Source organism: Ctenopharyngodon idella, chromosome 15 (assembly GCF_019924925.1).
Source record: "Ctenopharyngodon idella isolate HZGC_01 chromosome 15, HZGC01, whole genome shotgun sequence".
NCBI lineage: Eukaryota > Metazoa > Chordata > Actinopteri > Cypriniformes > Xenocyprididae > Ctenopharyngodon > Ctenopharyngodon idella.
The window spans coordinates 17,842,668-17,914,756 of record NC_067234.1 but is presented as its reverse complement, the minus strand read 5'-3'; the positions used below and the strand labels follow the sequence as shown (position 1 = coordinate 17,914,756).

General features: G+C 37.6%; 1 protein-coding gene across 2 annotated transcripts; it reads right to left on the bottom strand.

The window, feature by feature from the left end:
• Positions 1-19,140: 19,140 nt before the first annotated feature.
• On the bottom strand, positions 19,141-42,729 carry LOC127495423 (WSC domain-containing protein 1). 2 transcript variants are annotated; one of them, XM_051862269.1, is made up of 9 exons: positions 42,307-42,729; positions 30,970-31,693; positions 30,676-30,790; positions 28,833-29,017; positions 24,933-25,054; positions 24,351-24,522; positions 23,811-23,975; positions 22,186-22,386; positions 19,141-22,007 (listed from the first exon to the last, which is right to left on the bottom strand). In XM_051862269.1, exons 2-9 carry the CDS (start codon positions 31,385-31,387, stop codon positions 21,655-21,657), a joined length of 1,731 nt encoding a protein of 576 aa, XP_051718229.1. In that variant the 5' UTR covers positions 31,388-31,693; positions 42,307-42,729; the 3' UTR covers positions 19,141-21,654. The 2 variants fall into 2 exon arrangements, with proteins under 2 accessions (XP_051718229.1, XP_051718230.1); XM_051862270.1 differs by having other exon boundaries at positions 42,390-42,729.
• Between the last annotated feature and the right edge of the window lie 29,360 nt (positions 42,730-72,089).

Sequence of the window (72,089 nt, the reverse complement as noted above, 5' to 3'; positions counted from 1 at the left end):
TCCACACCCATAAGACCTTCGTTCATCTTCAGAACACAAATTAAGATATTTTTGTTGAAATCCGATGGCTCAGTGAGGCCTCTATTGACAACAAGATAATTTACACTTTCAGATGCCCAGAAAGCTACTAAAAACATATTTAAAACAGATCATGTGACTACAGTGGTTCAACCTTAATATTATAAAGCGACAAGGATACTTTCTGTGCATCGATTTCAAAACACTACTTCAAAGCTTTACAAATCTTTTGTTTCGAATCAGTGGTTCAGAGCGTGTATCAAACTGCCAAAGTCATGTGATTTCAGTAAACGAGGCTTCGTTACGTCAAAAGCGTTTCGAAATTTCAATAGTTCACATGACTTTGATACATGATCCAAACCACTGATTTGAAACAAAAGATTCGGAAAGCTTCAAAGCTTCATGAATCAGTGTTTTGAAATCGCTAGAATCACTAGATATTGTTGGATAAAGTCGTTATTTTGTTTTTTTGAAGCACAAAAAGTATTCTTGTCGCTTTATAACATTAAGGTTGAACCACTGTAGTCACATGAACTGATTTAAATATGTTTTTAGTAACTTTCTGGGAATCTGAAAGTGTTAATTATCTTGCTGGTTATGCAGGCCTCACTGAGCCATCGGATTTCATCAAAAATATCTTAATTTGTGTTCAGAAGATGAACGAAGGTCTTAGACTTGTGGAACGACATGAGGGTGAGGAATTAATGACTGAATTTTCATTTTTGGGTGAACTAACCATTTAATTATATGTTTGGTAAATCAGACATGGCTAAAAAGTTTGTGAATCTTTTTCACTGACTGGAAATTAACCGGTTTGCAAGAGTCATTTGTTCATGAATCAGACATTGTGGCTTGCTGTGTTTGTTGTTGAATGTTTGCAGGACAACCACTGTGAAGCTCAATGAAAGAAGCTCATTGTGGCACTGTCCTGAATCTTGATTCTTTCTCAAACATACCCACGCTTCCTGTATTTGGAAGTGACATTTGAAATTTCTTTGGTACAAGCTGAATGCCGCGCTACTGAATCATTTTCCAAGTCGGCAATAATATGTTGTTGCTCACTGGGAACAATTCCAGCGCAAGCTTCATCAGTGTGGTCGATTCATCACATTTCTGCTGTTCTCTTCAGCAGAAACATAGATTACAACCTACAGCCTGCACATAAAGGAACCAGGTCAAGGACCAACATGATGGATGGGGTATATTTAAAACATAGTTTACAGCCACCCACTTCCAAGCTTTTTCAATGACAAACAAATCTTGAAGTCCCCTGACAGATATTCACTGCTTCTTAATTGATTAGCTGTTTCTCTCACCCAAACGGAGGAAGGCTAAATTAAAGAGTGGTTGTGTTTTCCTAACTGACACAGGCACTTTGTCAGTGAAAGGTTATTGGCTCCTCTCCCATCCTCATGACCTGCCAGCGCAATCCGACTGGGAGCCTCCGTATCCAACTTCTAATAATTCCTCCTTGGCAGTTTTAAGCAGGATCAGTGACCGAGGAGCTTGTTCAGTGGGGGCAGCTGGGAGAGCAAAGTCATTTAGATTCTGATCACACACCAGATTTACCTCCCCCTGAGCAACAACATGGATAACCGCTGCTTGTTTGTGCTGTTTGGGTAAATGGCATAGCCTATCTTTTGTCACATGCTTCAGAGAATAGAGAGACACATTTTAGAACACCTTTTTATTGACATTCATTTGTTTTTGAACTTAGTTGGTGGCAACTTATTAGTTTTTCTGCTGTTGTGAAGGAGTGTGGGCTAATACGCTAAAACGCTGAAAGCAATTTTTTACTCCGACATGCTCAGTACAACCTAGTTTAATGAAATAATAGCAAATATCTAGTATTTTCTTATGAACTGTCTCATTCATGTGTTACAGATTTTTATGATTTTATTTTTAAATAATATCTTTGTATTTGTGTGGTATTTTGCACTTGCATTATTATATAAACATATATATATATATATATATATATATATTTATAATGTTATATATTTTTAAAGCTGCAGTCCGTAAGTTTTGACTCATTGTCTCCATCTCTGTTTGAAACCTGTAATTGCAGTTATTTGCGGAATTATCATCTTTACGTGGGTTGTGCATCGTGACGGCTCCTCAGCGCGGGTGAATCTAATGTTTGCTGTCAATCACCACACCGGTGTGAATACTGTATTTCAGAATCACAGATTCTACGTCTTGAAGTATGACCAAAATAAAAATTTTCACTGGAAAATGTCATCTGAATAAGTAACAAATCTGCCACTGTTGTTTTGACCAACTGAGAAAAAAAGCATTACAATAAATCACGCTACCAATGGTGATTAAATCTAACGATCGCTTAGCTCGGATCACGTCAAACCATGCAAATTATTATTATTGTTATACTTTGTTCTCAAATTGTTAATGTTAACAACATCAGCATTCCGTGACTATGTGTATTTAGTGTGTATTAGCTTTAGATTTCAGTTTCTGTAGCCTCTCCACAGTCCGAAGTCTTTTGCTTTTGACTGTGGATGAATCTCCAGTTGTCACTGATGATTGTCATTTGGACCTTTCTGGATTACAATCCGCCATCAAAATGATGTTTAATTATTCCAGCTGCTGTGAGAAAAGGCTATAAATGATCCGTCACCTGCAGCATCCTCACATGCCATATAGCCTACTAGCTGGACTCCTTCTTTATGTAAACAGACGTGACGTAATGACGCAAAGACGAACGGCTGCATGCTCAAATTTCCTGCGGAAACCTACCAGTACCACCCGAATTATAAAACATTATTACAAGCTTACTGTTGTGAATCAGGCTAAGGTAAAGAGAGTTTTGAACACTGGCTGGTTAACCAAAAACAGTTACGGACTGCAGCTTTAAATTGTAATGATATTTGTTATGTGTGGAGTTTAACGAAAAAGTGACCGAACACTGAACAAAGGGAACTAAGAGCTTATACAAACAGAACTAGACAATTAACAAAATTAGAAACAAGTGTGTAACTTAATCAGGAACCATGGAAACTAACCATGAACAAGAACACAGGGGAGCAAAAGAGACTTAAAAAAATGTAATTGAACGGTAGTATGTGTGTGCATACACACTACCTACAGTTACTTTTTTTAAGTCTCTTAAAAAATGCCTATAAACATATTTATGTTTTTTATGTGTATGTTATATGTTTATGTTTATGTTTATGCGTGTGTGATTTGTGTACATGAGAAGCTCTTCTGGGTTTTTGCCAGCTGGATGTTATGCTTAAGTGTTTCTCAGGTGAGCGACAGCTTTGGCAGTCCCGTATGGCTCTGTTCAGTCTGATTCTGTCAAGAGTGCAAAAGAGCTGTGAATAGTTGAGCAGTACTTCTTGGCAGCTTTTCCTCTCATGTGGGAGTTGTCATTGAAATTCTATGCAGGTGATTAAAAAATTATATGCACCTTTGCAATTATTTTTGTTAAATTTATTTATTGCATTGTTTTTTACCATTTATTTTGCTAGGCCTATTTTCTGCAAAGATACAGTCTTAATATAAAATACATTTACATCATTCTGCATTCAGCTAGGTAATATATTCAAAGGTAATTGGACTTTTCTGGAAATCAAGCAGGTCATCTGGCCTAGTCGAAGAGAGTGAAAAAGAATGGCCGGCCACCTTTGCAGATCTCACCAGGGAGACGTCTGCCATAATTACACCCACCTGCCTCAACGTGCCACCCACAAACCCCTCCAAGTTGGCAGAAGAAAAAGCGGAACCCAAGGTCAAATAACACACAGCATTGTGGAAAGCTAGCTGATGAAAAGAAAAGGGCTCAGCATGTGGGCTCTGACTCACTCTGACAGAATAGAAAATTGCATGTAATATGCCTCCAATCTGAGCTTCCTAGTGGTGAATCATGTTAGAAGTTTTGTTCCTCGTCCCTCTCAGCATCAGTTAAGTGACTTTGAAAGATTCTGACTGAATCGTGTGATGACCAAAAAGCATTAAAGAATGACAGAAATTTAATTATAGGGTTGTTAGGCCCAGCTGCAAGGTCTTGCTGCTAAATGGAAAAAAAACAACAACAACAAAAACACCATTGACAGTAAAAAAAAAAAAGATCTGGCCAATTAGATTGTGTGGCTATTGCTGCTGTAATTTTCAAATGATAAAAATGGCATATGTTTGGTTTGAAACAGCCTGCTAAATATTAAATCATCTGCAACTGAACAACTGTGGGGATTTAGACATGATGTTTTTGTTTATGCAATGATAGATTTAAAGATCACAGTTCTCTCAATCCACAGATGGTGAAGCAAATTTTACTCCAAAGCCTGTTTCACACAGCATGCAATGTTTCTTTTGCCGGTCATATTAACAGGTCACAGTGTTCACACTGTGCAGCAGTCTGCGTAAGAGGAGTGTGCTGCGTCGTAGAGTTTCGGCACAACTCACATGTAACATGTTTAAATATTCAATAAATGTGACTGTTAGATGATTTTTTAGCTGTTTGGTTTGTGTTCCATGTATAATGACATTTTGGATTTAAATGTGGTTTCTTTTCTCATGTAAATTAATTTTCATTGATGATGAAGTTTATTGCACACTTCTATTAACCTTATAAGTTAAAGCCGTTAGAAATATTAAAGAGGCCATATAATGCTTTAATGTTTTCCTTTTTCCTTTATTGTGTAATGTACACCAATCAGGCATAACATTATGACCACCTTCTTAATATTGTGTTTGTCCCACTTTTGCTGCCAAAACAGCCCTGACCCGTCGAGGCATGGACTCCTCTAGACCCCTGAAGGTGTGCTGTGGTATCTGCACCAAGATGTTAGCAGCAGATCCTTTAAGTCCTGTAAGTTTCGAGGTGGAGCCTCCATGGATCGGACTTGTTTGTTCAGCACATCCCACAGATGCTCGATTGGATTGAGATCTGGGGAATTTGGAGGTCAAGTCAACACCTCAAACTCGTTGTTGTGCTCCTCAAACCATTCCTGAACCATTTCTGCTTTGTGGCAGGAGCATTATCCTGCTGAAAGAGGCCACAGCCACCAGGGAATACCGTTTCCATGAAAGAGTGTACATGGTCTGCAACAATGCTTAGGTAGGTGGTACGTGTCAAAGTAACATCCACATGGATGCAAGACCCAAGGTTTCCCAGCAGAACATTGCCCAAAGCATCACACTGCCTCCGCCGGCTCGCCTTCTTCCCATAGTGCATCCTGGTGCCATGTGTTCCCCAGGTAAGAGACGCACACGCACCCGGCCATCCACGTGATGTAAAAGAAAACATGATTCATCAGACCAGGCCACCTTCTTCCATTGCTCTGTGGTCCAGTTCTGATGCTCACGTGTCTACTGTTGGCTCTTTTGGCGGTGGACAGGGGTCATCATGGTCACCCTGACTGGTCTGTGTCTATGCAGCTCCATACGCAACAAACTGTGATGCACTGTGTATTCTGACACCTTTCTATCAGAACCAGCTTTAACTTCTGGAGCAATTTGAGCTACAGTAGCTCGTCTGTTGGATTGGACCACACGGGCCAGCCTTCGCTCCCCACGTGCATCAATGAGCCTCGGCCGCCCATGACCCTGTCGCCGGTTCACCACTGTTCCTTCCTTGGAGCACTTTTGATAGATACTGACCACTGCAGACCGGGAACACCCCACAAGAGCTGCAGTTTTGGAGATGCTCTGACCTAGTCGTCTAGCCATCACAATTTGGTCCTCATCAAACTCGCTCAAATCCTTACGCTTGTCCATTTTTCTTGCTTCTAACACATCAACTTGAGGACAAAATGTTCACTTGCTGCCTAATATATCCACCCGCTAACAGGTGCCGTGATGAAGAGACGATCAGTGTTATTCTCTTCACCTGTCAGTGATCATAATGTTTTGCCTGATCGGTGTATCTGTTTGTGTATGTATAAGATCTGCAAAGTTGCAAAGATCATAGTCTTCCACAAAGGGATTTATTCTAACAGGGAACATTGATCAAGACCTGCCTAAAATGCCTTGATCAAAAGCAAGGCTTCAGTGAATTGTAGTGTTGTTTTATTGTCATCATGTCGCGATTACTCTGGGCCTTTCAGAAAGCAGAGCTTTGCAAAAACAGCAACTCAATCAGAGCGTTCAGACAGACTGGGAATAGAGGTGCTGCAATAATGTAAAATAATAAAAAGGGTTTTTTGTTGAACATTAAAGCACGTTAACCTAAAGCATGTTAACAAAATAATGACCTTTTAAAACGGCGTCATATGCCTCTTGAAGAAAATATTCAATTAAGTATTACATTTTGTGTTGTGTTACAGAAAATGATGTGATTTTAATGCAGTGTTACACTGCAGCTCTGCTTATGTGCTTCTTACACATGTGGTGTGAAACAGGCCCAAGATGTACTGAGTTTACAGAGCTATGTTCACAAATGCTCATCTGCCTAGTGCAATAATATCAACAAAGTTAAGCTGTCAAGGAAATATTTGAATGTTTCTTTAGTCACAGCTTGACTTGAAGGTACAGTACCTTCCTCTGAGCACTGTGTGTGTGATTGTGGAAATGGAACAGCGTATCCTTAGAATGACACACTTCAGGGTACTGCCCTCCACCGAGGTCCACTGAGTGGCGTGTATGCTCATCGCATCACTTCCTGCTCACTAGTTCATGTCAAAGTATTTTGAAGAGGGCCTTTGCCCTTCTGCTGCATTCAACTGAATATGTTTGAGTGATTCTTCAAATAAGGGCACTATTGACTACTCTAATACCTTTCATGTACACTGCCATTCAAAAGTTTGGGGTCGGTTTGTTCTTGTTCAGAAAGAATTAGAGAAAATTGTTCATGTTTTTATCACCAGCAGGGTGGACTATTGTAATGGACTCCTCACTGGCCTTCCCAAAAAGACCGTAATACAGCTGCAGCTCGTACAGAATGCTGCTGCTGAACATCCTCAGGTCTTTACTCTGGCTTCCAATTACATTTAGAATTGATTTTAAAGTACCGTTACGTGTTTATAAATCACTCAATGGCCTAGGACCTCAATACATTGTAGACATGCTCATTGAATATAAACCGATAAACAGATCACAAATACCAAGGGTTCACTCAAAACAAGGTGACTCCACTTTTAGCTTTTATCCCACCCAAACCAAAAGAGATCAGATCAGTGCTGCAATAGAAGCCACATTCAAATCCAGACTCAAAACACATCTGTTTAGCTGTGCATTTACTGAAAGAGCTCTGTGCTACGTCCGACAAGTTGCACTGTAATCTATGTATCCTCTTTTTATTCTTTTTATTACTGTTTTAATACATTTTAAATCAATTTTAATCACTTTTTTATTTTTGCTTTTATTGTAAATTTTTTCCCCCTACGCATCTGTGTTCATTTTATGATTCTGTTTTAAAAATCCTTTTCATGTAAAGCCTTTTGAATTACCATTGTGTATGAAATGTGCTATATAAATAAACTTGCCTTGCCTAAAACAGTACATTATAACACTTATCTATTTACCTTTAGAAAGTAGAATCACCTATTCCCATTCATTAAGCAATTGTGCAGTGTTCAGTCTAAAACCTATATTTTCACTCTGGCATAAAACACAGCCCAAAAACCATGCCAAAAAGCTAATAATTTCATATGAAATGTATATACCATTATTGTGGTATTTAATTATGATACACTCTCAATCTTTGTTTATGAAGCTGCTTGCTGTAAATGGCTCTTGTGCAGCGAGGGCTTTTGAGAGGGCCAAGTGAAGTTAATCAGATGCAGTGTATGTCAACAGCTGGATGATTCTTCCTAATGACTAACAGCAGGCGCCCTCTATATGGAGAGATGAGACAACATAACATCAACAGCTTTTGACTGTTAATCTTGCCCTTTAACCTGATGGTTTGAGTTTAAGGGGAAAATAAGGTTAAATCTTCAAGGCAACATGAAGGATTGACGTCTATGATTATAATGATGTGAATAATTTGGGTGAATATTGTTGACGTGTGGAAGCCCATTTCTGTCACATAAGAAAAAAAGTCATAATTATGACATAACAGTTGAAATTATGAGATACTAAATCATATATATGGAATAAAGTCATTATGACTATAAACATTTCATCTTATGTCTTGACTTTTTGTCAATTTCAGCTCGTCAATTATGACAAAAATTCATAATTATGAGTTAAAAAGACAAAATTATGAGATACTATGTCATACGGTAATTATGATTTACCAAAGTATGATTGATTTTTCCCTTTTGTGTCAGAAATGAGCTTCCTTAAACATGTAAGTTGATTCAAAATATATATATATATTTTTTAGATTTCTCTCTCTCTCTCTTTTTTATAGTGCATTCATCCATTGAAATACCTTTCAGTTTCCTAGTTGTCCAAAGTCATTTTTACCACTGGAAAGCTTGGGGATAAATTTGAGTTGGGTGTGCAATAATCTTTAAACATGGTGGAGGGGAGAACAATTGCTGCTGTGACAGAACTGTATTGTTGTGCCACCCAAACCCCTCCACAAACTCAATACATACTTTTTTTTTTTTTTTGTGGTTATAAAAATAGACCTAAGAAAACAAGTCTTTAAAATGACTTAAAATACATAGGCTATATAATAACTATTTCATTCCCTCAATTTATAAATCATGCACATGATTTATAAATCGAGGGAACAAAATAGTAAATCGTGCACACGATTTAATTTTTTTTTCTTAATTTTTTTTTTTTATTGAAATTATAGCTACGAAAAAATTGCATTAGTATCAAATCAGGCAGATGGTTGGTGGTGGTCAAATCCTTAACGTCGTTAAACACGTTTAATTAACCTCACCCATTAACTACAATAGTCAAAAATATAAAGTTTCAAGTTTGTGAACATACCTAAAAATGATGCACGTGATTAATCTTGTTTTCTGCTGATGTCAGTGTGAGGTGTGGGCGGGGCGAAGCGGGAATGGCGTGCTGCGTGTGCTTAAGTTACTGCCTTCTCAATAATTCTTTTTAATATGTTTCTGTTTACATTTTTTTAAGTTAATATTACTATAAAATAGTAATATTACTATATTACCTACAGAATACTAGTTTATTTATATATTTAAATTATTTATTTATTTATATATTTATTTATTTTTTTTGAGCAAATGTGGTGCCCCCCCTGTGAGTTGGTGCCCTACACAAACTGCGTACTCTACGTATAGGGAGCGGCGGTACTGCTGCTTTTTCCACAACAGCTACATTGCTTTGTGTTGTTGTTAAAGAAGTGCATATTTACATGTATGAATCATAACCATTTGAAGTACATTATATGTTTTAGAAAACGTGTATTTAACCGAATTTTCCAGAATCGTCAACAAGCTGATTGTCTAGACAGAGCGGTGAATGTTTATATGGTTGTAAGTGAATGGGTCGCTAAATATCATTTTGGCTTTAATAAGATAAGGCAAGAATAAACTTAGTGTCCTCCATGATTTTTGTTCTTTCTGATGACAAAGCTCTCGAACACAACAAGCTCGTAATCACAGGAAATTTCTGATAGCGTGTGAAGGCAGCATAAGAGACATTTTTACACATCCATCAGATTTTGAACCGTCTTATCCTTTCTGTCAAAGTTGTGTCTGTAGTTGTGTCCACACTTTGAAAAATGGCTCTGTCTGATGAACAAAATGGGATTATTTCATTGTCCCCACCAGGTGATTTCTGTGATTTCCAGGTTTTCTGTGACAAAGCTAAATGATGCACTCTCTTTCTCTCTGTCTTATTTTTTAACAAGACAATGTTCCTGCCCAAATTTCAAAGACAACCAAAAAACTGGCTTGAGAACAGATCCATCAGGCTCATGTTTTGGCCTTGGTCAGAGTCCAGATTTGAACCCTATAGTGAATATTTGGTCTCACATTAAACTCAGACGAACTGGGAGACATTTTTCAACTACTCATGAACTGTTTGAAGCCTTTAACATTGAGTGGAGCAGCAATGACTCTTCCTCCTACAAAAATCTGTCTGCAAGTTTACCCACACGGCTTACACATTTAAAGAAAACAAAGGGAAAGGCTATTCCATACTAATTTACATTATGTTCAGTATATTTATCCTATTCTTGCTAATGTCCTGACCAGTGATTTGTGATTAAAATGATTAAGGCCATTAAAAGACCACTAAATATTTTACCATTTTTGGCTTGGCCTTTTTTGCCCAGGAGTGTATGCTTATAGGTGTGTATAAGGATTAATGATTTTTTCACCACATAATTCTATTAACTCAGTGTGTAGGATGTGTAGATTTAATAAGTTTGTTGTCAGCAGTTCTTCTCATCAGGGTGTTTGCACATACTGCCTCTGCATATCTTTATGTTACTTCATAATTTTGTTTACTTGCAACAGCAATTTGCAGTTATTGCAGCATAATTTGATTTTAGTTGTTTGATATTGTTTTCCATTAAGAATATTTGTAGTGTTTCACAGAAGCACTCAGGCACTTTCAATAATAAACTTTAAAGTTTTTTTTTTAATAATAAACTTGAAAAAAAAAAAAAAAATCACAGTTAATTTTAATTGAAGTAGAATTTACTGAATTACAATTCAGAGAAACTGAACAGGTAATGGAATTGTGGGAAATGAAGTGTGTATATAAATTAAGTTCGAATGTAGGTGTCTATTTTTTTTGTCATGCCATCATTTAAAGTTTGTCTTGACAAAAAAAAAAAAATATATATTGCAGGCATTTTTATTTTATTATAATTGTACTTCATAATACTCAGATTGAATTTGTATTTAAAAAGCATTCACAATTTGATTCTGAATAGCACATAACCCCTTACCCTAAGATATATACAAAGTTCTGTCATGAAACTCTAGATGGCGCAGGCGAATAGGTCCTTTAACTCAACCTGCTCGTAATCACGTCGTTATCTATAGGGCACAGCTGATTGGTTCCTGCTGTATTAGTAGCCAATGAGCTCAATCTTCAAAATACTCTGGTAGCATTGCCTTAGCAGTGAAGCGCGCTTCAGAAACCCTCCACCTTCCCCAGCTCCACCTGTATAGATCTGCTACGGGTAATTCATGTACGCTATATTGTACAGCAGCAGCATCTCTTACTCACAGCAGCGTGTCGTGTCTGTATTGGCAGTAGCAAGTCCTGTACTTGCTCTGAGCAGCAGAGTAGCAGATCTATTCCATTACCATGCCAAACACTCAGAGAGTTGTCATGACAGAAATGTATATCTATTTAGTATTAATACGTTTGATCTAAGATATCCAATGCAGCTGGATAAATGTATTTCTGACGTTTTGCCATGAAAAAAGCCAGAGGCCTTCCACCTATTAACTGTTATATTATATAGAGTCTTTGTAACTGAAATTTTATCCAGTATTTTTGGTATGATTCATATCTGTAAGATCACCCAGGATCACTTTGACCCCTTAAGCATAAACAACCTACCACACAGTAAAAAGAAACAGTCCCCATTGGGTTTCATCTGTTATCTACTGCGGAACTGAAACACGCACCGCTCGCTCCTTTTTTCTTCGCAGAGACGGTTGTGGTTGTATGCTTTGCTTCGGTGCCTTTGGGCACCCGTGCTTGATCTTCAGTGGTTTACTGAGAACTTGTTATGATTGCACTTTGTTCCCCTGCTTCTCATTTGCCACATTTTCCCCCGGCTGCCTCGAAACTCACAGTAATGGCAGTGAAGGGCAAAGTCTCTTCACAAGATTACCAATTCAAACCTATCCTATGCATTATGTTACCACTACCTCTCGAGCACTCTCTGAATTTAAATAAAGTTCCTAGGCTATTATTATTCATTGGATTGCAGGACATTTAAACACCTTATTAGAATGTGCATAAAATCAGAATTAAAGGAGAGTGCGGAAACTGTGTTATTTTACAGATTATGGAGCTGATTTAGCAGTTGTTGCAGGTATTGTGGTTAGACGTGTCGGAGCATTTTGAACAATGCCGGATGATAGCGTGCAGCTATTTCCATAACAATGACACATAAAACATTCCTCCTGAGAAATCAGTTCATTTGTTCATCACTGTCTGACTTGATGCACGTTATGGGAGTGTTTTTCTGAAATAAAGCAATGAAAGTGTCCCTTAACAAACCATAATAGCATAATAAACCTCTGCAATGCTGTCCTTGGACATTTGTAACAACAACTGTGGCTAGAGACATTGGCTTATTACTTATGAATTACTAAGAAGAGCAATAGACCTTTTAATTACATAGTATTTTATACATTTACCTAAAATGTTAATGTTGAATAAAAAAAACATCACCCATAGTATACATACATTTTTTATTTTTTTATTTTTTTTATTTTTTTTTTAATTTTAGGTCAACATTTCTGATTTCTATATAGCTCAACTTGTAAAGCGTGTCGTTTTGGATAAAAGAATGTGGTAAATTCTTAAAGCTGCAGTCCGTAAGTTTTGACTCATTGTCTCCATCTCTGTTTGAAACCTGCAATTGCAGTTATTTGCGGAATTATCATCTTTACGTGGGTTGTGCATCGTGACGGCTCCTCAGCGCGGGTGAATCTAATGTTTGCTGTCAATCACCACACCGGTGTGAATACTGTACTTCAGAATCACAGATTCTACATCTTGAAGTATGACCAAAATAAGAATTTTCACCGGAAAATGTCATTTGAACAAGTAAGTAACAAATCTGCCACTTTTGTTGTGACCAACTGAGAAAAAAAGCATTACAATAAATCACGCTACCAATGGTGATTAAATCTAACGATCGCTTAGCTCGGATCACGTCAAACCGTGCAAATTATTGTTATTGTTATACTTTGTTTTCAAATTGTTAATGTTAACAACATCATCATTGCGTGACTATGTGTATTTACTGGTATTAGAGTTACCTGTAGATTTCAATTTCTGTAGCCACTAGCCACAAGTTTTTTGCTTTTGACTATGGTTGAATCTCCAGTTTCACTGATGATTGTCATTTGGACCTTTCTGGATTACAATCCACCATCAAAATGATAATTTAATTATTCCAGCTGCTGTGAGAAAAGGCTATAAATGATCCGTCACCTGCAGCATCCTCACATGCCATATAGCCTACTAGCTGGACTCCTTCTTCATGTAAACAGACGTGACGTAACGATAAATTAGGAAACATTATTACAAGCTTGCCGTTGTGAATCGGGATAAGGTAAGGAGATAGTTTTGATTGTTGATTTTGGATTATTTTTAACCAAAAAAAGTCAAGGTTTTAGCTGTAAGTCATGATGCCCTCAGTCAGTTGGGAATAGCAATATGGCCGCTCAAACACTTCCAGCAGCTTCACTGCCTGATGGCAGTTTATCACAGTGAGGAATCTAGTCATTTATATAGATCAGTGGATCCAATACAGTTGGCTGCTTCTTCTTTCAACAAATGTTTCTTTGTGATCTCTCCATTACACTGTGCCTCGCTGACAAAACAAAATGTTCCGAACAAACATATAATCCTTCAACGTGATCCGGAATGCCATTAAAATAAACCATCCACTTGTTTCTGGTGCTGGGATCCTTTTGAAGTCTGTACAGAGCTGTTTAAACTGGACGCGTCAAAGCGAACATTCTTTCATTCTTCCATTTGTCCTGTTGTGGACAACCTCAAGTGTGTGGAGTATGTCAAAACTGAATGTGCATCTGTATACTGTATCAAGCGTAGAAAGCATCAGTGATTATAATGGGTTCTATTTGCTTTTGATGCGATGCGACACTCACATCAATGTAGGCCAATGTCCGCCGTTAAGTGACTGAATGCCAGTGGGCGGGGCCTATGGTGCAATGATATACAGTATAACTATTCATCGATGTCTTGCTCTGGAGGCAGTCATATGCAGGGTTGGGGAGTAACGGAATACATGTAACGGCGTTACGTAATCAGGATACAAAAATCCAGTAACAGTAATTCGTTACAGTTACGTCAAAAAACGTAGTAATCAGATTACAGTTACATTTTGAAAAAAGGGGGGATACTATCAGGATTACAATCGTTTCATTTAAAACTAAATAAATCATTATTTTGCCATAATAACACATTTTAAGCGCTGCTTGATTATACAGTATGATTATACAGTGGGTGAAGGGGTGTTCTCCCGCGGTAGAAATTGCGTTCTGGGGGGGGGGGCACCAAGATGCGACCGCCAAGGGCACTTTCACTTTCGCGATCAAAGGGGCAGGGGCTCAAGCCCCCCCGGCCCCCCCTTGTGCACGCCACTGTCCAAAGCTGTGGAAATGAGACATGATTGCTTAGTTTTAATAGGTTTTACAAGTAACCAAATTGCTAAACATTAAAATTAAAGCAGAACAAACATAAACAGAAATGTTTGATCTGAGCTTGTTCAGTTTGTTTATGATCTGATGTCACTTTTATATTTTTAAGCTCTAAACAACAACAATGATAATAATTGTCGAGACCCATTCAAAAGTATGAAATGTGTAAGAAATTGAGAAGAAATAATTAAAATATAATTTTTAAAATGCAAACTATTTACAGTAAAGTTGATCTTTCTTTTATATATATGACCTTGAAGTAATCCAAAAGTAATCAGATTACATTACTTTCATATTCTGGTACTTGGATTACGTCACTGAATACTTTTTTTATGAAGTAATATGTAACTGTAATGGAATACATTTTTAAAGTAACCCTCCCAAGCCTGGTCATATGTAAATGTATTTGCCTGTGTGACATCACAAGTCACTCAATATCAAAAGCAATATCAAGCAGTTTTTCGAGCTTGATTAAATAAATGCTTTATTTATAATGAGGAAGATATTTTAAGCTATGAAACTTGCAGGATGTTTTAATGGTGCAAAGACCTCTTATATGTCATAAGATCAAGGCAAATTTGATTTCTTATGTCATGACCCCTAACTCTTTCCCCACCATACGACACAACGCTTCCCTGCCATTGACAAGTTTTTCACACCTGTAATCCATGTTTTCACTGTTATATGGTAGAGAGCGCAAATACGCATCTTCTGAAATTCTGAGATCTAAAAACTTTGGAGGTGTTTATTGACATGATCTACTCCATCTATGTTTTGATCACCATTCTCAATCTGATCTAGACAAAGCCTCTGATAAAAAAAAAACATGATTTTCTCAGCTTTTTGTTCAAAATGTTGCTTTTCTATGAAACTTACCCACATTCAAGTGTTGATAAAAAAAGAATAAAGGAAGCTAGAATAAAACGTGTTTTTGTTGCCTTTTTTGTTTAAAAGAAGAGGCTCTGTTCTTTCTTTTGATATATTGTAAGTTCAGATATTCATACAGCAAAATAAGTTTTGTGTAAATGAGCTGGCTGGCAAATTTTTAAAAAACATTGGTGGGGAAAGAGTTAAAATTAGTACTATATTTTCTCTTATCTGGGAAGTCAGTTATGTGAAGATTGACTGGAGTCATTGACACATTTTATAATGACAATCAGTAAAATAGCATTACATGTAGTACTCGGGTTGTGTGAACATTTTTGTGAGCCAATTCATAAGGATATGCTTTTTTGTCCCTCTGTGCCCTTCAAAATGGCTGAAATGTAAAAATATCACTTCATTGTGAAATAATTTCAAGGCTACGTCTGCACACAAGTGTGGGTTTCGACTGCTGTGTGATTGATGCTTTGGGCCCATTACAGTTCCGAGAAGATTATAAGTTAGTCATGGTCTACTGTTACAGCACCAAGGGCATGTACTGTAGCAGGACAAAATCCTTTTCCTAAGTTTTTTTCACTCCAAAGAGATTATTTTCTTTTTTTCAGGGAAATGTCCTTGTGCTTATTCAGGAAATCTGCTGTAAATGTTATTAAAAACAGATGCGGCAGCTAAAGGGTGAGAGCTTTAAATATTCCATTAGGATAATGATAGAACAGCATATGAATTCTGTGTGTGTGCTATGCTATATGAGCCTGTTCGCTTTAAGATGCATAAAGCATGTTGAAAATGAAAGCCATTTCAATGCTAATGTGACGCAAAGTCTGGTGCAGAAAGGAAAATGCCATCTGTATGGCTGCATCAATATGCCTCTCAGTTTCAGCCTTGATGAAAGGGCGAAAATTCTTAAGGGTCCATCTGTTCAATCAGAGCAATTCGTTTATCTACACTGACGTCACCTGGCTGACTTTTACCTGGCCTGATTAGATCTGGGAGGTCAGGAAGGTTGATGAAGCACACACACATAGAGATAGAGATAGAGAGAGACAGACAGAGGCCCTGTCCACACGAACACGGCTATTTTCAAAACCGTAGCTTTTTCTACGCGTTTTGGCCGTTCGTCCACACGCAAACGGAGTATCCGGTCATTGAAACTCCTGCCAGGGTGAAGATTGTTGAAACCCAGTGTTGCCAGATTGGAAATGTCCAAGTATCGTACCAGAAGCTCAAAACTATCATATTTGGAAAATAATTATCGTACACAAGTTTTTAGTATAGATAAATGAACTAAATTAATAACTAATTATTTTTACAATGGAATGAATCAATACTGAACTTACTTAAGCTGGACAATCACACTATTTTAGCTGCTGTACAGCCAAAATTATGTTCCCTCTATCTCTGTAAAGCTATACTTTGACACAATCTGCATTGCAAAAAGCACTATATAAATAAAGGTGACTTGACGAGTCAAACGCACAGAATACAGCTAGCTAGACCAACAACTTTTTGACATGACCTGCAAATTACCACAATAGATAAATAACTAGGCGTACCTTAGTGGGAAACTGACCTAAGCGCTGCGGCAGAAACATTAACTTGTGCTCGTGAGAGAGAGTCATTCTCCATGATGATTGGCCGAGAAGACGTCACATGAGATGAGATGGAAGACATGCCTAACAACGTTCACGTTCTCCTTACAATCGTGACGTAGAGGATCCACAGCTAGATCAATGAGGATAAGCCGATTACAACGACCATCATTTGAAGTGTCACAAAATTCTGAAATTATCGTACAGTATGGTATTTTTTTCATTATTGATCGTACATTGTACAAAGGTCAAAATTATCGTACAGATACGATAATTATTGTACATCTGGCAACACTGTTGAAACCGGAGATTCTGGATTGTGGCATCAGAACCAGAACTGGTTATAAACTTTTTTTCCCGACTTCTGATTGGCCAACATGGCTTTACGGTTAGGGTTATATCGCCACCTGTTGGTTTGGCATGCTCTTGACAGCGCATCATAGCGTGTTTTTGCGTTTTCATGTGGATGCGATTTTTTTTTTTTTTTTTTTTTTTTTTTTTTAAAGCGAAGCAGGAAAAACTCTGTTTATAAAAATACCCATGTACATGTGGACTAGGCCAGAGACAGTCTTGAAGATCTTAAGTGAGCAACATTACTGGGTAGTTGATGCATAACATTGTTTTTTAACAACATCAAGATTTGAGATTCCACTTCATATGAGTGTCTAAGGGAAAGTGTATATTTTAGCTCATTTTCAACATTTTTTAATCACCATTTTGCCTAGTTAATTTTAAATGACCCTGCCGTGTGTGACAATATACATATGTAATATCTTAGTAGGGATTAGGGCTGCATGATTTATCGCACAATACGAAACATAACATTGAACTTAAAACGCGATTATCGTTTAAACACGATTCTTAGTGTGATTATGAAAGGCTGCGATTATTTTTTTTATGCGCAGCTTATCAGTGAAGTATGGCTCCAAATGCTAATCCACCTAAAAGCACTGTGAGTTTGAGCAACACTCGTCAAACATCTTTCCAGACATAAGAAGCATCTATTAACAGCTTGTCCAACAAAAGACAACATTTAATAACATGCTTTTACTCCAAACTCACTTCATAACGACAGTTGAGCGTCCTTCTGTGAGATGATGTGGCTTCTTACACAGAATAAGGCAGTCGTGAGTTTATTAGTCATGTTTAATCAAAGCGTTGCAATCTTCTGTTTATTCAGCTACAGCGATACAAACATGACATGTGACGTGTTATCTTCTTCTGCAGCAGGGCATATTTAGAGTTTCTGTGCTAGAGCGCCCTCTGGCTTTCAGATGATCAAGCATTTACTACTGATCACAGAGCCGTAGCTCTGACAAACTGCGCATAAAATAATCGTGCGGTTTAATCGCGATAAATCGTGCAGCCCTAGTAGGGATGAACTGATATTAACATTCTAGCTGATATTGATAAGCCAGTAATAATTTTTATGTTATGGCTAAAGATTCTATATTGTTTTATGTAAACATATTCAAATAAATAATAGTTTTGCACCTGTTCCCTGTTCTGTTGATTACCATCCTCTGTGTATTTAAGCCCTTAGTTCCCTCAGTTCATTGTTTGTTGTCGGACTTGTCAATGTTTAATGTGTATAGTGATTATTGCTCTTGGTGTTTATTAAAAGTCGTTGTAATATTCATTCTGCATCACGCATCTTATCTTTTGGATTCATGCTACACCTCTGATAAAATCACTGGAATTTTGGAAATTTGCTTTATGTAAAATTATGATTGGATTCATCACAAATACATGTTATGGTTTAAAGTGTATGTGGTATCTCTGCCAGCCTCTGTCACTGTACAGAAGATGTATTTTCATGCTTTGGTAAGTACACCCTGCCACAGTTCTTCTCATCTCAGACATGTTTGAACTGTACACACACATGCGTTAGGGCAAGAGTCAGCTGCACTGAACTCCAGCTACCATTAGAGAGGCACGTAGCCATATTTAAAAGACAGATTGCCTGCAGCTTCAAATGACACAAGGGAATGAACAGCAAGGCCTTTTACTGTTTGCTGCGCTCCGAGGAGGCTCAAAGCAATGATCAAGCAGAGGGAACAAAAATATGATTAAAGAGTGATGCAAGACAGATGCAGGCACCCTGTCTTCTATAAAAAGGCGACAAAACGTAGGAAAGAAAGCTTTTAAAGAACCGTTTTTTTGCCATGTTAATCCTGAGGTTTGGATATTATATGTTAGTTCATTCTGGTAGATTCAGTAAAGCAATGAATGCCTGCTCGCATTGCTTAGTCAACGGTAAACATCAAGTCTCCCATGCATCTGTCAGATTTATTTTCCTTAGAATATCTTAAGAGTGAGTCTCTGAAATGTTCAAACGACTTTATATTCTCAAACAATCTTTTGTCACCACTTCTGATAAGATGAAAAAAGACAACGGCTTGCATCATGAATTTTATTCATTGTGTTTTCACAACAGCAGTCAAACCTTGGGGGCCGGCCCCTCTCAATAGCATTCATTCAAGTGAATAGCAGTCACAGAGTCTGACCGATGTCAAGAGAGTTTATGAAAATCAAAAAAAGAATACTTGAGCTAATTATGCCTCTTGTTCCTTTGCTCCAGGTTGGCAGAAATAGAACCTATTTGCTTCTGTAGAAAATTCAGTGAACATAATCAATCCATAATGGAATTGGATTTGTTTTTTGTTTTGTTTTTTTGTCCATAGAATGAGGCACCAGAACATGGAACAACCTTCTGTACACACACACACACACACACACACACACACACACACACACACACACACAGTAGACGTAGGCAATCACATACTGCTGTACACATATCGATGTAGCTTATATGTGCACCATATACTGCAGCGATGTGCGTGGAAATAAAATTCTGTTTCATTCAGACATTAATCTGTCACAGTTCTCCAGGCAAGACACAATGACCTCAGCACCAAGCCTGCAGGAAATCACAGTGGGGGCGCAATGGAATTCATTTATAATTCATATCAGGCGCACAGCATTTTATTCTCCACGGCAGAGGCTTATAGAACAAACCTAAAGCGAAATCTGATATATTTCATTAAACCTCATATATGGCTCATTAATTATACTTGTGTTAAGCTTACTGATGCATATCTCTTTTTAAGAATCCTTTGGGGCCAAAATATTATAACTTATAGTTAATAAAGGCTTAAAGGGATAGTTCACCCAAAAATTAAAATCATTTACTCACCCTCATGTCGTTCCAAATTTGTATTTGTTGTATGGAACACAAGAAAGTTATTTTGAGGAAAGTTTCAGCTGTTAATCAAAGTCAGTCAGCTCCAATGTTATTTTGGACCCCACTGACTTACATTTAATCGACAAAAACTAAAACATTCCTCAAAATGTCTTCCTTTGTGCTTCGGATAAGAAAGAAAGTCATGGCAGTTTGGAGCAGGGTTGTTAATGTTAACTAAAACTAAATCTATTCTAAAATGAAATAAAAACTAAAATTAAAAGCAAATTCAAAATGTTAATAAACACTATAATAGTACATACATAATACTGAAATAACACCAGTTTGGGATAAACATGAGGGTGAGTAAACCATCCCAGTTTAGGTGATCCACCCCAAAAGTGTAAACAGTATGGAGCACAATTAAACTGCTCTTTTTGTTTTAGCATCCCAACCAGTCCAGCATAGCAACACTGACTCAACCAATGGCGTGAGTTTGGGGGCGTTACTGTCGGTTTTTCAGACCAATGACAGATGAGGGGAGAGCCTGTTTAGAGTTACACACTCCAGCTTTATGTAACACTAATCACTGTTTTTAAATTATGGATCAAACCCTATCAGTGAGAAAATTTTATTTAGCCTATACTGAATGATGCTAACCGATTGATCTTTTGTGTCTCAATGAATAACTCTGCAGAAACAGCCCCCCGGAGGGATTCCTGCCACCAGCACTACAGTGACATTGTCTGAATTTGCAGCTGATCCCAGTTTGGCAATGTGCAAAAGAGTATTACACCAGCGCTTAATCCAGACACATCTGGAGCATGCTGGCGGTGTGCTAATCAGCTCTGGGAGGATTAGCATCAGGCTAGCGTCATTCCGCAAGGCAAGTCTTGTCTAGTCCAGCTGAAGGAACCTAGCGGGATGGGGACAGTCACTACTCATTTGACTTTGATATATGCTAAGTCTGTTTGCTATGTCATATTTTCTTGATCTTGAATGTTTGGAGGGAAAACATGTCATTCTGCTTCGTCATCACAGAGTATTTCGTTTCTCATCTATCAGGGCCGTAACCACCATAGACGCATTGCACTCAATATTCGGATTTGGTTTACCAATGACCTATTCAATACTTGATTCTTCTCAATAGATAACATTCGGTCCCCCCTTGTCTTCAATACGTGGTTACATCCATGTCATCTGTTATGGTAATAGACTACATCCATTGATATCAGCTCTGTAAACAGTCTAAAGGGTCCATACACAAAAAAGTCACTGTATAGTAATAAAATTATAATGTTGTCATTGTGGTAGACAAGTCATTATTATCTGCAGTACACGTCAGATTAGTTCATAAGCAATTACATCTGTTGTTTATTAGGCCTCTTGTTGACTTGTAGTTGAAGTATGTAATTAAGCACTCAACTTTCCTCCCAAAGTAGGAAGGAAAACTTATTTTGCCTCCGACTAGAGATGTTTTTGAGTTTCGGGTCTGCAATCTTTGTAATTATTCACCACGTTATGTCAACAGTGTTGAACTTTGTTCCCCTCTACAGACCGCCGTTAAAACATGACGATCTCAAAGCGCACCAGTGAAGAACAGCATCATATGGCATTATTTTCTACCTCAATATGCGAGGAAATAAATGTATCAAAATATCTCCTGGTCATGGTAGTAGCATTGAAACTTGAGCAAGACGAGCACTTCTGTACTCTAGTTCTGGGCTTATCATCTTGGAAGATACTCCTGTGGTAAGCCAGAATGGTTGCTGGCTCTGAGTGCCTGGTCCACAGTAATGATGTAGCCATCAATCAGCCGTTTCATATCTGGGGTGAAGGGGTCAAAGGTGGGCCGTCGCGCACCTGAGCGCTTGAAGTGGCCATCCTTGTTGCACTCAGCACAGAGAAGACGCTCTTCACCGACACTGGCATTGAGGAACGAAGTGATGGATCGTAACGTGGGCACCAATGCCTCCTGCAATTCCTCATAATGCACCACCAGAAGTTTCTTTCCATAACGCAGCCAGTCCAATACGTGAGAAGCCCACCAGGAGGCGTAACTACCCACAAATTCTGGCCACTCTAGAAAGAGGAGAAAGTAGGACGGCATGAATTACTTAAAGGATCTGCACTATATATTACCAGCCTAATATTGTCTAAATTTACCAGCCTAAATTTACAAGATTTTGTATTTTTGTAATGAGAATACAGTATGGTGTGTATCTAATTTTTGTGTCTTCGAGTCATAATGTGCTCATACCTTTGCTCTTCCAGTGCTGATCAGAAGCGTAACCAAGATGCCCGGCGCACTTGCGGTTGAACTCAGCCATGAGTGAGCGGTAGGGGTTTCTTATCAACAGTATTGCTGAGTCATACATCTCTATATCCCGCTGACCGCTCTCATGCGTCTTCACGCAGATGGTTCGTCCACTCTTCCAGTAATCTTTCTCACCCTTGAAGCCTGCACAGTTGGGAGGAGAAGAGGATTAGAATATACAGCCAACTGCATGTGGCGACCGCTCAGTGCAGCCTCTGAATCCAAACATATACGTTCCAAAAACTGCATCAAAAAATGGTGTTAGTCCAGGCATGAGCACCACGGCCCCCCTCAGGCAAATGTGTCAGGTTCTGTGATGGATTTGAAAAGGCACTGTGACTTTCAAGGCAGGTCAAGTTCTTTAATAATAGAACAAAAATATGCTCAATAAAGTTTGGCATTTGAAACAGAACAGAAAGTCAGCTGTGCCCAAATACACAATATCAAGCGATCTCAAATGACGTGTATTTATGGATTTAAAAAGAAGAAAAATGTAAAAAATAAACATAAACTCTATAAAAGAGGCTCTGCTCAATGAATCTACAGCCCCATGTCAAAACAGTCATATTTTACCTGAATTTGCAGTCCAAATTGAATGTGATAAGATAATAATGCTGTGTAGCACAAAACAATGCCAAGAACAGACATCTTTCTGTTGAGTTATCCTTGCGAGCTGCACTAAATACTGTAACATACAGCATGTAGACAGATTCACAAACAAATTACTCTTAAGAGACAGTCCTTATAATGAATCAAAAAACTCACAAACCCTGAAGCTACTGTTTAAATCAGACCGAATTAACATACTGGATCCACTGCAGTTGTTCTAGACATTATGATGTGACTTGACGTGATGTGAAGGCCCAGTATGGTAACCCATACTCAGAATTTGTCCTCTGCATTTAACCCATCCAAGTTAATGCACACACATTAGAAACAGTGAGTAATGAACATACACACCCTGAGCAGCGGGCAGCCATTTGCTGCAGCGCCCGGGGAGTGATTGGGGGTTAGGTGCCTTGCTCAAGGACACCTGGGTATTGACTCCATTCACTCCCCCACCTACATTTACCTGCTGGAATTGAGAATCAAACCCGCAACCTTCGGGTTACAAGTCTGACTCTTTAGGCCATGACTGCCCCCAACTGAAATATTCCCAAATTAATCAAAACATGGAATAGAATTTGAATGGAATGAAATATCATTGATTTAAGAACTTCTGAACTGAATCAGGATGTTCATAGTGATACCCAGTCCTAATGACAATTTGTGCAGTTGTGCAGTACTGTATGTGCTTAGTAATGCAGTTATGCCATGATGTTGTGTTTACAGATTAAAATCGTTAAATGTCCATTTTGCATTAGAGACATAATTTTTTTGAGTCTCTGTTTATGTGCATGAGAGAAAAGATATGATGTCTTTATGATAAACTCATCTCATCCAATGTCTGAGCAATAATATTTTTCAGAGTTGTTTGATTTGTGGGAAAGATTGCCTCCAGCAAAGATGCATGCAGTCTTTTAAAATGGTAAGATATATTATCGCTGATAGAGTGGTGATAGTGTTACCTCTATTGTAGAGGGTGCCATCAAAGTAGTAACTGCCTGTGTAGTAGCCTGTGGCAAGCTCGATCAGATGCCTCACCCAGGTGTTCCCAGCACCAGGAAAACTGGACAAAGCCACCAGTGAGCTCGACTTCTCAGGTAGAAACTTCTTCTCTGTGCATCTGGAATCTGGACAAAAAATATATATATTTTTTTTAACTTATGGAAGGTAAGTAACTATATGAACAAACCTCTTATTTTCAGCAAGACTTAAATGAGTTTGAGGACTAAAAGTGTAATTTTGCTGTGCTTTTTTCCGGTTGTGTGTAGCACCTACAGCTCTGCATAGCCTTCCGAAGGATCCGGATGTTAGGTAAGAATGGCTAAAGTTTATTTTTAACAATAACTGTTTAAAATTTTCTTTCTTAGAATTGAAGGAGTAGGTACCCTGTTTAATTCTAGCATACATCTCAAGGCTGAACTCTAAGTGAGAAGAATACACTGCTCGAGTAGGGGAATTTGAGCACAGAGGTAATAATTATAACCAATGAGAAGGTATCTTACCTTGAACAGGTGTCTGATAGACCTGGAGGAATAGCTGATGGGAACTCTGGGTAGGCAGACTGCTGTTTTCCACAGCACAAAGCTCCTCTTTTACTGGCTCATGAAGAGTGAAGTGAGGGGTGGCATAGCCACAGAAACAGTCGGGGTTCCTGACCAGGGCCAGAGGAAACTCCTGATAAGAGAGAGTAAATGTGAATGAATCACACCAAGAGCCGACCTCTAAGTCTCTCCATCCATACTTCAAATTACAACTATTTGGGTTATCATTATCTGAATATGTTCTCAAGCACTGCAATTAGCAACTAAAGACGAAGATAAATCAATTTACCATGTTGCTGGTGTGCAACAAAGCATGACCATCTGATAGAAAGGACTCAAATTACACCACAATCCAGGCGATGAAGTGGCGTAGAGGATTGATTACAGAGTGAATTTGTGCTCTTTAGGGACACATTAAAGGTTAAACAAGCAGATTGTGTTTAGAAGACTGTGGGGAAAAAAATGTGTGCACCTAGAAGAGCAACAGCTAAAGCGGACCATATCCGATCCGAATGAATCTATATACATTCAATAAAGTCAGACCTGATCCATACAGGTCTTGATGCACCACTGGGAGGTGAGGTTGGGCTGCACAGCATGGGCCAGGGAAGCTGCTGTTGTCTTGTCAGGATTTTTGAAGCACCCCCGGTAGCGCACGTTCCTGTCTAAAGGCAGGGAAGAATGGAGAACATTGCTGAGTGACAGGAGAAAAAGTGTAGGAAAATGAATTGGTGCCAACACTCATTGTTCATTGCTCTAAGGTCTGAAATGCTGCAGTGAATGCGTAAAAAAAACCTTATAGACCTTCAAAGAAATTTTGAATAGTTCAAGGAATGAGGCTGTATGGGTAATTTCACATTTCACAGAGATAGGAAACTATGATATCTAACGAAAAAAGAATTTATTTGTATAAGTTGCTTTAGCTTTTTCCAAACCCCTTTCAGGCAGAGCTGCATGTTTCTTTTAGGAGGTGCTTTTGAATCTAAGGAGAGGAATGAATTTGATTTTTTTTTAAAAACAACAACAACAACAACAACAACAACAAAACACTATGCATTAAACTGACATTTTATTTTGAACTTCCCATGATAGCAGATGTACACAACATCATTATTAATAATATTATGTTTAATTATGTTGGAGGTCGGTACATTTTTTTTAATGTAAGTATTTTATGCTCACCAAGGCCGCATTAAAAATACAGTTAAAACAGTAATATTGTGAAATATTTTTATAATTTAAGATAACTGTTTTCTATTTGAATATAAAATGTCCTTTATTCCTGTGATCAAAGCTGAATTTTCAGCATCATTACTCCAGTCTTCAGTGTCACATGATCCTTCAGAAATCATTCCAGTATGCTGATTTGGGGCTCAAGAAACATTTATGATTATTATCAATGTTGAACACAGTTGTGATGTATAGTAATAAATTCTTTTCAGGATTCTTTGATGAATAGAAAGTTCAAAAGAACAGCATTTATATGAAATAGTAATGCCTTTACTGTCACTTTTGATTAATTTAATGCATCCTTGTGGAATAACAGTATATGTAGTCTAGTGAAGAGTATATATATTTTTTTTTTATCATTTATATACTGTAGCACCTTTCCAAAGTCCATAGTCAAATTATATTTTCTGTATAACGATATAAATGTCCACCAAACTAATTTCCAGCCAGTGTTGACAGCGGAGAAACTGATTAAAAACATGGACCGGATGTGAGTGGATACTTTGATTTAAGGCCTTCATGACACTTTGTCACCTTTGCCGAGTAAACAAGCACTCTATAACCGAAACCCCAGGGCTTTTGTTTGCCTCTCCAAATAAACCAAGAGGCCCAGCAGACCGCCGATCACATGTTCCTTTGTGAGAGCTGTAAATGAAACACAGCTGCCCGAAAACATCAAACAAAGCACTATTAAAACAGACTATAGCACAGCGGAGAACTGCAGGTCTCGGGTGAGTCTCTGAACTTACTAGACAGGAGGTAGACTGTTCAACTTTACCAAAAACAAAGCAGACCCCAGTCACTGATACAGATGTGGTAAAGGGATTCTGATTTAGCAGAATATTGTGCAAAGAATATTCTTCACACAAAAATATGCTCTGCACTATAGGCGTGTCAGAGTTATGTTCTGTTTTCTGTTTCATTGTTTTCATTTGACCCAGTTTCCTGAGTGTGTTTGATTGTTGCATTCTGTTCACCTGTTGTCTAATTAATTAACTCATTAGTTCCTCATTTGGTCTTGTATATATTCTCCTTGTGTTCCTGAGTTCATTTGTCCTGTCTAATGCTGGGTACACACCACAAGATAATCGGGCTGATTTTGGGCTTATTTCTCCCCTTCTGACAACCCTAGGTAATGTCCCGATTATCTTGATGGTTCTACAGATGATCTTATCAGATTTTCCTGTGGTGTGAGGTGTGTTAAGAGTGACTGAATCTGCTCGGAAGAACGTCGGAGGCACCCTGATCGTGAATCAGAAATGCTGATGTGTGGGGGGACCCCGAGGACAACCGCGCGCACGCTCTGGAGATTATCACGTGAGACGAAACAATATCCAATCAGAAAGCGAGCTGACAGAAGACAGAAGCATAACAAATGCAGTCATGGTTCAGCACAAAGTTAAATGGATCTGGACAGCAGAGATGGAGGATCAGCTTGTCGATTTGTGGCAACAGCACAAGTCTTTATACAACATGTCCAGTAAAACATACCAAAATCATTCCAAACACGATCAACTCATTTTCTCCCTGCCCGTCGTCTGTCATGTTTACTCTGAAGTCTTGAGAGATTTTGTGAGATTTCTCTTGTTCACAGTCGGGACTCTGGTTGAAAATCTGTTTGTGTGGTGTGTGCTGTGTTTGTCGCATCATGGCACACCACACTCTACAGGAGCAAAACGGTTAAATCTAGGATTTTTTTGTCCTCATGTTTGTGGTCTCTCACATTTTGAAAATCTTATAAGTTTTCAAAAATCTTTTAGTGTGTACCCAGCATAAGTCTACTCTCAAGTGTTGTGAAGTCTGTTTTCCTGAGTGAGTTTGGATTAAAGACTTTTTTTTTAAATTAATATTTCACAAGATTATGGTTTTTGCTGCATTTTTTTATTACAAACATCAAAAACATTAAAAAATCTTACCAACCCCAAACTTTTGAACAGTAGTGTATATTAATTAATTTATTTTTTTAATACTGATGAGTTCATTATGCATTTTAAAGGTTAAGTTACCATTTTAACTTTAGACTAGGGTTGTCATGGTACCAAATATTGCAGTTCTCAGTATCAGAGCAAAAATTACTGTCAATCATCACAGTTTCCAATTCAATCGTGCATTTGAATATAATTGTCAATCCAGAAACTTTGCAGTGTTCTTAGCAGCATGAAAAACTAAATTTGTATTTAAAAGCTGTCTTAACTGATACAATCAATCTCTTTTTTACATCGTGTTTACACTTTGCTGGTTATGATGAAAGGATTCGCAAGCGTGCGGCTCAACAAAACAAAACTTTGTGTTTTTCATGGTGTTAAGCAGATTCTGATTAACTTACTGAGTAGCGCCTCTGATAGGTCAACAGATATGATTGTGTTTGGCTACAGAGCTCAACGCTTGTAAAAACACGCTGTAAATAGAAACCTTTGATGCCCAGAGAGTGCTCAAACTAACAAGAACGGGAGCGTTTGAAAGCAGCGTATATCAGCGGGTACCGAATATACCAGGTACCGATACTGCAGAAGTGCTGGTACCGTCAAGGTTTTTTTTTTTTTTTTTTTTTTGTACCAAATGGTACCATTTGTACCTGTATGTTTGATAATCCTACTTTAGACAGCTGGAGAAAAAGGTACATTTATGAGGGAAAGAGGGAATTTTACTGTTATAACTCAGAATGTCACTAAAGAAATTTAAAGCGTTATACAACTGTCCCCTTCACATTTACAATTTTTAGCATAAATAAGCATAACAATTAAAACAATCATTTTGAGACCTCTTCATGGCTTTTTGTTGCATTACAACAAAACATCTTAAAACCAACAGCCTGAACAATGCACAAATCCCTCTTAACAAGACATTATTATCTGGTACAATGGATAGTATTTTCAATTTAGGCCACAAAACATATGGTCAGAGCTTAATAGCTGTGTCTGTGAGTGTTATGCTGGGCCAAATCCAGTTGGCCTGAAACTGCAGAGGGACACTGGGTCTGAACTCAGAGGTCCAGCAGCATGTGGAAGAGACTGATGAAGGAACCAGTTTCAAACATATGGCCACATCAAAGCTCCACTGCCACTTACCTATCTATCTATCTATCTATCTATCTGTCTATCTATTTAATTTTTCTGAGGTGATTTGTATGCTTCCCAATGCACTGGTAAAGCTATGCATGACAGTGTGGGAAGTTTTGTCCTGAGAATAAGTGAACTTATTTCAAGCACTCACATCTCCGCTGGCCAGGAAGAACCTCCTCCACCTTGTAAACGGACAGACGGGACACACCTCCACAGATAGCGCCCTTCTCGCCTTTGCAGTCCAAGTTACACTCCTCCTCTTTCATCCGAGTGCTTGTGATGCGGTTGCCACAGTAACATTCGGACCCATATTCAAGGCCAGCGAACTGATACCCACTGTGTAAAACAAAACATTCAAAATCAAAAAGTGAGCCACCATGGTTGAACAGCATGAATATTTATAGCGATAAGTCTTTAATTTCTTAATACAAGACAATATTACATTTGTCATAACTAAAGATGTTATTACAATGTTAATACAATATAAACATGTATATTGTATATGTATATATTCTGTGCGTGTGTGCATTTAACTGATCTTAATTGATCAATTGAAAAGTTACAGTAAGAACGTTTATAATGTTACAAAAGATTTTTTTTATTTTCAAAGGCAATCTTTTACAGAAAAGAATTACACAAGTAACTAAAACCCTTGAATGCAGCCTGGACCCAGTAGGGATTCTGCTAAAGTCCACCAGCATCTCTCAGTCCATGCCTGCCTGTGAGCCCAGGGGGTTACCAGCTGGTGATTGGCCAGCTTGCTGAGCCAAACATCTGTCTCACCATTTCCATACCCCGTGGTGCTAGATTAACCAACTTTGTAGTGGCAGCCTTTCTCAGGGTGCCATTGTGGACCACTTGGCCAGCTATCTCACAGTAACAAGCTTGTCTAGGAAGATCCTGCACACATCTCCATCTCGACTTTAATTTAAGTTGGCTAATGGTGGTGTTAACCACAATGATAATCCTCCATCTCAAAGCTTTTGTCCTTTGGCCCTCTTGACTTTTTGTGGAGGTTGCAAAAAGGCGCAGCACGATTCTATTCAAGCATGTTGGTGTAGGGCTCAACAGGTATTAGCTTGAGCCCCTCTGCAAATTGTTTCCCTGATCCTCTGCTTGAAACGTGGCATTGGCACTGCCATGGCAACCTAGCCAGGGACATTCCCACTGTTAATCTGTGCTCTGAATTAATCGCTCAGTCTGAGCAGACACGTACCTGCAGACACAGAACAGGAGAAGATTTTCTCCGTCACCTATCTGTAGATGATAATACTGGGATGTCAGATCCTTTTCGTTCTGTGCAGTCATAGAGTATTAAAGAAAATTAATTTTTAGACATAAGTAACTTCTGGCAGGTTCCACAAATATGATATCTTGTTACTTTAAATGTTAGAGGCTGATCCCATGTTTTTAGATGTGATAACTTTTAGATATGTTTAATGAACTATGTTTGATAAACTACTTTAAATGTGTGATTTTTTTTTTTTTTTTAAGAAATTTTTATTTTGTGAACACAGAAAATCATCTCTAGCATATGTTACGTTTCATGTTTCTAATGGACTATTTGGATTCCCCCTGAACATTGCAAATGTCACCCAAGTAATTAAATAAGCTCTGAAACGTTGGGGGTAATTACAGGAGGTCAGTCTGCCTCACACTTGTTCTCTGGTGGTCAATTATCTATCGGCCTAAGAACTAGAGAAAGTGTATACTCTATCACGGCAGATAGATGTTTCTCCTCCAGCATTAGCGGAGCTCAGGTCCAGAGCCGCGCTCCATTAATTGGGCCTGATCCAATTCCCAGCATGAGCTCCGCCAGCTGGCACAGGGATTCACACCGCATGTTCTTTTCCCTAAACACTGTTTCATTATTTCGTGATTTAAGATGAGCACAAAGGAGCCTCTAGGCAACAGATGTCCATCTGCTTTTCGGTCGCTCCACGATTACAACAAAAGCTGTGTGTATTTGAGTATATTGTGCATTAATCACATACCTTTCGGTGCAGGTGTCCTGACACAAGGTGCTGGTCATTTTCCGGAAGTCATAGAACACCATCCCTTTGAGTGCCCGGTCCTTGGCGTCATCCAGAAAGCATCCGATGTACGTGCCTGAGCAAAGAATAACAATCGCATCACAAATTCAGAACGTGACCTTTTTCTGTGCAAACAGATGGGAAGATTCTGCAGCACAGCTTGGAATCGAGATAACTGAGAAAATAAACCAATTATCATAAACAACCGATTTGTCATCCTGAAAAGCACACAGCTCATTTAGCACAGACTTTCACCTTTGTGTCGGATTTTTCTTTTCGGAAGAACTTTCTCCACTCTAGACGCTTCCTGCTCAGACATGAGGCTGTGGAACCAGCGACGTCTCAGATGTCGGATCTCCTGGTTTCGTGAGGTGAGCCATTGTGGTCCAGCATTGTCTTCAGACAAAACGCTTTGGTATCCCACCCCCTTGCTGTTGTGCCGTGCGCCCATTATTCCATAACTTGTCCGGAGGGCAGGTGCCTCCAGGGACCTGGGAGGAGACGGCAAAGACGGCAATGGAAAGTAACTGCTTGTCCCACGCTGTGACACCACCAATCCATGTCTCTGCAGAAGAAGGACACTTCCAGCCATAATGTAGGCGACACCGAGAAACAAGAAGAGCAGCTGAGTCCGTCGTAAAAAGCGTTGAAGCCTGTAGAAGGGCTTTGCCATGTTGCCCTCCTTCCAGGTTAGTGAAGAAAAACTGATTCTACAGTTTCATGCCTCCAACCAAAAAATAAAAGGTGGATAGAGCTCTATTCCAGGAGCTTCATTCTCTAGAAAGCTCTACCACTGATACCTTATTCACATTCTGTTTAAAAACTCTTTGAGCGCAAAATTCCTCAGGCAAAATGTCCCGCCGTTTACCTGTGAGAGGATTAAGTGAAAACTCGAGTTTGGCGTTACATCCCCTTGATGACAGAAGTACTTGTGGCAGGATGTACTCTGAGCTCTTACGGCTCAAAGACTTCGGGGAACCTGGTGGGAAAATAGAAAGCAGTTAGACGCAAGTCAAAGCACATCTTTCACTTTTTTATTCTCAGAGATAGACCAGAGTGCTAGAGACAAGAAAGAAATATAGAGACTGTGTGGCAGTTATTCTGGTAGTATGTCTCCATTAAGAGGAGAGAGCAAGGCTCGCTGGCTGGAGAAGCATTACCTGTTTGTGCTCCTGTCTGTCTTTATGAGTACACAACAAATGTGAAGAGTGTAAGAGGTACACTACAGTCTTCTAGTCGGGTGGGGAGGGCTTGGGCTCTGACAACCCAAAGGCTGTATAAACAATTGGGGATTTGTGTGTGTGTATGTTAGACAGTGAAGTATGTGGAAATGTTATTTTGTAGGAGAAGCATTTAGATGATAAAAACAATTTTCTCTCTTTTTCCTTTGTAATATGATATTGTGCACTACCATTTAAACATTTGGGGTCAGTAAATTTTATTTATTTTTTTTCTACATTTTTTTTTTTTTTTTTCCAGCTAGGAAGAATGCATAAATTGATCAAAATTGACAGTAAAGACACACTGTAAACCCGGATAAGTTCTACTAACTCAAAACATTTGACACAACTGATTTTTACCTGAAATATTTGTGTAAGTTTGCAAACTTAAATATCGTAGGTAAGCATAGCTAGTTTTATTTTAATAACTGTAAATTACAAATAAACATTGATTTAAATCAAAATAAATTTTTAGTGTTTTGTTCATCTTAATTTATTGCAACTGATAGTTTTTAGGATAACCTAACCTGTGGGCGGATGATGTGTGTGTAACTGATACCAATCAGACCATCACGTTCAGTGATGACGTCACATTTTGGTAGAAAAAGAAAAAAACGAATGACACTATCGGACGTATGTTTGACATTAAAATATTTGATTATGGTTGAATCTATTTTTTCAAGTTCCCTGAACTCTAAACTTTAGCGGAGTTGTAAAAACTCAAAAAAATATTTAGTGTTAACTTAAATCTCTGATAGATGTTGAATGAACTCAAAAATAATAGTTAGTTTTTGGCACATTTTGAGTAAAAGGTACTTTCCATTATAAGATAGTTATATTGTTTGGGTTTACAGTGCATTTATAATATTACAAATACTGTTATGTCTATTTCTAATAAATGCTGTTCTTTTGTACTTAATAATAATCAAACAATCCTGGAAAAAAGTATTATGGTTTACAAAAAAAATATTAAGCAGCACAACTGTTTTCAACATTCATAATATTAAGAAATGTTTCTTGACATTAGAATGATTTCTGAAGGATCATGTGACACTAAAGACTGGAGTAATGATGCTGACAATTTTTACAGGCATAAATTCAATTTGAAATACATATTAAAATAGAAAAGTAGTTATTTTAATAGTTATTAGTAAGTATGTTTTTACAGTATGTTTGATCAAATAAATGCAGCCTTGATGAGCATGGTGAGGTTTGAAAACGCTGGGAAAAAACATATACAGTATATATACATCTGCCAGGGGTGATAAATCACTCTTTCCATTCCTGATTTTCATTTCAATATTCTAAAATAAATTTTCATGTTTCTAACTTTTTTTTAGACAAGTAATATGCACATTAGCTGACTGACAGACGGTACTGGTTTAGTACTGCTAAACTAAGCCAAATAATTTCTGGAATTTGCAGCACTTTTTCTTTCCATTCGCTTTAGACCTTCTTGAAACTTTCAGCCCATTATATTAGATCCACTGAGAATCCTTTTGTGTGGCAAAGCTTGAAAAACAAACCTTGTAACAAGCCTCAGTGAACTCAGGGGTGGGCTGTCCCTCGCTTCCATTCATTCTTGCCAATCAAGCAAGTCTAGCTCTACAGAGCCCACTGTGTGCCCCACATACTCTCCCAGTCTATTTTATCTGAAACATGTTTGGGTCCACAGAAGATGAAAACACAGGCTGAGCCGCACACTGATTACGCATTAAATGCATAATCACCAGAACAGACTACACATGAATATGAATGTGGATTTGGTTTAATGCGTGAGAATCTAAGGCCAGGCGAAGAGTAAAAACAGAATATCTAACCAATTTTATTCAAGTCAAATTGACCCTATTTACTTTCTTAATACGTTTCTGTGCTTAAAAAATCCAAAAGAAAAAAATGTTTCTCTAAAACGACTTTCCTTTTCAACTGACATCACTTTATAGCCAAATAGCTGTTTTTTTAAACTCATTTTCAATCTCATTCATACTTTGGGGTACAAATGTCATTATTCTGATTATGTGTCAGATCTTGATCAGAGATAACTGGGCCTGTTGAAGCTCTCCATACAAGCGCAGCTTTGCTCACTGGACCCATTTTATGTCAGTGAGCCCCCGACTCATTCTTTTTAGGGCTATTGCTGGAAAAAGGCCTAGATTTGCATAAACGCTTGAGATGCAGGGGCGGGTGTCCTCGCCAGCACCAGAGGAAACCATAACTATGTGGCGGCTGAGAATGTCAATCAGCCTGAGGGCTCATTATTCTTCTAGCTATGAACAGTGAGTGACTGGCGTCTGGTAGTTTTTCCCCCTCTTCCAGTACACAGAGCAACTTCTAACAAATCTCTCCTTTACAAGACAGAGGCTGCAATCGAAATAACACACACTGCATCTGCAGTTCTACACCGTTATTTATCTTATTTTCAAAATCAGTTTTAGAAGGTTCTAGTACTGCAAGGTGTGGGAAAAATATTTTAAAAACATAAGATGTAAGAACATGTTCTAATAATACTCAGCTATACTCCATGAATCTGTTTTTCATTTGAATTATTTGCAGCAACATGTTCTCATAAACAATTTTCTTTCCATGTATACATAATTCATAGCTTTTGAATAATATATATACAAATATGAAAAGCTGCTTACATGTATATGAACCAGATTTAGACAGAGCTGACAGCATTGATCAAAGAGCTGTTCACTCAAGACATGTTCTTGTGTTAATAACAACTCGACAAAATCAAGCAAACTTTTCGACAAAAAACAGAAAACTTTTTATGCATTTTGGCTGTTCATTTACAGGTCAACGGCATTTTGGCAGCCTAGAAACACAAGTACAGAGTGACGCGAATTTTTGTGTATTTTGCGAGTCATGCGTATTACCTGTTCAGTCTATAGGCAGTCAGTGTTTCTTTACATGGTGACCTCGCCAACTACTGGCCTGGCATGCATAATACAGTGTTTTTAGTCATTTTTGGGAACCCGTGTGAACAGGGATCATTTTGAGAACGTTGTCGTCTGTATGCAAAAAACCCAAAGGAAATACTTTTCCATTTTTAGTACATCGTTGTCATGCAAACGTACTCTTAGAATTGGAACTTGAATTGAGAACTGTAGGCATGCCATCTTAAAAATGTGGCACTCAAGGCATGAAATGCTAAAAAACAACTTGACTTCAGTATTTTTTATATAATCCTTTTTCTATTTTTTCCCTAGCAAATATTGATACGGACCTAATGCAAATCTTTTTAATTTATGTATTCCATTCCATTACAATTTTTAATTGACTGACAACCCAAGTTTAAATACATACACTCCCTAAAATTAGTTATTGAATATATAAATATATACTGAATATATATTGAAAGAGATTAAAAAACACATATGTAGGGCTTTGTGTTTTGCCTTAGGGTAGATTTTGTGTGCTTACACAGGCACTTAATGTCAAACCCTACTAACATGAATTATTATTTCTTTTCCTCTTTCATCTCTGTAGAAAGCAATCAAATACTTATTAAATCTTCAAACATTAGGCATAATAAAATCAAGGTACTACAACTAACTAGCTACAGTATTTTCCCAAACAGTATTTATTTTCTTTATTTTTTAGCTGTTTTTGCTGCTATGTTCATTCATTAGGGTTCATTCATTATATGGTACATTACTGATAGCTGATGCTCAGCAGTTTTTGCTTCAGAATGAAAATACCTGTTCTATGAAATCATCTTTAACAGGTGCTATGCCTTCACTGCTTTAATATGCATGAATCCTACTCAACTAGGAATTTTCCACTATAGATCTATTCAGTTGAAAATCACTTTTGAAAAATGAACCTGAAATGAGGCCACGGTATGTTTATGAGAGATGAGTTTCTCATCATCTTGGTAAACCGGAGCATTTGGCAGTAGTCCCAAGTTTTTTGTTTTTTTTGTTGTTGTAATATTATTCACTTTAAATAACTGTAATTAATGAAGCCAAAGGGAGGTGGCTCGATTAATTATAAGGATGGTCCGTTAATGAATGTTATAGCAGTGCGATGCGTGGGACACATAATTCATCTTATTTTATCTTTTCTTTTCGCTCTGTTGTGTGCTTGCTAGTAAATGGTATTGCATTTCACACAGAAACAAATGCATTTATGAATAATAATGCAGAGCCAAGGTCATTTCCATTTCCGTTCAGGGAAGTCTGACGACTCCGCGGTGCATTTCAGAGGGCATCAAGTTCGAAATCTAACGCTATTCGCCTTTATTTGATGTTTTATTTATTAGTATATTTTGCTGTTGCTCTAGTGGCATATGCCTCAAAACTCTTGAGTTGTAATAGCACTGCGCTGAGTCTTCCTGGCTGTCGGTGGACAGCAGCGAGCGGGTGCTGTATGTCCAGACTGGTGCACTCATTTGTCTTCATCTGCTTTCCCAGCGTGTTATCATCTCACTTACAGCAGGGCAGCCACACTTCCATCTCAGAGGCTGATGGGACTGACCCTGGAGCTCAGATGCTGCCTGGAAAGCTCTCTTTTCTCTCATATAAGCATCTTGCCACCATCTCTGGCCATATGGCTGTTATGTGCTCCTCTTCAATATCTCTGAATGAAGCATTTCAGTAAAAAAATGTTTAAGCGAAGCAGGTTTCCACAGTCATAATCTTGCTTCTAAAGAGTGTCACAGTGGGGCGGTAGACATATGACAGGTGGCCCGCTGTTCCCCTGGCCCGCAGTGACCCCAATCTGTCCTCCTTTAATATATATTCAAGGCCAAATCCAAGAAATGGGGGGGCATTTCATATTAGGCTTAAAATGTAATGCATTTCTTCTTTCTTCTTTCCAATGCACTGTAAAAAAGTGGTAACCTGCAATTGTTACTGTACGAATCTGTTTCTTCCTGATCTAACCTTTACATTTAGTTTGGCTAGTGTAACCTAATGTATTTAGAATGATTCAGTGATGTTAAATAATATTTTGGCTTGAATGATTTCGTTTAATTTAGATATTACCACATGAAGCACTTTTTTAGATCACTTTTTTCCACTCTATACTGCAGTGCAAATGAAATCTCAAAATTAGTAAGTAGTAATGTGTGTTATATTCTGTAATATGTTCTGGAAAATAATCTTGCTCAGCATCACACACCAGCGTTGAATAATTTAATCAGAGAGATTTAAAGACACATTTCCTGCAGTTCACTGATTGGCAGTCTGTCAGCGAATTCAAAATAATATATGCTAAGTTCCCAAGAGTAGTCGTGATGACTAATTAAGATTTCACTAATGAAAACTGCATTTTATTTAGCATAATATTTAAAGGAAATGAAAATAAAGCAAATATGCACCATGCTATTTAGTAGAGTTTTTATCATATAAAATGAATAATTCTGCCTATATTTTGGCGAAGATGTCCATCTGATTTGAACTGCAAAACTTAAATGGCTGAAAAATCATGCGTAATGCTTAATCCAAATCCTCAGAAGAAAGAGGAACCTCCAGCTGTGAGCTGAACTGCAGGTGATTGTCAATCACTTTATTTACAGCCTACTCAAACTATTGATCATCCACTGCAGGGATTGATTTCACTGCAGTGTCCAAAAGCTCCATATAAACTGAACTGTTATTTGTTAATTTGGTCTGATTTTGCTTTTGATCCAACTGAGTTTTTGGTTAAAACATACAAAGCCTGTTGCAAAATAAGACACACACACACACACACACATATATATATATATATATATATATATATATATATAAGTGTATTGTGAGTCCATATACTCGTTATTTTTGCATATATGTTTCAAACGTGTCCTATTTCGCTGGTTCACGTCCAGTATTTACTAGACACTTACAGCGGCAAGAGAGGAAAGGAGATAAATTAGACAATGCATTAAAATTTTGTTAGGAATAGTCTGTCTTTCATTATTTATGCTTTGTGTTGCTTGAGGCACATTTACATTTGGAGATTTATAGCCAGGCCATAAACAAGGCACTATAACTAAAATTCGCTCAATAAATGCTGGCTGAAAAGATGGCGACTGCTGGCCCCTGGACACCGGTTTATTGACCACTAAACTACAACGGATGTGTGCACGAAGCGGTGTAGTCGAAGTACTGACACTGGAGCACTTTAACACCCACAGACCACAGACAAGTAAGTGTGATCATTCTGTGGCCTCTTCTGGGAGATAAAGCAAGTCCTGGCATACCGCAACACACACATGCATATACAGTGGTCCTCCCTGACACAAACTGACAAGACTGCAGCATTATTTCCATGTATTTTGCAGGAACTCATCACCATCAGCTGCAGAGGATGACACTGCATTCCAAGAAACGTAGCTCTTTCTTTCTCGACTGTAATGTCTTCATTTTTTTCAGCTGCTGCGGTAAGTAAATGTAGTGGCTTCTCATCACAAATCAACTGTGAAGTCTTTCATCTGTGCAGACTCTCCTTCCTGGTTCTGTACAATGAAATTTAATAAGCTGCATTTTCACTACCCTTTCTCCCACTTTTGTTAGTTCCTAAACCAACAGTAAAGGTAGTATATAAGCACTTAAAGGGATAGCAGGAACACACAAAAAAGATATTTTGAGAAATATATATATATATTTTTTTTTCGTTTGTGACATCTCTTTTCTTTTCTGATGACATGTTTTTCAGCACAAGGTTGGAACAATGATCCAATCAATTCCCTGTGGAAAAATCAAGTCCCACCCTACATTTTTTTCCTTGTTCGAGTAGCTGTTTCACTTAGATATAGATGAAGAAGAGAAGAACGGACTTGCTGTCCCCAATCCCTTGAGGACCACACTTGAGGGTTTCTACAACTGGCGTGCCTCACTTATTTCCCGGATCGCTCTTTGTTTGTCTTTTATCACACCAGCCTGAACAAGCACACAATAGCACGTCTGCCTGGTGTTGGTCCTGGAGGACATTTGCCGAGTTTGTGGAATGGGTGCTGGTGAACTGCGGGTCCCCATCCATCATCCGAGGAGGACATCACCAGCCCCACTCCGAACCCAGAGCCCAGCCAGCCACCCCCACCCCCCACTCTGCACGGAGCAAACACCAGAGTCCACCGCAGATGGAGAGCCCGAGCCTGCCCGGATGGAAGAGCCAGAAATGAGGGCTGAGCCAACCATCGCCCCGGTGCCAGAGCCCCACAGTGAGTCTGACCAGGTGTGTGAGCCGGCAACATTGTCCGCCCCCGTGGGGCTGTTCGTAGTGTACGAGGGTATGGAGAAAAGCCCTGCCCACACTCCCACTGTTGAGGGTGTGCTGAGTTAGGCCTCTGCAGTTTATGCAGTTTGGAAGAAGATACTTCCCTCCCTCTCCCGAGAAGAAGAACCCAGCCTCCCTCTCCCGCCCCCTCTTCCAAAGCCAGCCAGTCCGTCAGGTCCACCTCTGCCGTTTTCCTTCAACTCCTCGGCCCCTCTTCTGACTCCACTCTACTGTGTGGATTTGCCTCAGGTCTTCCTGTCACCAACTCCACCTTGGCAATAGGATCCCCTGGCTCTGCCTCCAGCCGCTGAGCCCATCACTCCACCTCGGCTTGTTGACCAGTCGGTTCAACCTTGGCTCCTCCTTCCCTCAGCTCCACCTGGGACCATCGTCCTTATGGCTCCACCAAGCTCCCTTGTCTCTCTGGCTCCCCCTTTGTCAGACATCGCTCTGCCTGCGCCCTTTGGCTTCATCAGGCACCACATTCCCTCTGGCTCTGCCTTGGTCCTCAGTCCCACTGACTCCACCTCAGTCCTCTGGCACCCTGGCTGCACCTTGGATGCTCATCGCTGTGGCTCCGCCTTGGTCTTCTGTACCATCGGTGTCACATGCTCACATTGGCTTTTCGTCTTTGTTTGGGTCTCCACCTCCATCGGCTCAGTCTCCATCAGTCATCCCCCTGTTTTCATCAGCCAAGTCTCCACCATGGCTCCTTCCTCCCTCGACTCTGCCGTGGGCTTTCATCCTGGCTGTACTCTGGGTCCCCATCTGGCTAGTCCTGCTCTCCTCTTCTGCCTGGCTCCTCCCACCATCATCACCGCCCTAGTTTTCTCCCGTTACCTTCTCCTGTTTCCAGCATTCACCTGCTCTAAGTCCTCATCCACAGCGCCCCCACCCTCCCTCCTCATTTGGACTGAGTATGTATCGTGTATGTTCTGTTTTGGTTTTGTTTTGACTGTGTTTCCTGTGCTTGTTTTGCTGTGTTTTTTGCTGTTTCCGGTGCTTGTTTTGAGTTCCCAGTCATTGTTAGTTTCTTTTGTTGTTAATTAGTTCCTGCACCTGTTCTGTTTTACCTCAATTACTCTCCCTGAGTATTTGAGCCCTCAGTTTATTCAGTTCATAGTTCCATGTCATCTTTAGTTAAGTGGTTGTGTGTTTTCTCCCCGTGATATTATCCTGTGTATTCCTGTTTTTGAATTATTATATTAAAGACTGTTCGTGTTATCTCCAGATGTTGTGCAATTTATTATAGCCACGGTTCTTAGCATAACAAGATGATGAAGAAGAGTGTTATAATATCACATATCCAGATGCATGGTGTAGGCAAACACACTTTTTGTATTTTAAAAAATGATTAAAGAGTGTTTTTTGAGGTAGATGCAAATAAATGATGATATCAGATCATTTTTAGTGATTCTCCCCAGTTTTTAACTGGAGAATTTAACTGGTTTCCAAAGCCCAAGATCAAAATTACAACATGGTTCAATGACTTTCCAAAATATGCAAATAAATTATAATTACCATGGCAAAAACAGTCCGTTCAGTCTATTTAGAATGCTTCTGTCAGTTTTGTGAGACCACGGGAGACGGAAAGGGAAATAAGACTGTCCTTTGCAAACTGTGCTAAGGCCAGAAAATATTTCCAGAAGCATAATCAACCACCCTCCATGCATTCATTATTTAGAATAGGTTTTAGTGAGGCTGGAGAACACTGCAGTCACCAGTGGTTGGTCAAAGCATGGGAAATCTAAATGGGAAAAGACAGTCTAATCAAAATAATATAAAGGTATTTATATGAATTGAGACCTGGTTCAAGGCTGAATAATCACTTTATCTGACTGCTTCATTTGGTTTAAAGTAAGTCTCACTGTAATTATTATTCAGAGACTTGACCTTGTAGCTGGAGATGTAATCACATGCTGAAAAAAACAAAAAAAACCTTTGAGCACTTTTTTCTCAAACATGTAAAGGTCTGTCGTTACTTTTATAGCATATGTAGCTACTGTAAGTATATAGGCACAAGTTAACATTTTTTTGGAGCAGGGAGAGAAATTAACAAAAGGGACAGTATGACATACAGTAAAAGCACACTGATGTAATGCAATCATGAAGGATTATGTATTCATACATAATTCTATGGCAAATGCCTCTCTGGAGATGAGGCGGTTTGCCCCATAGGCGGTAAATGTATGCGGCTGAAAGGTCAACCATGACAAAATGATCTTGATTAAGCCTGTGAGACATGAATGCTGAAGACTGACTCATTTACAGTCAGTCTGGATATATTCCTTTTTCATGACCATAAAGAACCGATATAATGATGAAGGATGAGGGAAGGAAGCACTAATGAAATCTATGGCATCTGGGTGCACTCAAAAGACACATGTTAGTGCAGTTTGTCAGATAATTCAGCTCTTATGGACAAATCCTATCACTGAGCACATCATATTTATACACACGACTCCATAAGACCTTGTGTATAACAGTTATGTGCTGTAGCACAAAAGCAAACCCAAGCTTATCAATGGTCTATAAGAAAATTATTGCAAATGTTTGCAAAAAGGTTTATTCCTTTATCTACAGACCCAGGGATCCCCATTTAGACTCTCAGCCAACCCTATTTAAAAAGCTAGGTTTTTATACTTGAGTAATTTCCATTAATAACTGTAAAACATTATTACTTCTATAATGCTTAATAGATCATAAATATAAAATAATAAATATATGCAATATTTGTAAATGTATCCAAGCTGTTGTGTCAGTTCTGAGGGATCGGTTTTAACCAATTACACTAAAACAGCCATTTCTTTTATTCTAAAACACTATTTCTACTTTTTAGATTATAAAGGAGTAGTAGCTACAGACTGCATATGCGTATGCAAAATGTTCCTGAATTTAAGCACAAATCCTAAAAACAGAAACAGTAAGATCAGTCACTTGGGCATCAGTTATAAACACTTGTTTGCATTCATTTTAACAAAATTGCCCATGACTTAAATAGATATATTGGCGCATAAAAGTGACGTTTTTATAATTTACGTAAACTTTGGAATGCATTTAGTCTAAAGCATTAAAACATAGTCTAAACATTAGAACAATAGTTAGGTTGGGATAAAAAGCTTTTTAAGACATTTCTCTTTTTTTAAAGCATACGAAATTCTCCTACCTTCATCAACTACTCCTCGGCAGTGAAGAATACAAATCTTATAGCATATTAAACGTGTTTCAGAGATTTCCTTTGGTTATTACCTCTTCATGAACATGAGCATCTCTTTCATCTCCGAGGCGAGTCGCATCTCGCTTTCTCACTCTGTTTTGCTATTTTGCTCCACTTGATGTGTGTCACTAATCCTCTTGCATTTTCTTATTTTGCATAGCTGTGAAACCACTATAACAGCGATAATCCTTATCTAAATCCGTTGCCGTGTCCCCTTTGCTTTGCAGCCCCACGTTTCTCTATGTGAACGCACGTAAGAGCCCAGCTGTTTTTAAGCAGGACAGCGCTGCCTGTGTGCGCATGCGTCGAAGAAGAGAGCGAGACCAGACCACACCAGGAGGAGAGAGTTGGGACACGAGCATCAGCAGCACTTTCAAGGAATCCGTTACTTAAGAAGAGACGTAGCCTACATGTAGGGGGAGACCGGGGAGTGTGTGACACGGGGTGAGTTGTAACATCACTGGCTGAACCAATTAGAAATGAGCTGCGGGGTGACATCACATCATACATGAGCATCACCTTCCTGAGGTGACAGTAGTTGAAACATTTACAGTGCATTAAAAATAGTTTCACATTTGGCATATTATTTGGTTTGTGAACATATGAAGCAGCATATTTTTTTCTTATTTTTTGTTGACCATAGATGGCACAAAATCTCATCTCAACATATGGATATCTCTTAATTTTATCATTTAATCTGAAAATCGATATTTTTGAGATTTAGTCAGACAAAGCAGTTTTATGTTTATGCATTTGTTGAATATCCAAGGTTTTTGTGTCTATTTGTTTTTTTTTAGGCTAATTGAAATTTATTGTAATTCATGGGGTTATTTTCAAAACTTTAAATGGAATATTGATTTAGTATTCCATATTAATGAGACTTCATATATATGTGTTTATACCTTGTATACGCCTTCTTCCATCTTACCCTACTGTAACATTTACACAAGCACAAAATCCACAGACCATTTAAAATGATACTATATACTTAATGTACTATAAATAACGGTAATATTTCCTTTTGGCTTAAGAAAAGTCAGTACATAAAATAACATATAGCATATTCTGTCCTTCATACTTTATATCATCTATTCTGATTCAGACATCACCCCTTAATAACCACCATAGACACTGAAGAGGAAAGTTAGTCCCCAATCTGGAGCATTTCATTATACCCATGTCTAACAGAGTATCTTTTTTCTTTCACAGTTAATGAGGCTCGAAATGTGATGCACTGATAGAGATATACTATATAATGTGAGGAAATCACTCTCAGCAGATTCGATTCTTTCCTTTTCATTATGATTATCATATCAGCTCATGTAAAGTTTAGGTTGAATACTCGATCTGTACTTGTTAACATAAGTGTTGATAGCACTATAAGCCCTCTCGTCAGATTTATGGTCTGTTGTTTGGAAGTGTAAGTCACTGTATGCTTCTGAAGAAAGTACCAACATATTTATCAGCTCTAAAAAACACTGCCGCCTGCGTAGTGCCTCTGTAATTCGCACAAGTGTACACAAATCCCAGCGCACACACACACACATAAATCCACACAGACGCAAAATAAATAAATAATGAATGAATAAATAAACAGTGGCTGAGAGAGGCAAGAAAAGAAATAAATCTGATGTTCTAAATTAATGATTATGGAAATCACAAATGTGTCTAACTCACACATGCCGCACATACATTTGCACTTATATAATTAAATAAATAAATAAATAAATGGCGACCCAAAAAAAAAAAAACAGAAAGTAGAAAAGGAAAACAACTGTTGGTGCAACTTAATGACTGTATTTAGATGCAAAACACAACATGGATGAGGGCCTGTTTACTGCAGATCTGAAGACAGCAGCATTTAACATAAACATTTAGTGTATTCTGAAAACTCAACTCCCTCAACAACATTTAGATGAGATCCGGTGACTGGCGGACTGGCCGATGATAGTGGTTCACACTGGCAGCCTCTTTTGTCCCCCAGCACACATGCAAAGCAATTTAGAGGTCTTGAATTAAAGTCCCCTGAAATGAGAATGAGAGCGCTGCATAGGTTTCTGTGCTTGTGCGTCCTTCGTGCTGCGACAGTGCTTGACTGGGCGTGGGAAGATAAATTGTATGCAAATTGATTGTGACGCTGATGAATGCAGTCTAATGCATGGAAGGTGGGAAAGGTTGCCAAACGATGTTGAGTAGACTTTTTCTAACACCAGATATGTAAAGTGCGTTGTGGCCACTTGATTGCTAAATAGGTTTGTAAAGCGAACATTACGGCATAACAATGTCTCTGAAGTCATTACTGCTGCCATTTGCATAGACTCAATTCATGTAAATTACACATGAGCGGATATATGACAGATGTACAATAACCAGACTGCAATTATTTTATTATGTTTGCGAGGATAATTGGAGAAAGCCTAGATACTTATTCTCCAACCAAAGTGGGGTTAGAGCACCACTACATTCATTGCCGTTAATTTAATTTTTTGTAATAATTCTTTCTTAAGACAAATGATCCCTGCCTCAAATATAAAAGTCGGTTTCACCCCAAACAATAAGCATATTAGCATTCGGAGGCCTTTTTGTGCTATCATTTACATATTTATTAAGTTAAGATAAGCATTGCCATAAATCTCTTCATACCCATGATGCCTATCTCAACCCTTTTGTTTAGCACATCATCGCTGTTTCACTGTGTAGGGAAATAATTGTTCACTGGTATTGTACGGTACGATACTCAGGGGATAGGCTTTTTTGTTTTGTGCGTTCCTTGTGAAATAGACCAGCATGAGATGATATGCTTGTGGATTAATGGATTAATATTAATTAGAATGCTTTACCCCCAATAGAGACCACTGAAAAACGACATGATTTTTCATATTTTATCAAAAGAGGCAATTTGGATAATCGCAAGTTACACAAGATACTGACAACTGAACTAATTGGACTTTATTAACCTTTTTGTTAGTCGCTTTTGTCAGAACATGTCAGACTTAAAAACGTTTATAAGGTGAGTATATTTATATTTTTGGATATTTAATCGTCTAGTGGATGTGTCTGTGACAGCCAAACTCTTCTGTCCCTTTTCCACATGTATTGTGCTTTCTTCAGCCTCTTCTATTGGTTCACATCTGAACAAAAGGGACATTATCCATGTGCAAATCCAAGCCAAACATTAGCATGGCCTTCTGATTATCAAGGTCTTTGCAAATCCATTTAGTTCTGCCATTTCCCTCAGTTCCAGTGCTGAACTGAAAGGGGAGTGAAACATGATTACTGGCGCAGCTTCATTTTCATAATGTTCTCGGCAAAAAAAAATTAAGCCACCAAGGTTTTTGTAAGTAAATATCCTGATGGCCTTTGCACATTCCATGTTAGTATGGCGTAGACACAATTACAGGCAACAATTTTATTATTGTCTTCTTCATCTTCTTCTTCTTCTTCTTCTTCTTCTTCATTTTATGCTGGATTACAATGAGCATAAAAAGGTGCATACCGCTACTGTACCCTGGAATGTATGGCCTTTGACTTCTTATACTAAATTCTATTAGTTAGTAAAATATTTTTTAAATATCTTTAAAAATTGACCTTATTATTTTGTTGTTTATCTCCTATTTCTAGTCCATTTTCTTCCTGTTTTGGATATTGCTTCTTTTTTCCTTACATTTCATGTTTCACATTTATCAGTTAATATTTTGACAATGAGAAATAATTTTAAATAGGCTTATCATTTATCATTATATTATTTACAATACACAGTATGGTTTTTAATGATATTTTTTATACAACTCTCAGATAGGTTAGACCCCCCCCAAAAAACTATTCACATGCCTGGAAAAAAATATATACATTCACAAAAATTATTAAATGGTAAATATTTGAATATGATACAAGAGTGCCACTTTGGTGGTGCAGGATACAATTTGCTTGAAAATTAAAGTGGCGTTTCCTCAAAAGAGCATGTTGGGGGGAAAAATACTCACATAAACACATAATATCACATATCTATAGACTGTCAGTTTGATATTTGGGTTACATTCTAACTTACACTCAAGGACAAATTTCTAGTTGAGATTCAAGATTATTCATCTGAAGGACTCTCTTTTGTGCAGTGCAAACCAGTGACCAGTGTTTGTTCTGAAATGAGAAGAATAGACTTTTGATGGAGCTGTATGATGTCTGACTGAAAGAGAGCAGCAACTCTCAATTCCACCTGGGTTTGCCATGCATTGATGGCCAGTCTTCAGGACCCCGCTTCTGTCAGTCAGTGGAGCCATATCTCTATTGAACACCTTCCAATCACAATAGCCCCGAGAGGCAAAGAAAGAGCTCAGTCCAAACAACAGACTCAAACCTTTTCAGAAATACTTCAATCCCATCGGGCATGATTTCAGAAAAGCTGTTTCAATGAACAGCTATGATGCGTTCCATAAGAAAAAAGAAAAAAAATGCACACATAAGGGAGACGAAACCAAGCTGCCATAGATATGATACATGTATTCATCCAAACCTCTCACATCCTTGGAGTGCAATTAATCTGGGATTAGGTGGGACAAAGCCCAGAGTCAAATCCCCTTCTCTCTTTAAGTGTCAGGACCCCATCATAACTGAAATTCCCAGTCCATGGCTTTGAGAGGGAGGGTGTTTTGTTTTAATAGCTTTTGGTGGGTGGTTATTTACACAGGTGCTTTGACTGATGTGTGATGGGAAAGATGAAAGGAAGGACTCTGTCTTATATTGATCTGGCACCTTGTATGACAGATCATGGAAGAGAGGTGGCGTACGTATGACTAGATGTTTTTTCAACATCTTGTAATATTTTTGAGAGAAACCGGATGTTCAGTAAGGATAAAAAATATACATTTGGACTTGAAACTTAAAATTGACATTGATGACATTAGCTAAAAAGGAAAGTTGCTTTCAAAAGACAATTAATATTCATACTGCAAAAAAAAAAAAGTGGAGTGTGTTCACATGTGCTTCAGACGCCGGTCACGCTGATGGCATTCCCCATAGCATTGTAAGACTGATGCTGGACTGTCTGGACCAAGAGAGGGCTACTCTTTGAGAAAACAAAGGAAATTAACATTTGAACTCTCTCTTGCAAAATTAGCATCCCCATCTGAAACACAATCACACCGAGTCAATCACCTCAGCATTGCCTTAATCTACATTTCCTTTCCTTCACCCCCTCTTCCCCCATCTCTTCTCTCTACATGCAGAGATGACCTGAAATTCACCCAAAATCTATATGGTTTAATGTGAACAGTTTTCATACAACATTAAACGTGTTTGGTATCATTTGAAATGTCTCAGTGCGACTGGTACAAAGGTCTCATTCCCACAGAAGTAAACCAGAAGGTAATAAAGGTTTTAAGATTTTAGAGATATTTTGCTCTCTGTAATGGGCGTGTCCACCTTCACAGGGTGTTACGCACGCTGCGTGTGCGTCATGTTTATGTATGTGTGGTAGTCTTGTCTTGTGTGTTCCAGATCCCATTGGTCCATCGGCCTGTCACTCTGATGACGTCCCCGGTTCACGCTGCCAATCATCTTTCAACGCCCCGGTTAAAACCCTGTATCTCCCCCGCGTCTCCAGCTGTTTTCGCTTTTGCTATTTGGTTGTTTGCTTGTGTGTGGTTTATTGCGCTGTTTTTGTCCTGATACTGTTCATTGTAAATTGTATGTGTTTATTACCTGTTTGAAGAGTCCTTTGTTGATTTTGTTTGTACCATCAACAGTCATCACGTTGTGTGTGAGGCTGGGAAGGTGTGGGCAGGTAAGTAAGTCGCGCGACATACATTGTGCACACGTAAGACATTTCCTTTTCTGTATTAGACACACTAGTTTAGGAGAGAGTGCCACCCACTGTATGCTTTTTTCGCTTTTTAGGTTAGACAGAGTAGTTTAGATTTCTACGCCGAAGACCTTTTCTTTCTACATTTTCTTTTGGGTAGTTAGTTTAGTTTGTTAAAATAATTAGCTGTGTTTTGTTTTATTTCTTTCTTTGAGTTGGCATCTCTCGAGCTCCCCTTCCCACCTCTGTTTTTGTTTTTGTTAACTGTTATTTGTTTTTCTGTATATTGTAAATACTGTAAATATTGTTTGACTACACCCTTTCACTTGAGCACTGTGCACCACTGAACAATAAACACCTTACACAGAGTTTTCTTGTCCCTCGGCCTTCTTACCACTCATGTATATGCACACACAAACTTTCAAATGTTACTTCTAAAATTTCCCCTAACCAAACAAACGAAAAAACATCTAAAAGGACGTAACACAGGGTCTTTCACGCAAATGGCCTTCTGTCCCCAAAAGGTTTAAACTACTCAGTCTAGAACCCTGATTAATGCAAATTCCCATTGTGAACTCATGTTTCCATTTGAAAGAAGTTTCTGTCTTGGTGTGAATATATAAAGAGATGTTGCAGGAGGCTCAGGGCGAGTCTGTTGTCAGATCTGCTGTCCTTCAGACACTCAGCAATGTGTATTTCCTAATGTCAGGTATGCATCTTTTACTCTGTTTCTGAGCATCTGATGTTTTGTATTGATCATCTTTGAATTGATTATGTAATTGGCATGATACATTTACCTGACTAATACATTGTTACATTTGATTTTATTCTGGCTTACTCTGAAATTCTTGACTCATAACCCCACAAATCTACGCTCAGGTTAGTAACGGACTAAAGTACAGTTTAGGTGGAGCAGTACACCAACTGATATTTTAGAGCTCCGACTAACACATTGGCATTAGTCATGTAGCCTACACTTAGACTGTGTAGGCTAATAATGGGTTTTTCCTTTTAGACCAACAGAGTGTTTCTAGACCAATCTAAACCTCTGCTTATGGTAAGATTATTCTAACTAAGTGTCTGTGGGTAAACCACTGTGTGATTATGTAAAGTTACCATTAGAGGAAGCTAAATTGGTCAGCCTGATTTTATGGTAATGGTCATGACCTCTGGTTAAAAGTAATTTTACCTTAATTCAGTGTGTTCAGATCTATGGGGACTAAATAAACGTATTCTAGAATGAGCAAAGTGGGTACAGCCTCTAGAATATTAGTCATCGCCTCTGTCTAATGACCAAGACTGACGAGATTGTGAGTATGAGATCGTATGCCCGGCCGGTGCGAGACGCATTATAGGAATCCGAATGAAGGAGTACAATAAGAGTAGAGTTAAATAGAATAATCAAATGTCTAGATAAATTATCATATAAATGGTCAATAATACAACATGTTCTCCAACCAATAAGACCATATAGGTCGTTTGTCACTTCCCTGAAATACGACCCATAAGAGCGTTTACTAAAGTTGCGCCCCTAATATAGACAACAGGACATTTTCATTTTAATGCATTGTTCCCTTTTATCTGCATCATACTTCAGGTTTCGCATTGCTCAATTGGCAGAGCATTGCAATAACAATATGCGATCATGTGATTGTGGGTTCGACCCCAGGGAACGCATGTGTTCATAAAGAGTATATGCACTATAAGTCACTAATGGTTGGTTTAGGGATGGGGTGGGTGTAGTTGTTAATAAATGAGTTTTGCTAAATGGAAATAGGAGAAATGGTGTAAAAAGTCCACACATTGCATTTAAATGAACACGCATTTTGATTGGTAAGGACAGTCGTACTTCATTTCATGACGACAGATGTAGCACGTCATTTTTTTTACGTCAGCTAGAGGGTGCATGACTTTAAAACATAAATATAAGTTGTAATAAGGTGCTTGAAAAATGACCTATAGGGTTGTTTTTTTTTTGGAGGACAGTCTCCAATAATAAATTGACATTCTACTCTAAATTTGAGGTCATAATGAAATGGAGTCTAAGTTTAATTGGAATTAAACACTGAAAAGACCGAATGTGCAAGAAAACCTTCCCTATCCTGTGGGAAATTAAAAACGCAGTGTTGAGTTCCACTTTGAAAGGTAACTTTTTTCACCCAAAAAAGTGATAAAAAAAATACACAAAGTTTGCAGTCTCCAGATGTGTAAAAGTTTGTTTTGTTAGGCCCAAAATGTCAAGAAGCTATTGTATGTAGAACCAATGCCTTCTTTAAATTTTCTGTCTTTGTTAACTGTATGTTGTTGATAGGTTTTTGTGACATTTATTTATTATTTATATCATGCAGGTTATCATGCAAGTATATTTCTTATGCTGGAATATTTTATATGCATCTTATTAAATTCTAATTCAGACTATTTGAGTGCATTGCTGTTTAACTCATACAATGGTATTGCATAAAATATCATGCTAATTGTATTTACTTGTATTTTATCGACATTTTGACTTCATATCCACATTCAATTTATATTATTTAAATATTTGCTTCTTTTGCAAATTCTCTTCCAGTGTAGTTCATGCAGCAGTGAAATGTATCCGGCTTTAGCACGCCTTTTGAAATCAGGCTCTCACTGCAAATTGTTCTAATGATGTGCTCGCCATGCACCCTCCCTCAGGTGCTTCTCCAGTCTCGCTCCTCGCATCCGTTCTGACGGCCCTGTTTTTCCCCCTCTCCTCCTCCTCTTCCTCTCATCTCCTCCTGTGTGCTCTTCAGTGTCAGCGGAGTGTGGGCTAACAGTGGAACAGGGCTTTTGATGTACAAAGAGCTATGTTTTCCGCTACAATAAAGATGGAGGAATACACCCACTCTTTTACGCACAAACATCAAACACACATCAGCAGATATAGAATAAGAGAGCGGTGCACATGAGACTGACAGCTCCAGATCAGAAGTGGGAGGTGTCAGAAAACATGGACACATTTCTGTGGCCTGTATCATCTGCGTGGACATCTTTTCTCTCTTTTATTCTTCAGTTGATGTCAGAATAGCTTTGAACTTCATAAAGCAATTGTAGAATGACAGATGATTGGCCCCTATCTTTATAATGTGCATTGTCTTGCTGTTCAGTGTTAGCACTTTATGCAAGACTGATATGGCCCTTATTCAATTCATAAGTGGAGCAATAAATACTGAATTCAAAAGACAAAGTAGCGCTTTGTAGCGATCATTCTGATCTGTAAAACTGCAGGCTTATCAATTACTGTTTTCATGTTATATTTTACATTTGTTGAAACTCTGTTAAAGCAGCCTGTACTCAATAGAATTTATATATTCGCACAACATTTACTCAAACATTTTTTAATATATTTGAATATAGTTTGAATATATATGCTGAAATGTACAATATGTGCATACTGACAGTTTCTAAAACACTACTTATGCATGCACTTTTGAACATTTAAAGTGTAAAACTATTTTACTATTATATCAACGTTTGAGCCCCTAACACCCCTTTCCTAAACCTAACCACTTCTCCAAAATATAGGAAACATTATAGACAGATGACTGTGCAGTTACAATAATTTGAGTTAAAATATATTAATATACTGTCACAGGGGAACTGCCGCAGCACCCCCTGCTGCCAGCTGTTTCACTGCATTGGAATTTAAGATGACACGACTTCAAATAAAGTTTTGTGACGTGACTTACGCTGGTTGAGGTCACAGAATTGGGCTACTTTTACACTGTTGCTGTGGGTTGTTTTTCACGTCTGCAGGTTGAAGCGACCCCAAATAACGTGATATTTAACCCCTGGAATGTGAATTTCACCAGGGGAACCCTGCCAAAATCGTGAATTTTACCCCCTGAAATTTTTACCGTGGGACCCCCTTGAAACGCAGTTGCAGTAGTTTTGAGAAGCAATTGGGTGGGTTTTGTTGTGAAAACCTGGCAACCCTGGTTGAGGAGCAGCATGTCTCAAAACTCATTTGACAGTGACACTTCAAATGTATTTTCACGTAGACATGACATTGTTGGAAAAAGAAATACAGAGGTACTTTTCCATTGTTTTTCTATGAGAACGCGTTAGAGGACGTGTTTGACCATTGCACTCGCGTCTTGTGTCTTTTTTAGTGTCTCACGCATGACACAGCGTCCTAAAAACACGGCTCTCAAATTAAAATAAGTTTCAAACGTGAGACCTTGCGTTTTTGCGTTTCGAGATCTTACGCATTCCCCATTCATTCCATTTTTTAAAGCAAAAATGCGTTCTGTAGCTTATGAACCTACCTCTTGAGCGCCAAACTACATTTAAGTACTTCTTATATAGCACAATTTAATACAACGTTGGTTGTCCAAAGTGCTTCACAATCCCAAAAAAGCTAAAGAAAAAAACAAATAAAACGATGTAAACAGACATATACTGTAACCTTAGAGAAAACATACACACAATAAAAATCAAACTCCATCATTAAAACTTACAGTCAGAGTTGAGCAAATGTGATTTTAACATGGCTTTGAACACAAGTACAGATTTGGCTCGATCACCTTTATGTTTGTATTTTGTCTTAGTAACGTAAAGAAGATATTTATTTTCGGATCTCAAGGATCTGGGGGGAGTGTAAACTGTCACCATCCTAGACAGGGGTGCGTTCCCCAAACAACGATGTAACTCGCTGCTGAACTACCACAGTACGACGCATCGCTGAACAAATCAACTAGCTAGTCACGACTGTTTCCCGAAACCTTATTGTCGCAAACCTGTCGTTCAGCCACATTGGTGAATGACGTCACGCAGGTGGTGAGTAATAACTTCTTTAAATTAATCCGTTTAAGATCAAATTAATGCTAGATTTTTTTTGCTATAAATTATGGACATGGCATTAGAGGACTAATTCTCATTTTCCTCAGTTATTTTGCTTTATTTCCAGTTTAATTTAAATGCTTGTTCTGGCGTACTAGAGCACGTACACACATGCGCACTCTTCAAAAATGGTGCTTTAAATCTCTTGACAAACTAAAATATATAAATTACATTTGTATATATTCGAAATAAAAGATATACATTGTACTTAATGTCAGCTTGCTTATTTTGCTCAAGATAACAATTTATTAAGTCCTCATGTCATAAAAACAAGAAACTATGCTTCTAACCACAGCTCGAGAGCTGTCGTTCCAACCACACAAATCTGCAATGTAGTTTGCGAATGTTCGTTTGAACGATGGTTTTGGGAAACACCAAATCGTTGAACTGTAAGTAACGACGGAACTTGTGATGTCAGTTGGCTAACAATGCTTTTGGGAAACGCATCCCAGGTAAACAGGGTCTAAATTGTGAATGGCCTTAAAAACAAGTACGAGAATCTTATAAATAATTCTATAACGTACTGGCAGCCACTTTAGTGAAATTAATAACGGAGTAACAGAGTCATGTTTTTTTGCAGACTTGATCATTCTCGCTGCTGTGTTTTGGATGTTCCTCTATTGACGCATTAGCGCTCTACCATCAACTCCATAATAAAGGCAGTTGCAATAATCCATTTGAGAAAAAAACATAGCTGAAATTGCCTTCTCAAAATCTGATAAAGATAGAAATGGTTTAGTCTTTGCTAACAGATGTAGATTGAAAAAACATGATCTAACAACTGTGTTTATTTGACTATCCATCTTTAATTCATTATCCAAAATAAACCCCAGGTTTTTCACCTTGGTTTTAGTAGAGCCAGATAAGGCAGTTGAATTTAAGTACTGAACCACTTCGTACTTTCTAGGCCAAACACAATAGCCTCGGTTTTATTTTCATTAAGCTTTAAAAAATGTACAGCCATCCAGTCCTTGACCTCCTGTAAGCATTCTAATAGAACATCAAATTTCAGGTAATTTTGTAAAGTTTAAGTACTATCATATGGCAAGATGCAGTTTATTGTACAATAGAGTCGGTTGGTCGTCATTATCAACACGCAAATGTAAGCACTGGTACCTGTTTACTTATAAATCCATCTTGGGTCAGTTGCTTCCATATCTTTGCTCCCTTAGCCAACACAACCCTTTTGGAGTTCATTCTTTGCGCTCACAGGATTTGTACATCCTCTCAGCTCCACTCACACAAACTGAATTTGGAAAACAAGCCTTTCGGTACGCGGCACCCGATGACTGGAACTTATTACAAAATTGCAGATTCCAGTGTCGATGAACACTTTTACATTTTTTATTAGTGAACTGTTAAAGGAAGAAATATATATATATATATATATTTGGGCTATTTAAAATTAGGATTTTTTTTTTTACCTTACCCTGGCCCCGCCCTGCAAAATCAAGCCCCGCCCCCAGCACCCCCCTGATAAAATATGTTCCCACGGCTATGTATGCTGTAGGCTATAGATCATTTTAAAGGAATGAGTCATGTTTATGATTTTATGGTCCATTTGTCACTTTTTATGGTTCATTTCACATTTCAGCTGTGAAAACAAAATAAAACCTAAATAATGCATTTTAACATTTTAAAGCTTAGGCTTGAGTAAAGATGCAATATTTTGAAATTAGTTTAATGGCACCAGAAATCACCCAGAACAAAATGATAATTATAATGTCAAATGGGCAAAATGTGTTAAAGGTCATGGCATTAAACATATTGATTAAATACAGTTATAATTCAGACATTTATGATAAAGCATGGCTATGATCTCTTCACAGAACGGATCTGTGTATCACTGGACAACATTCTTAGCAACATAAACAATCAGCGTACTGTCAAAACTGTTCCATGTCAGTATTTCAGCAAAAGTAACTTTTATTATTTATTATTTATTTAATGAAGTATGCATGACCCGTGCTAGCATCATGTCTGCATCATTAACCTTTTATCTTCAGGCCACACCCTTCCCCACGTCTCACGCGGGAGATATGTTAATGTGCAGCGTTGGGGGTAATGCGTTACAAGTAAAGCGAGTTACGAATTTACAAATAAGTTACTTTGTTTTTCCATTTATTGACTGAGATTTCTCTTGTCCCCATGTTGATAGAAGTGCAGAGGTGTTGTGTGCGCTGTGTAAACATGATGGTTATTGTAGTTCTAGACTAAATATGAGCATACATTCATTCATTTCACTTTTCATTCATTCCCGAACACTCCCCCTGTCTGCCAATGATTACAGACAAACAAGTAGTCCCACCCAAAACTCAGAACATTGATTGAGGCAATGTTGCACTTTTTACACTGTTTACAGGGGAATCAGCCTACCACATGGCTTATATGTGGTTATAAATATGAGATTGGCTACCTGTGCTGTGGCACAGAAATATCTAGTCATTTCTCCTGGACTACAGACAGAGACATGTCCTCCTTACTGTGAACCCCAGAGCTGAAAATATCCCGTCTGATGGGCCGATGACACCAGGTCTGGACGATGAGTGTAATTGACAGAATTCTAGTGTGATTACTGCTGAAACTGTGGCTAATGAATGCTGAGCACCACTCGTTCCACCCTCCTCTGAGCGCCCAGAGAGGCTCCCTGTCCTCCGGTCATTCAGATTGACATGTTACACGGGGAAGCATCTCTTCTTAATTCCCAGTATTGTGTGGTCTGATTCTGAGCTGTATTTGAACCATCAAAACAAGACTTTATTGTTCTCAACGTTGTCATTGGGCTGTACTTTATTCTTAAAAATGTCACGCCCTTTTGAAAATACCAAGGTCAAAACATTTTGTTCTCAAAAGACCAGGCAAATAAGATTTAATTTACATAGATTCCTTCCTTATTTTTTTTTTTTATTTACCCGTTTCTGATGTGGATTTTTTTTTAGTCATTCTGATTATTTACACCAAAACTAGAAATGTTGCCTTGACTACTAACTGAAATTAAATGACTAAAAACTAAAATGATTAAAAACAATTAATAAAACTGAAATAAAAATAAATTAAAGCTAAATAGAAATATTAAAAATAAAAAATGACAAAAGCACATAAACCAAAATAATCATAAAATAAAACAAACTAAAACTTAAAAACTGAAAATACAAATACTTTAATACAAATACGATCCTAGTAATAATACTAAGATAACGCTGTTTGCAAACAGGTTTTTGGACACACCCACCATTTTCCAGTTGTCAGAAAAACAAATAGCCCTGCCCCAAAATGCCATTTGTTGAGCCAGTGTTGCTGTGTCAGATTGGTCTGGAAAATCTATATTTTCAAATGATTTATTTATAAATTTAACTCAAGATTATAGTCATAGCTGTGTCTGTGCAATAATGATGTCAACAGTGCAATTTATGGTGCATTTTTCGTGCAGTTTCGTCTTGTTTTTTTGACAGGCCTCTTCCTCCAAACAGCTGGATCTTTTGAGACATGCTTTGACAGGTGCCTGGATCTGGACCTCACCAGTGTCAGTCCAGTGGCAATCATAACAAGGGGTTGCTCAAAACCTTACAAAACAATCACTCTACTCTGCTGATGTCCACGTCCAAGGGTGGAAACAATTCCAGAATTACTGCTGTGCTGTGTCAAGAGCTAATGCTGCAGTGGGATTGGAACATGACTATGTTAGGTTCTTTTCTCCATATCTCCTTCTATTTCTTGGCTTTTTGTATAAGAGGTCAAATATACACTACTGTACATTTACATTAAAAGGGGTACTTCACCGCTGACAAAAATGGACTTTCAATAAAACAAATACTGCCTTGCTTAAATACTTCTTAGCAAACATTTAGTAATAATGAAAAGAGTAAGCATTTAGCAGGAGTGAGTTACTTTCAGTTTCCAGTGAATGATCCAGCTCGTTGTAGGCAGTGACTGAAGACTGCAAAGAATCATAAATATGGAGAGAACACCACAATGAAAAATCTGTGTTTGTAGCCTACATTTCAAACTCAGTGACCACGAACACACTGTTTTAGGCCAATGGACGGTAACACAGAGAACAAGTAAACCTTCATTTGTTCATAAACCGACATTCTAACTATACAAAGTGGGTTGAAAATCGGCAAAGTTACACTTTGGAATGATTGAAGAAGCACTACAAAATCTTGTTGTATTCATCTTGTAAGTTATCAAAGATGTGGAAGGGCCATTCTCAAAAAAATATATTAGTGTTCAAAAATTACAGTGATGAAAAAAAGTCAAGAAACTGAAAATAAAATGTTTCATTCTAACTAAACATTTTATTACATACTTGGAAATTACCAAAAGCTAGTGTTTTGAAAATACAAAACATAGAAAAATACTTCAAATGCCAAAGATCATTGCTTATTGTTTAAGGCAATGTTTCTCAAAGTGTGGGGAACAGAGACATGACAAGTGGGGCGCGACAAACGGGAGGAAATTTGGTCATTTGGTGCAATTTGTAAGAATTTTGCAGTAAAATATCCAAAAACCACTAGGCCAGTGTTATATATTTTGTTCACTTGAGTATTTACAATATCCCAAATGTTTGCAACTATTTGTAAATCGTGAGAAAATTGCAATTCTAATCAAGGCTCCGGGACGTGTGAGGAGTCGCCTGTCAATTGCGTCATACCCGCGTTATCCTCGGTTTCCGGTTTCATTTTGTAGAAACCATGGAAACACCAAAGACGCTTTAATATTTACATGTTTTAATAGACAAGGGAACAACTGTTTTGATATATTTATAGACAGAAAACTAATTATTGTTATATAGCTCAACACGTTTAGTCTTATTGTTTAAATCTAATTTTCTTGATTTTTTTTGTGAGTACCATGCTTTACCATGCTTTACCATCTTATTGTGAACGATTCGTCCATGCTCATGTTTCATTTTTAAGCCTTTTTTGACATCATAATTTGAAACTAAAATGTCATAACTTGATCTTCCAGTGGAATATCAAACTTCTTCAATCGTTTAATCAGCTTAAACCCGCCTCTTTCTTACTATTGACCACAAGCTCGCAATCAGATCTGCCCCGCCCAATAAACAACCCATGGATAGAACTAGGGCTGCAACTAACGATTATTTTGAATCAAATTATCTTTTCGATTAATCGGATAAAAAACTCTAAAAATTATTGTACATTAAAAATTAATTTTAATCCATTAAACACTTTTATTCCACATCCTGCCCAGTGCTGTTCTCCAAACAATGTGTAATATAAAGCCTATGAAATAAAATAAATGTTAATAAATTTTAACAGTTAAACTTAAAGCATAGTTTATTACCATTTTGTTGGGTAATTGGGGACAGGTGGGGCTCGGAACCCTTCCCTACCTCCAAAGTGTGGAATGGCAAAAAAAGTTTTAGAAACACTGGTTTAAGGGAAAGATTTTTATTAATGGTATAATGAATTGATGTATATATTGATATAATGTCAGTATGTGTTTTGACAAACTACTGAAGCCATCTAAGAACATTCATATTTTATGAAAATCTAGTGTTATTGTCACCAAATTTCCATAAAATATGATTTTCTTTTGTTTTGAATATAAATTTTCTTTTGTGTTTGTTGTTACAACCATTGCTTAATTTGTGAAATAAAAAAATAAAAAAACCCATCATGATTAGTACACTGTAAAAAATAACTGTTGGTTTAACTTAAATTAAATGATGCTATTTCATGCATTCTGACTTATTTACACTGTTAAAGAGTTGCATTCTCATGCTAAACATGGCCAGAGTTTCAAAACACGAGTTGGACGAATGACAGAGTATTTCTGTGCCAAATATGCTACTTCCGGTTGTGGCCCTTTATCACATAATAAAGGGTGGAATTCCTTGTATAGGCTCTTCTCCCTGATAAGCGTGCACACACACATCACCCAGAGCGAGAGCAAGAGCACCATCAACGCGCTTCGTTCGGGATACAGAAGCCGAGAGATTTTTCAACAATGGCTATGTTCCAATTCACGGGCTGCACCCTTCGAAGGCCGCATTTGAAGGCTGCATACATCATCGAGGCAGTCTCATTTAAGAAAAATAGCTAACCGTTAGATTGCAAAGTAAGAAAGAAATTACAGTATTTTACACCTCACAATGAATATCAATTTTATTACTTTTCTTAAATAAGACATCCTTGATGACGGATGCAGCCTTCAAATGCGACCTCCAGAGGACGCAGCCTCCGAAATGAGACACAGCTCCTGTCAACAAAGGAGTGTGATTTTGGTTGTGAGGGAAAGATTACCTTTTTCAGCTTCCCAAAGAACCCAGCGTTAAGGGAACAGAGGATGAAGTTTGTTTTTCTGGGGCAGCAAAGGAGTTGTGCACGTATGTTTGTTTGTTCCCGGGATTTCGGTGATGAATACTTTGTAAACAAGTCCCATTTCGGCACTGGATTTGCAGATCACGGGCGGTGAGTAAAACTGCATCAAATGTCTGTGTTTTGTTGGCAATCGGCGCACAAGTGCATAACATGTAAAAACCACAAACGTTTTTGTTCCCTTTTTATTTATAATGATGTCGCAGCTAGCAGACGATCTCTACGCAAAAGCTGCGCGCGCTCGTGACTCTTTAGCTCCGCCTTCCAGGAGCTCAGCTTTTTTCGGAAAGAAGTTGTATCTATAAAAGATAGATAGAGCGTAACTATCTTTTATAAATATGATAAAAATAAAGACTTTTCGGAGATATGAAGGATGCAATACTACTCTACAGGTACTCAAGATTAACATGACATTGGTAGAAACTGTGTGTGTTACCTACCATTTAAAAACATAAGTTACCTGGTTGCCTTAAAATTTTGAGTTCATTGAAATTAAAAATTTGAGTAAATACAGTGAAGGCAATTGGTTTAATAAAAAGAAACTCAATATCATCTTATGTTATCTGAAGCACATTAATATCTTGTTGATTTGACAAAAGAAAAAATGTTCTGGTTACAAATCATGAAAATCATTTTTTACAGTGTAATATTACTTTGAGCTCTTATGTAAGCAAATGTAAGTCAAACATTTTGTTAGTCAAAAAGTCGACATTCTTTGTCAATGACCTGAAAGGTCTTTATTCATTGAGTATTTGTTTTCAGCGGAAAGAACTAAAAAAAAATTATTCTTGTCAGGATTATCCTTCCAAACTCAGCAGCTCATCTACATATTTCTTGCAAACAGAACATTAGTTCTTCTGCATAAAACATTCACCATTGAATCCAAGCACCCTCTTTGTTTGGATCGTTTTCTGTCTGACAGCACACACTCGAATGCATCCTGGAGTGGATTTTTTCTTCAATTAAAATAATGTCACTCTTCAAGTAGACCCCGTCCCTGCATTAGCAGCCCTCCCTTGAACCATGAAATACCCATTTATTACAGAAACATAAATTACATTCATCTTTCCTCTCTCTTCATATTCTCTCTCTCTCTCGTTTCTATGAGTACACCTAAAAAGTGCCCAGTGCTGAACACTCGGTGAGCTTTACTGGTGTAGGGCTTGAGAGTCCAGCCAGGCATTTGATGGCAGTTTAATCATTATTACTGCTCCGATGTCATGGGCTCTCTTGGGAGCAGGGATGAAGAACTCCTTGGGAAGATTTCGACGTAATGAGGCTGACAGTCATGGCAGGGGACCTGTAACTGATTGCTTAATGCATGCAGATGAAATGTTAATGGGAAAGCTGCATGTTGAGACACAGTGGTGGAGAGCTTTGCTTAAGACAGCTAACACCCTCCCAACACATTCCCCCACACCCAATGACAGCGACAGCACACAATTAGGGACATTACCAGATGTGTCAACACTTCTCAAGTCTAGAACAGAAAATCCACTGTGCTTTAATTGTTCTTTGAGAATTTATGAAGCACTTGCATACCCTTACGGAACATAAATATATGGGAATATACTGCAAAATATAATGCGATATATTACATAATACATTTCCATATATGGGAAACTAGTGCTTATGTTTTTCAATACACTGCAATATATGCAATGACCATGTATGGCAATTAGGGGTGTAACGGTACACAAAAATGATGGTTCGGTACGTACCTCGGTTTTGAAGTCACGTTTTGGTACGGGTTCGGTACAGCAGGGTGAGAAAACAAAACAATTTTTATTAATGTTTTACTAAACAAACTATCTCTCTGTATTTAAATGTATTCAATTATAATTAAAATTGTCTAATGCTGTAAACAATTAGGGAGCCCTTACTTGAACATTACTATAATAAAGGTAACAATTAACAACAGAGTCCAAATTATTAAATTCAGTTGCTATTTATTTTTAGATTACAATCATCAACACTCAAATAATAATAAAAATGTATGTATTGTAAACATGTAAATTACACATAGGGCAGTTTTTGCATCAACTTCTGTTTCTCCAATTCATTGTTGAAATATAATCATTGTTTTCATGACGGATTTAATTAGGCCTTACATTAACTAACAGGTTAAGTAAAATATAATTAAAATATAATTATATTACATATGGCATATAGTGCATATATTTAGCGAAACAGTTCATTTCTCTAGTGAACTAACAAGCTGTCGACACTGAATGGCTTTTCTCAGGTAACGTTAAATGTAATACTACGTGACATTTTGTTTACAAACTGTTTTACTGGCATCTTTCAGCAGTTGAAACAATGATTGAACGAATATACGAGATATGATACGTTTCAGTAAGTTGTACTGTATCTTTCAACATACCTTCATGTTCATTCTGTAGTAGAGAAAAGGAAGGGATGATCGCGTTCACTCACGCTCCGCCCTGCCGTTTGAACTGAGGCACCTACCCAGCTAACAGAATTTTGTCATAAGAACGTTCTCTAAATATTCGGTGTTGGTTCTGGGACCGTAAAAAACATCCTGATTTCTTGACGTTACACGTTTTTATAAGGTATAATGTTCCTCAAACGTTCTTTCAACTTAATTTTGATTAAATATTCAACATTCTAGGAACGTTGATTTGTAACCATTCAAGAACATAAAAATGTCCAGTTTCCTTAATGTTAGTAGAATGTTATTTAAAGGTTAGTATGATGTTCCTGGAACATTCTTTCAATCATTCAAACACCTGCTGTGAACAAGCACTGAAAGAAGGAGAAATAAGAACACAAACTACAACTTTCTTCAGCCACGGCCTTAGATGAACTGAAGATAAAAGACATTAAATCTCTGAAGATCTGATTAAACAACTCCACAAACAGCATTACCAGCTTCACTTATTACTAACCAGACTGACTTTATTTCTGTCACACGTCTACAGAAGTTCTTATGAGAATTAACAGAGGTTTAGATGTTGATGTCTTAATGAAAATGTTTGGTTTGAGGTCACCATCATGGAGATCAGTGTTTGCTTTAGTTGAGCTCTTGACCCTTGACTTTTGTTAAGTTGCTTCTTTATCAGCAATTGCAGTTTCAGAAAACAAATGAATCGCTGTAATCGCTGGTTTAAGGAGTTGAAATGTTATTGCAAAGTATCAAATTCAACCAATGTGAAAAATTATTTGTAACACTGTTGCTGTGTTTCAGATGCTGAACGTTGAAGTCTGTAAGTGTATAAATAACACTGTCATTGTTAACTTTTCGTTTCAAACAGGTTTTGTGTCATTTATAAACTCACAGACATCAATATTCGGCATATGAAACACAACATTGGTGTACCAGCACACAAAACACATTCATGGTTCCCAGCATGCATTGCGGCATGAATAAATTATGCAGCTGATTTTTTTTATTTATTTTTTTTATTGTCACCATTGTTGAGGTTTGTATGATGAGTGCTGATGTCTAAGTGTGTCATTTTAAACAATCTTACACAAATCACTTCAGTGTTACTAATGAATTTTATCACATCATTTGAGTTTATTTCCTTCTCCTAACACTTAAATTCCAAAAGTAAACAAAGCTAGAGAGAAAGCAGTTGTTTAAACCACTTTAATGCAGCAATTTGTCTGTTATTAAAACAGACATGATAATTTGCTTTATTAATACAGAAATGTTTTCTGAAAACACCCGCAAAAGCTGATAAACAAGCAACTTAACAAAAGTCAGGGCTGATCACTGATCTCCATGATGGTGACTTCAAACCAAACATTTTCAATAAGACATCAACATCTAAACCTGTTAATTCTCATAAGAACTTCTGTAGACGTGTGACAGAAATAAAGTCAGTCTGGTCAGTAATAAGTGAAGCTGGTAATGCTGTTTGTGGAGTTGTTTAATCAGATCTTCAGAGATTTAATGTCTTTTATCTTCAGTTCATCTAAGGCCGTGGCTGAAGAAAGTTGTAGTTTGTTTTCTTATTTCTCTTTCTTTCAGTGCTTGTTCACAGCAGGTGTTTGAATGATTGAAAGAATGTTCCAGGAACATCATGCTAACCTTTAAATAACATTCTACTAACATTAAGGAAACTAAACATTTTCATGTTCTTGGAATGTTACAAATCAACGTTCCTAGAATGTTGAATATTTAATCAAAATTAAGTTGAAAGAACGTTTGAGGAACATTATACTAAACGTGTAACGTCAAGAAAACTGGACGTTTTTTAAGTTCCCAGAACCAAGACCAAATATTTAGAGAACGTTCTTATGACAAAATTCTGTTAGCTGGGTATACAGTGATCTGTCATGTCACATCAAAAAGCATCAAAACGACATTTATTGTTTGAATTTCGTGATAAAATGAACAGAATTTGAAAGATGGCACTTTGTTTCTAATCGAAAGTAACAAAACACAGAGCTTATTGTGATTATTGGTGGTTAATGCTGGTTAAAAGTGGTTAGGCTAAAAAGCATTACTGTGTGCGCCCCCTTCTGGATTGGAGTGTGGATCGTATTCGTCATCTAACTTCATGAACTGCACCATGACATCCGTGCCACGACGGTTCGGGACGAATACATGTACCGTTAAACCCCTAATGGCAATATATTGATACATCTATATTATTTATACATATATAATATTTAGAAATGAAGACAAAAATAGCATTACATGTAATATTCATAAAGTTTTATCCTATATTGTGTACATATGTTCCCATATAAATGTAAATGTAGCCTATGTACACACATATATACACACATTCACAGAATGAGTTACAATCAGTGGTTACAACAGATTTTTAGTTCCCAGCATGCTTTGCTTCTGACTGTTAAAGGAGAGTAAATGTAAAAATTAAGTTTCACATGTTTTGCTCAATATTAATATAGGGGGAGATCTGTTAGTGTTTAATGTTCTATTATTTTGGAATTTAAAAAGGTTTTCTGGTATGACTGAGTTTTTGGGGTTACCATTGTGCTGAAGAGGGCCTGTGGTTAGGCTGATGATTGGTCAAGCACCATTAAGACTATAACTGATTTATCAAAAAAGTAGTGGCTGTGCAGGTTTCAGCACAACGATAATCTCATTGTTAAATAATCTAGTACATGCAGATGTGCTTGTGTTGAAACACATATAATGTAAATAATTATAAAATATAGAAAATATTTGATATTGTATATTTCTTTATATATGTGTGTTTATACTGCATGAGTAAATATATCTGCAATATATTACACATGCAGTACCATATCTGATCACATATACATCTATATATTATGAAGTGTGTTACTAAATATAAAATTACATACATTATGATATATTAGTAAATACATTGTCACATTTTTTTAATATATGAAAATTCCTTATGCATTATTCAATATATTGTAATATATTAACACAATATATTATTTTGTATATTTTCAAATATATCAATAAATAGTTTAATATATTGAACACTCATATATAGGGAAGTAAATTTTCTTTGCATAGGGTAGACCAAACTCATTACAGATTTGTTTTATATTTGTTAATTGACTATATTTTTTTCTTTGACATCATAGTGGTAATTATGTGAAGCGTCTATACTCAACAGATATATAAAAATATGGAAATGAAATGTTGATTTGAGTTGAAATTATTCAATAATTTTAAGAGTATATTATCTTTAAACGTCCACCAAAAACGGTCCGTATTAGAGGCCATTTGTCACTTTGGATAAAAGCGTGGGAGACTGAAAACGCGAGACGCAGGGCACAATGAAAATATAAGGTCTTTTAACTTGAGCGAGGCGAGTCCCTCCAAAAGACATGAGGCAAACTGAAACAAGTCCGTCTAGCAAATATTTACATAATAAAAACAGTAGAAAGCAGCTCAGTGGGATGAAAAATAGATGTGTTATAGAACACATTCTATGTGACCTGCCTTACAATGTATTAAACATGCAACAAGATTAACTTCATACAATTTATTACAGCCCTAGTATTAAAACTGAAGTCCTTTGAGTTCATTTTCAGAGAGCGAGTCAGTATTGTGATATGAAATATGTGAAGGTAACGTGTAGCCAAGTATGATGTCCCATACTCGGAATTTGTGCTCTGTATTTCACCCATCCAAGTTCGCACGCACAGCAGTGTGTATTGAATACACACACACACACACACACACACACACACACACACACACACACACACAGTAACACACACACACACACACACACACACAGTAACACACACACCCAGAGCAGCGGACAGCCATTTTTGCTGTGATGCCCGGGTAGCGATGGGGGGTTAGGTGCCTCCCACCTACATTTCCTGAGACTGGTACTGAGACTCGAACCCGCAACCTATAGCCAACTCTCTAACCATTAGGCCACAACTGCCCAGATGAACCGTGTGGTATTGTGTACCAGAAAGGTGGACTGTACTGGTATACAGCGTTGCCATATGACCACGATTATTAGTGAATATCAGTCAGCTGTAGGTCTATAGCGCGACTGACCAATCAGAGAGCTGTGTAATAGTTATAAATAATATAACCTAACACTGTTTTCAATCCCCCGCTAACACTAACACAGAGCATTTTTTTTAGTTTGTTTTTCCAAATGAGATGGATCTGAAAAGGTGATTTTGTCGGATTCAGCTTCCTTCTGTGTGCAAACTTTCCTCAAAGAATCTACTGCATGTAAACCCACAAACACCCACACTTCCACATAACCCTTCCAGTTAGAGTGCCAGAAGCAAAAAGCAGCTTTGAATAATAGATAAAATTATAGATAAAAGGTGTGACATTTCCCGTGCCATTCTTCCCCAGTGTTAATAAAAGGCTCTAATAAGAAGGTGACCTTTTTGGAATAGATTTGTAAATGTCACAAACCAAGACCCTCCGTATGAAATTGGCACCTTAAACAGAGGCACTGAGAAGGAGGGAATGGGATTCTTTTGCCTCATAACAGAAGATGTGCTTCATTTACTGATACTCTAATGTTCATTTGAATGTGCAATCAAACATGATTAAACATGCTTTTACAGAAGTTCTTCTGCAGGTCTGAACATTCAGGTGCACAGAAGTTGGAAATTTCAGGAAGAACAATTTCTCCTTTTTTTTATATTTGAACTACCTACTTTAGTGATGAATATTTCAGTTGTGTTTTATGGCCTTCGTTGGATATGAACAATTCAATGACTCATATTTCAGGTGGATATTTATGACTAGCAAAGGCAGGGAAGGTCATGGGTTTTTTCCTGTCCATGAGGGGATAACTTGAAGGATAAAGAGGCATCTTCTGCAGATGCTGTTATCTAGGATAAAGTTTAAAAACAGACTCCTTTCCTCCCTGAACTTTTCATCATAGAATAATACTTTTCTCTGACCTTCCTTAAAGGTGAAGAGTGTAATTTCTGCACTACAGGCTTCATGCCCATTCAAACTGAATTGTGCCCCCTAAAATTTTTGAGCCATGCAAGTGGTATTTGAAAATTAAATCGCACACTTATTGTATTGGTAGCCTACAAGGAAAATGTTTAAAAAATGTTAAAACGACTTTGACAAAAATCATCCATTTAGATGGCTACATTTTTGTCAGCATATTTAAAAATATTTATAAAACGGTTAGTTCCTGTCCTTGATTCTGATAAAACACGGCTATGACTGCTTCACCCAACAGTTCTGTGTATCACTACACAACACCCATAGCAACCACTCTTAGCAACGTAAACTGTTTGTTCTCAATTGATATTGTTCATTGAAGCTTACAGTATTATGTAGAAGAGTATTGTGAGAAAAAGATCGAGTGAGTGAGTTTATTACCTGCATTCAGATTTAGCATTTTCCTTCAGGTCAGTCTTATGTTCATAATAAAAAATCTGTTTTAATTTGTCTGATGTATTATCCTGTCCTTTTAACAGTTAAGGGGTTTTCCCATGACTGACAGCGCTAGTCAAAGCATTTGTCAGTTGCGTCTTGTTCCGTGTTCACAACAATTCAGTCTTTTCAATGTAAAAGTCTTCTCTACTGACTGACACACTCATAAAGACAGTCTTTTCTGCCATCTAATGGTGTAATAATGTAACTTCTGTTGCTGTTCACGGTCAGGGACTATTTTTTCTGGTGGAAGGAAGGCTTTTAGTGAAACTTTACTTCATGAAAGTTGCATTGATACATATTTTTGGCTTTAATATTTGTATTGTGTGGTAACCGTTTTATAAAAGCAATAAGGTACTTGAGGCTAGTGCTGTATCGTAAATAAGTCACGGTTGAAGGGGTTACTTTGTGTCGTGCCTAACAACGCCCTTCAGCCGTGAGTTATTCACGATACAGCACAGCCTCTCGTACCTTATTGCTTACATAAAATTTAAGTTTACAAATATATATTAAATTAAAATGACATAAGTAAGGAATAATTGATGACAGGCCATTGAATTATTAGAAAATAATGCACACCCGAGGTGTAACGGCTACTTCACTTCGCGTCCACCTCGGGTGTGCATTATTTCTAATAATTCAATGGTCAGGAGTCAGTTATTCCGCTTATAATACGGTTGCCACACCTCATGACACTATTCAGATGTTGAATTTCAAGACATTTGTCAGGTTTTTGTCCTTAAAACACTCTTGTTTTGGAATTATTGCTAATTCCAAAACGTCATTTCAGAACTGGTAAGTTCTGGAGTTTAAGGGAGGCATATGTGAATTAGCCTACCTGAGTCTGTGTGTCTCTAACGGCAGCAGTGTCTCTACTAATAGCGGAACTGTAAGTTTATCTACCTCAAAAATCGCACAGTTATTACCTCGCTGGTGAGAAATGTCATGTAGCTTTTAAGTTGCTAAACTATTTTACTGATTAATTCATCAGAGCAGCATGGACAACGTTTTTTCTCTGCAAGTGTGTGTCCGTACTGAATGTGTGTGCGTTTTAGTGAGAGAGAGAGCTGGAGAGAGTATGCACTTTCAGGACATAATGTATTTTGTGGTAAAAACCATGACAATAATTTGTCGTTTTTATCCAGTTGTTTACTATATTTATTTGCTTGGTCAGTGTCAGTGTGGGTTTTGTTTCATTTGCCGTTATAAGCTGTAAGGACCTTTAGAAATAACAAATCATTTGGTGAAGTGATGTGGAACTGTAATGCGGACAAGATCTGCCTAGAACTACTTTAGCCGTGCGTTTCCCAGAAAATAACTGCACACCTTAGAACGTTGATCAACCAATCAGATTTGAGCATTCAACAGCTTTGTCTTATAAAAACAAAATAATAATGACAACAGTAAATTGTAATTCTATGATGCATAAATAAAAAACACTGTGTTCACCCTTTTGGCCATCTTCTGTGTTGTAGGAGAAAGTACACACAAAAAATACAAACTAATGGAAAGTGAGGACAAATTGTATACAGGTCAAAAGTTATGGGTGCTCAGATACAATAAAAATTCACAGCGGCTATATATGGTTTAAAACCCTCACTCCCACCCACCCTCCCACCTCCTCTTTATCTCCAGCCATAAAAACACAGTTCATTGCCATATGCTTCTGGATCCACTTTGGCTTTCAAACTTCAGTATTAATTCAGTCAGTCTTCATTCAGGGTTCAAAGCTCTTCAGGCTGACTCGGCAGTGCAGGACAGGAGAGAGTATTATGGTGCACTCACTGTACATTTTACATGACTGGACACAGCATATCGTATTAGATGATGGCTCTTGAGTGAGAGAGATGAAATGTAGCCAGCGGGCTCTGAGCTTGTTTCTGTCTGAGTATCAGATGAGGAGGATGTTTAGAGTCTGCCATGAACTCGCTCTCCTTTGATTGTTGCAATGCTGCTACAGGAGCCTGAGAGACTGCTTGTGTGGTTGTGGTCAGAGATGGGACAGTTTCTGCTCTCCTGCTGGAATACCAGTTTCTGTCTCTTCCTCCAAGTCTCCAAGACATCGAGGTGAACACCTTGTGAACACATATCTGTGTGTGTGTAATCATCTTCTATTTCTGACAAAACAGGTGAATCCAACAGTCTATATAAATGTGTGTATATGTCTATGTAAATTAAACAGATTTAAAAATGATATACAAATAAATGAATCATGATAACTGCAGTAAATATGTATAATCATTCGAGTTTGGTGGTCAGTAAGATTTATTTTTTTAAATGGAATGAATACTTGTATTCAACAAGAACACATTAAGTTGATCAAAAGTGAGAGTAAAGATATTTATCGTGTTACAAAAGAATTCTATTTCAAATAAATGTTGTTCTTGTACTTTCTATTCATCATAGAATCCTGAAAAAAAAGATCATTGTTTTTCACAAAAAGTAAACTGAAGACCAAACTTTTGAATGGTAGTGAAGGTGCAATAATACAGTAAGTGAATGAACAATTAAAAAAAAAAAAAAAAACGTGAAAACAAATCATTCAGTTGCAAAAGAACTATTCATTTATAATTCAGACTAATACAGTTCCTGAGTTTAACTCACTGACTCAGTAATTCAGTTGCAGTGGTTCTTGAGTTAACAGCTCACTGGAGTGGAAGATTATCAGTGAATAACAATTTATGCAATAATGTAACCATCTAATATGTAAATGTCATCTGAAGCTAATTTATTATAATGTGCACATAATGTTTTACAGTTCTGTAAAGTATGTGACTGTGTATTTGTTTTTATGCAATATGTACTTTGCTCTCAAGCAAGTTTTTTGTTGTTGTTGTTGTTGTTGAATCCTGCTCTTGAGTGAAGTGGACCCTGGGGCCTAAATGGTGACAACAGACTGCCAAAAATGCTACAACATACTTATGTGCCCACAGACACACCTACGCAGAATTTAACTTGCATGTAAATTTTCCAATCTGATAAGACTCATAGTCACAAATGGGTAAAAATATTTTATGCTGTTTTAGTAGAAGTGCTCTTGGGACATATCCCTGAGCTAAGAGAAAAAAAAAAGAAAAAAAAAAAAAAAAGAGAGAGAGAGGAGAGCCATGAGCGTCATTTCAGCAATTTTATCTTAATTTCTTAGTATCCTACTACCTTAACATGTTCTCCATTAAGTGTGAGTGTAAGTGGGCGTCAGTGACTCAGAAAAGACACGCTATACCGTGAACAGAGGTCACAGGCGACTCACATAATCTTTCAAATTAACATATGGCAACAGGAACGATGTATATATATATATATATATATATATATATATAATTTTTTTTTTTATCGCGCTGCCTTTCTGCTAGTGATGTTAAGCGCAGTATTTTTGATTTTCTGTCATGATTGTGAAAAATGTCGCCATTGTAGGTCATTTATGCTGAATCGAGAATTGCAACAGGAGCTCACATCATCGTTCAGGGAAAATCTGGACGGTGTAATACAATCTTCGCCTTTTCTACGTGTAAAAACACACTAAGGGAAGCAGGTTGAGGAGGTGACGGGGAGACGCCGTATATCAAATCTAATAGTGTCACTGATTGAACCCACTGCCTATCACTCAATAAAATAATCACAAAGCTGAGTGTTTTTGAAAGTGTTGTATTTTGTTTGGTTTAATAATTAACATTTGCGAGTATGACTCTAACTCGGCTTGTGAATGAGCGTAACTTACACACAGCCACTTCAAAACTGTTCACAAGCTTCTATGGGTTTGATTTTGGTTGTCAATTGTTGAAATAAATAAAACAAAAATAAAAAATAAATACAGTGTGTCGGTGTCTGTCATAGACTGTAATAAAGGGTGTCTGTCCGCTGAATGCCCCTCCGATTCTCCTCCATGGTCATTTGGGAAAGTGAATATTTACTAAACAAAACTGAAGTGAAAACACCAAATGATCGTGCAATGGGATAAAATATCTTCTCTTCCCTGCAAACGATACCATGAAGAATGTGAATATTTAACCAAGTCAAAAACAAAAAAGGTAAGCAGGTATTCATTTCAGTATCGGCAGACGCAAAACGCTATAAAAGGTAACTTTTAAAGTTAAAAAACGATATAAGTTACATAAACGATAAAAGTCAAGTCACCTTTATTATCATATTGTGTCTAAAATGTAAGTTCTGTCATGACAACCCTCGGAGAGATTGGCATGGTAATGGATATGGCAATGTAATGTATTTGGTCTTGGCAGAATAGATCTGCTACTGTGCTGCTGCGCATATAACATACATGAAATAAACCCCGTAGCAGATCTATACAGGTGGAGCTGGGGAAGGTGGAGGGTTTCTGAACGTGCGCTGCAGACTGTTAACAGCAAACAATGCCAGGTATTTGAATGATTGAGCAGCAAGCTCATTGGCCACTGATACCACAGCAACCAATCAGCTGCGCTAAGTAGATAATGATGTGATCGCTACCAAATGAGTTAAGGACCTATCAGCCAGCGCCATCTAGAGTTTCATGCCATAACTTTGTATTTACTCAACATTTTACATTTTTATGTATTTGGCATATATTAATTTATTATAAAAATCCTTTAAGAACACATTGTAATATGAACAATCAGTCATTAATGAATGACCCATTTCCCTTTAACACTAAAATCACTTAAAGTAATAAAGATAACTTGTTGTTCACTAAGCAACGAGTCAGTAATGGTGGATTCATTTTAGTGAATAATCCGTCAGAACCAGTAACTTGTCTTTTTGAACTATAGTTATAAAATAACTGCCTTACATGTACTTGATTCACTAAAATGAAGATGTTTAATACCATTATTTCTCATTACACTGTATTTTTATAGCATCACAAGTACTGGCA

What these genes read in the sequence shown, in the direction of transcription:
- LOC127495423 (XM_051862269.1), bottom strand. Translation starts at nt 31,387, where the DNA reads ATGGCAAAGCCCTTCTACAGGCTTCAACGCTTTTTACGACGGACTCAG. An exon ending in CTATCAGACACCTGTTCAAG is followed by an intron (nt 23,976 to 24,350) that starts GTAAGATACCTT and finishes TTTTTTGTCCAG; the next exon opens with ATTCCAGATGCACAGAGAAG. An exon ending in TGGCACCCTCTACAATAGAG is followed by an intron (nt 22,387 to 23,810) that starts GTAACACTATCA and finishes CCAACTGTGCAG; the next exon opens with GCTTCAAGGGTGAGAAAGAT.